Source organism: Vicugna pacos, unplaced genomic scaffold (assembly GCF_048564905.1).
Source record: "Vicugna pacos unplaced genomic scaffold, VicPac4 scaffold_77, whole genome shotgun sequence".
Classification (NCBI taxonomy): domain Eukaryota; kingdom Metazoa; phylum Chordata; class Mammalia; order Artiodactyla; family Camelidae; genus Vicugna; species Vicugna pacos.
The window spans coordinates 164,212-236,300 of NW_027328758.1; positions in this window are offsets into that span (position 1 = coordinate 164,212).

Consider the following 72,089-nt stretch of genomic DNA (forward strand, 5'->3'; position numbering starts at 1 on the left):
GTAGGCAACCAAGAAGAGCTCGTCTGTACTTCCAAGGCAAAGTGGGGCCGTTGACTTAATCACAGGGACAAAGTGATGATGAACATTTCCCTGCTCTGTCCCATATTCCATAATAAGCCTTTCCCTTCGTAAGGAGTTCATTTGGAAGTCCCTGGCAGTGTTTCTGATGTCCTAAGATTGCATGCTGGCTGTCGGGCAGGAAGAGAGGGCCTGAGCCGAACAGGTGCTGGGCCGCGGAGTCAGGAGACACCGGCTCCAGCCTCAGCTCAACCAGCCCCCATTCTGTCTCTCGGGATTCAGCATCTCATCTATAAACAAAGGGATAAGACTGTCTCAGGACAGGCTGCCCAACAGAAATGAAATGAGAGCCGTGTAAATGAAGTTTCCCAGTTGACACATTTAAAATGGTAAACAAAGAAACAAACCAACAAACAAAAAACAAATACTAGAAACTGATTTTAAGAATAGATCTTACTTAATCTACTGTATGTAAAATAGTATCATTTTGACATGTAATCAATATAGGAAGTGACGAGATAGTTTATATACTTTTACTAAACAAGCCTCAAAGTCTGATGAGCATTTGACCTACAGCACATCTCAGCTCAGACCAGCCTCCTCCCCAGCGCTCCTAGCACCAGTGGCTGTGGCTAATTTATTGGACAGCAACTCCAGGGGTCCCACCATGTTCCTGGCTGAAAAGCGGGATTAAGTGTCCACACTAACCCTAAAAGGAACTCTCTGAAATAAAGGCGGATTCACTTTGAAATGTCTGTAAACTGGCGGGCTTCACCTCCCTCCATCCTTGGGTACAAGACAGCCCTCTTCCTTGCTGATCCCTTTCTGAATGTAGGGAAGCAATCCGGAACACAGCCAGGGTGGACTGGCCTCCAGGTAAACTTACCTGCTGTCTGTGTCCAGTCCCATGATGTCCTCCTTCTCAAACGGGATGCAGAGGAGGGGGATCTTGTCCCCAGACTTCTTAGGGGTCCTATCCAGCCTCTTGGACTTGGGCAAGATCTAGAGTGACTCAGTGAAGTCCTCGATCCTCTTCTCCACCACCCTGCAGTCCTCGTAGTTTGAAGGACAAGTCGGTGCGTGGCTGCTCGGATTCCTCCCCATGCAGCACAGAGACCAAGAGCTGAGAGACATTAAGCGCGGTGCCATACAGCTCCTCTGTACGTTGAGCTTCTCGAAGGTCTTGGCCGAGAGACAGTCGGTAATGGTGACAGGGCCCACGACCTTGCGGTGTGTCTGGAAGCCGCTCCAACCATTCTCGGGCGCACAGTGGTGCCTGTAGTGGATACAGAGTGCCCACTGGGAGCCGCACGGGCTGATATGGCTTACCAAGGAGATTCGCTTATAGATGCAAAAGAAATTCTCCTCTGAAATCATCCCCATGGGTTGGACCACTACGGGAAGAGTCTGGTGGTCCTCAGCACACTGCACGTAGTCAGGGATGCTCATGTTGCAGGCCCTGCCGAGAGGGGAGAGGAGATTGAGGTACATACTGTGCTGTGGGTTGCTGGCCTCACTGGGTTGCAGTGACCTGGTGTGTACCAGCCAGAAGGCAAGGGAATTCAAAGCAAATCCGGGGATACAGTTTGTCCTCAGAGTCTGCACATGGCTACCATAGCTCGGATCACATTACCCAGATTTGGCCTCGGCTTCCTGCCTCTGCAGAGAAAGGTCATTTCTTATTTTCTGTTTCCAAGCACCGAGCAAGTCCCTGATGCAAAGTCACTGCTCAAAAATGTTGAATAAAGAAATGAACAAAGGCTCTGCTTTCCCCAACACTCTCCAGCAGAAGATAAAGAAAAGGACTAGAGTAGGATCAAAAGATCTAGATTTCTATCCAATTTATTTGAATCCCTAAGCTTCATAATAATGGATAAGAAAATTTGCCTTGGGGAGGAAGGTACAGTTCAGTGGTAGAGTACGTGCTTAGCATGTACGAGGTCCTGGGTTCAAATCCCACTATCTAATTTTAAAAAATGAAACAACTAAATACACCTAATTACCCTCCTCAAAAAATATATTTTAATTCAAAATTCAAAAAACACAATTCAATTGACACAACATTGTAAACTTGACTTTACTTCAATTAAAAAAATCCTTGCTGACTGAAAAATTGTGCTGAACATGCTGAACACTGGAATTTGACACAACACTGTAAAATGATTATGAATCAATAAAAAATGTAAAAAAAAATCCTTGCCTTACAAGAATATATCTGGATTAAGGAAGTTTGCAAACGTAAAATGCCTAGGGTACCACCTGCATAAAAAGAGGTGACTGTGCAAATTTACTATAGCTCCGTTATGATCTATATTTCCTTTGGGGGGATTATAACTTCTCAGAGCTAATTTTCTAAGATTAAAAAAAAATTACCTGATTCTCAGTACTGCTGAAGAGTCAGATAACCCTATGAAAGCATCTGACCCTCAGAGGTTACTCAATAAATGTTTGTTGAATGAATGAATGAATAAACAAGCAAACAGAATGCTGCTCCCTGCCACAGACCATCATAATGGTACTGCCTGCAAATCCCAAGCTCACGTTCCATCCGTCTCTACATTAACCATGTGGGTGACCTGGGCAGTCCTGAGTGATTCTCTAAGTGCCAGTTTAATCATGAATAGAAATGAGGGCAATAACACAAACCTCAAATTGTTAGTGAGTCAGTAATGAATTGTACCCCAACTTTGCACGATGGAACCATTCAGGAAAACTGGGCAAAGTGTCTATAGGCCCTCTCCATATAATCTCTTACAACCACATGTGAATCTACATTACATCTCAAAATAAAATGTTTAATTTTTTAAAGAGGTTATTGAGGTTAAGTGAGCTCACTGTCTCAAATAAGGGACACACAGTACAAATGGGACAATGCCCAGCCCATGAGATACATTCAATTAATATTCCCACTGAACCCACTGGTACCTCCAACTTCAGAGCACAAGGATGGGTCCTCGTGGCAATAGGCCACTGCACCTGAAGCTAAGAAAGCTAACAGTGCCCACATCCAAGAGCCCATGTCACCACCCTTGTTCTAATTTTCTACTTGTAATTTTTTACTTTTTATTAAATAGAAACTTCCAATTGCATAGCCTTCACCTGACCAGACATCATTATGGCAGCCCTTCAAACCTGACCACAGAGATCATGAAGGCAGCCCTCCTTGGTGAAACAATAAAATGAAAAGCCATTTCCACAAGACCTCTGTGTAAATCTACTAGAGAACTTCATCCTGGACTGATGAAGAGGACTGGGGAGGAGGGGGCAATCTGGGGCAAAGAGAACTATGGGCCACCTGTCCCACGATGGACTTTAGACTCAACACTCACCCTCCAGGAACTTCAAAATACACACCGACACAGTGCTATGGACAAGATTTTTTTTTTAAACAAATCCCTGAATCCCTAGCAGCTCTTGTTTCTACCGAGACAAAAATGGATTCTGTGTATAATGTTTCACAAAAGCCCTAAAATATTATCACCCCAACTTGACACATTAAGAAACTGAGGTAGAGAAGTTTATCACATTGTACAAGATTAGAGAGAGGCCACATCAGACACCGTATTTAAATCCAAGACCCTGCTCCAATGCTCACACTAGAAAGTGTGACATACTGCCCCTTTCCTGCCCTCTCCCTGCAATAAATCTCTGAAGTCTTTTCTGTGCCACCTGGAAACACAATCACATCAATTTTCCACAAAGAGCTATGTCACCCCTTGGAGAAATTATCAAAGTCTAAAGGGTTGTGTTGAGAGGAGAGATTTGAATTTTCCATTTCTCAAAGGGACCATGGCTTTAAAAGAAACTGAAAGCACTTAATCTAGTCTAAGCCATCATTGTGCAGAGAAAGAAATGGAGGCTGAGAAGAGATGAGGAAAGGGACTTATTAACAAATATTCCCTCAGCGCAGCACCAAGCCAGCCCTGGGCACTTCTGGGGGAGGATCTGGTAGGCAAAGGAGAATGAGTGTTAGAAAAAGGAAAGAGAAGAAGCATAAAAGGCCCTGTCTCTACACCACCATAACATGAAATTCCACCAAATTACCCAGTATGGTTGCAGCCAATATTAAGCTGGGCTAAACAGGTTATAGAAACCTGGAATTCTCAATCATAATGGAAATTCCAACATTTACTGTGCTTTTTTCCCAGTTCAAGCATCAACTCAGTGGGCACTCTGTACCAGGGACTACACGAGGCCTGGAGTTCTCCCAAATACAGATCTCTATTACCACATGTGCAAACCACATAAAGTCCACCAGAAGAAAAGTGCCCACAGATAAGATGGAATTACTGAAACTGAAAGCAGCCAAAGAGCATATATTACTAGGAAAAATGGTGCTCCTTGAAATGGACTCATGGACATAGAAAGCAAACTGATGTTAGCAGGCAGGAATGGGAGGATTAATAGATACACAGTAATAAATATAAAATAAATGACAAGGACCTACTATATAGCACAGGGAGCTATATTCAATTACTTGTAATGAGTTGTACTAAAAACAATCTAAAACATATGTATATACATATGCATATGTTTATAACTGAATCTCTGCTGTACACCTGAAACTAACATTGTAAACTGACTACACTTCAATAAAAAATAATTTAAAAAAATAAGTAAAAATAAAAGCAACGCCATTAAGAAAAAATAAAGGAAAACTCAAATCCCCTTAGCTGTAGGTGGTGGAGCTTTCTGGTTCCAAGCACCAAGTCCACTGGATCACTCCAGCACTGGCTGTCACTCTTTCTGACCATCAGATAATCACTTGGCTTCACTGAGGTTAATTTTCTTTTCTGTGAAAGGCTACAGTTGCAACTAACGATGTATAGAACCTCATCATTCACAAGCCCAAAAAGTAGTGAGGACTTCCCATGGGCCTGGCTCTGGACAGATGAAAAGATATGGTCCCAGATATATTCATGGGTAGAAGAAGTTTATGCCATAAAGACATTAATTCTTCCTGTTTTGATAGACAGATTCATTGCAATTCTGATTAGAATTCCTACCAGATTTTTCATGGAATGTAACAAGTTAATTTATGGTCAGGAACAGCCAAGAAACTTCTTAAGAACCACCACTGGGGAGCGGTGGATAGGTCATTCATTTCCACTGGTCTTTCTGAAGTGAAGAAAACGTTCTGGAATAATAATGGTTACACCACTGTGAATATGCTAAAAGCTGCTGAATTGTACCATTTAAACGGATGGACTTCATGGTGTGTGAACAATATCACAATAAAGCTGTTATATGAAAAAATATTTCTTGACAGTTATTTTTCCCTTTATACCACTTGTCTGCCCCACAATTTAAGAAAAACAAAAAACCAAAACAAACCAAACTGTTCCAGGAGCTCTTTAGGACTGCAATGTCCCTGGATCTCCAACTCCTCTGGTGGTGCTGTTCCTTTTAACACACTCAAACTGGGCTTGGCTCTTTAGGGAATGTAACTATCTTTTTAAAATCGACGGTCACACGTTTCACCCTGGGAGAGGGAAGGAAGGAGGATGACACTGCCTCATGCCTTCAGCTCATTTTTAATTGAACCAAGCCCTGCTTTCACCACTGTAATCCCGCTCACTATAAAAACACGTGACATCAACAAGCACCGCCATCATAACACCTGAAAGTGTTCAAGGTACTTACCTTCCTCAGAAACACTGAGGAAGGAGACAGAAGCTCGCTCAGCACTGATGCTCCCTTTTCTCGACTCCACCAGGAGAAGCTGGGCGTCACTGCCTGAGGCTCTCAGCCCAGGGAGCAGTGCCCACGCCACTGAGCTGGTCCTCAGGGAGAGGGAAAGGGAGAGCAGTGCAGCCCCAGGGTCGCGGGGCAGGGAAAGCGGGGGGGTGGGGTTGGAAACGTGGGCTGCAGCCCCTCTCGGAGGCCAGCCCCAGCTCCAGCCCCAGCCCCAGCCCCGTCTGGGTCCGCAGACACCGCGAGCCCTGGACGCAGCCCGCCCAGGGGCGGGGCCGGGCAGGCAGCTGAGGACAGGCAGCCAGGGAGGAGAGGACTCGTGGGTGGGAGAGGTGAAGGGCACGTCAGCCGCGGACTGAGGTTAACCCGGCTGGGTGAGAAGCGGCAGGTGCACACCTGGCCCTGGACAGCTGTGGCCGGGGCGCCTGGGCAGGTGGTGCCCTGGGGGCCTGGCCCTAGCAATTCAACTGAACAGATGCTGACTGGCTCCCTGGGGTGCTGTGACAGGCGGACCACACTCCCTCAGCCGCCTGAACCCTTTCTTGAGATCCCCCCTCCTTGCACTTCCACACCAGAGGCCCCGGCCCAGGCAGGAGCCAAAAGCCCACCGGGCAACAGAACTGAGAAGCCTTTGGGCCGATCCCCAGCTCGAAGATGGAGCTTTCAACCAGCTTACAAGCTGGCACCGACTGCGCATGCGCAGGAGGGCCAGCGATCCGCTCTGGGTTCTGCGAGAGAAGGTGGGACAGCGAGGGAGGGAGAAGATGGGAGCAGGTTGAGAGGAGGGGAAAAGTGGAGGGAGACAGATGGACAGGAAGAGCAGAGAGAAGGGAGGGATCTGGAGAGGGGAGGGTCATAGCGGAGATGGAGAGAAAAAGATTTACCTCTGGGGCACCCCAAAGGAGGCTGCAGACCTGCCTCTGTATCCTTCTGTAACCCTTCAAGGCCCGCAGCTCAAGTTTTACCTCCCTGATGCAGCCCGCCATCCGATACTTCTGCCGAACCCCTACGGGTATCACACCCGTTGCCCCACGCGGAGCTGTGTTTCCTGTTGCTCTGGGAACCAAGTACCCGCAGGTGTTGTCGCTCAGAACTACCTTGGGAAGAGTATATATTCCCCTTTTACACTCCGGCAGGCACGATCTCAGCCTTAGCTCCACTGTCACAGGTGTTGGACTGGCAGGGAGCGGGGTGGTACAAGATCAGAGCCCCAGACAGAGCAGACTACCTGAGTGTTGGTGCAGAGTCCCCATCCCTCTTGGGTAAACCACACCCCACCCTAGTGGAATCATCAAGGGCTCATAGTTGTTCCCTGGGTGTGGGAGAGCTGTCCTCATGTGAAGGAAAAGTCCAGCTGGGCTAACAAGCTAAGTCACAAATCTAAGTGTGATAAGTGTCGGTTTACTGATCTAAATTCTGCTGGGCTAACTCCTAAATCTGAAGTTTAGTGTCAGTTTATTGGTCTAACAAGCTAACACATAAATCCAAGCTCAACAAGTGTCAGTAATGTGATTTATTACAAGTTGATAAGCTCCAGTATACAGATTCCTTGCTTTTTGTTCTTTGAGCCTTATTGGCTAATACCCCCTTACTTGTAATTAAGCCTTTAAATCCTCATGTGAACGTCTTGCAGGTGCTCAGAACTTCAGAACCGAAGCCCGTCTGAGCCCGCCAGCATAATACATTTGAGTACTCCAACAATCCGAGTGGTGCTTGTTTCATGGCTGGCCTGTTTCCGTAACACTCAGCTCCAGTGCCCAGCTTTCTAGGTAGATAGGAGTGTTACCAAGTCCAAATTCATTCTCCTCAGTGCAGGACAGGCCAATAAGTTGGGAGACCAGGTGTTGGGGCATGGAATAGCAAATTTCTGTAGACCTAGATGGCAAACTAATGTCCTGGAAAATCATCTCCCCAAGGCCCAATTCAGGCTCCTTTCCTACGTGCTTGGTTGTTGCAAACTTCTTGGCGTAGGAATTCCTTTTTTTAGATTCTTTTGTTCTTGCAGCTATCTGCCTGGGTCAGATCCCTGTAAACCTCCAACAAAACAAGCGTTATTTTCTATTCTGCAATTTGTTATCTTTTAATGAATGAAAAAGTGTTAAATATCCTTAAAGTTCAGAGCCTTCCGAATAGGCTCTTCTGTATATTTTAGGCTCTAAGCAACATTGTTTTACAAGTAAGATGAAGCCCAGGAGACAGAGCACATGGTTAAAGTCAAAGGAACAGATCTAATATGGAGTCAGATTTGTTCTGTTCTATTACCCGGACAGAAGCCACTTGAGGATTTAAATCCCTTTAAGTTAAAAATAAATAAAACGTTAAAGGAATTTACATACATAGGTGGGAATGTGCAAAGCATATCTGGAAAAGCATCCAAAGGATAGTAAACAGTGGCATCTCCAGAGAGGGCTGAAAGAACAGAGGGTGAGGGAAAACTTTTTTCACGTGTGTATTTTTGTACTCTGATTTTTTTTAACCACTTGTTTGTATTTATTTTTCAGTTAAAAAAATATGTGTAATGCAGCAAAGGAGTAACTAGCTTAGCAAATACAGCAGCCATGGAATCACTGAGTCATCACTTTTGGTTTAAGCCCGAAAGCACTTACTGTCTCTCTCCAATGTGCTCAGTTCTGTTTTAAGACTTCTTTTATTATTATTATTATTATTATTATTATTATTATTAATTATTATAATTATTATAATTACTATTATTCTTATTTTATAAAATAATAACATGGTATACCTCACCACTGCCCATGGCTCGTGGAAAACCAACTGAGTTTTATTGAGTTGTTTTCCAAGGAGTAGAGATGAGTTATAAACAGAACACATCTTCAGGGCAAAACAGGCGGAGTGCTTTTCCAGCAGGCCAGACAGCTATGAAGGGTTTTTAATAGAGTCGTCCAGAAGCTGAGAGAGAAAGCCTTCAGGACACTACAAAAAGCTGTACAAACTGCCTTCTCCATGGCACTACTGAAATAGGAAAGGGCAAATCTTACTTCATATTTGATCTGTTCTTTGATTTTAACAAAGCCAAGTTAATATGCTCCGGTATTTTCATGGTTTATGATGTCACAGAGGAGATGGACAGGTCAACAAGGAACCACTCTGCCGTGATCATGGAGACGGGGAAACGGATGGGCTGCAAGATGTATGACGCAGCCACAACTGTTCCCGTGCTTCTAGGCAGGTAACCAAAGTCACCTCGACAAGGTGTCAAACACTTGTGCCCACGTCCTCATCAACAGACATGTATTAAAGAGAAATGGAAACATATAAAAGGCCAATACCCTTGGTGGGTACACCGTTCAAAGAGCAAAATCTCAGTTTGACAACTGGCCATCCCGGTTCCCTGGGATTCATTCTTGGAGAACCTTAAAAACCACTACTCTGTCCTCAAGAAGTGACTCATATTTGTCCTATCTTTGGCTCAGTGATGGAGCACGTTCAAGTGAATTTTAATGTCTGCACAGATTTGACTGTCTTTCTCCAGGTTCACTTGTCCATTCAAAAGAGGCCTGAGCTAAGTCCATCCTCCGTAAGATCTATTCCCTACAGTGACAGCTCATTGAGCCTGCAATTAAAATCCAAGTGAACAAGAATGTCCTCAGCTAAAAATATCACCCACCCTTCACTGTTTTCCTAATCTGCTCTTCTGGCTAATTGCAACAGACTAATACCTCCCTCCACCAAGCTACCCAACTATGTCACTTTGTCTCCCCAAAAAGAAAGTAAAGTCCATAAAACAGAAGACAACTACATAGTCACCTCTGAATTCCTAGCATATAGTAATGTCAATAAATAGAACTATGATTATGGCTACTTTCCTTTAAATCCTTTCTGGTTATTTAAATGAGACCTTGGAAGAGATGTGTTTGCGGTCCAGTATCTTGATCCACTAGTCTCTGGAGGCCTTTTTCGGAATGGCTGTTCACTGATTCATTCATAACACAACTTCTCAATCAAGGAGTAGCTCTGCTTTTGTGCCAGGAGGCTGGGGTCACTCTCATGGCAGAACAGCTTTAAATTAAATGCTTACTTTGGATTTCTTATTTTTTCCCTCTTCCAACTTAATTGACTTTCCTTACTTTCTTGCCTTGAGGAATTATTTTTTTCCTATTTCACCCTTTAGTAAACCAAGATTCTCGGTAAGGGCTTGGCCGATAATATGATCAGCCATCCAACTCCCAGTGTGAGAGGCCTGGGGCTCCCCTCCTGCACTCCTGTCAAGGCAACTGAAATTCAGTTCAGGAGCCAACTGGCACCCCAGGGCTTCTAAGGCTCGCGTATCTCCCAGAATCCCTGCTTTCTCGTTTGTCTTGGCTTCTGAGGATTTCCCCTCAATTTCTTGACAATTAGCCGTGCAGCTTGATAGATGAGTAAGGAAGGTTTTATTTGTTAATCTGCATTTTAAGGAACTTGTGTAATGAAGGTTTTCATGAGTTTCTAGAAACCTCCATTGCAAAGACAGAAAACAAACTACACATTTTCTAAGTTTAGCTCTCATGTGCATTTTTCTTTGCTTTTTTTCTCTTAACTGTTAACAGACATTTCTTAATTAAAAAAAAAAAAAGCCCCCAAATACTATAAAACATTGAAGGGGCAAACAAAATTAAAGGGCAAAGACAGAAAAATGATAACTACACTACAAAGTTAATATAATACATACACTATGGATCAGATCAGCAATTCTCAGTAACAGCTAATTGAAACATAGCCATGAGGTAAAATGTCTCTCCTGTCAGGACATGGCCAACAGAAAACAGAATTAAACCAACAAACTCATATCCTAAGTCTGTCGAGGTACAGAAGTCTACCAGCTAAATGTGTCTTCTTCTGGAAAAGAGGGAGACTCACCAGCTCTTTCCTGTGGAGCCTGAGCCCACGGATGGTGGGCTCAGATCTGTAAGCACCCAATTATCAAAGTGAATGATGAATAAAGAGACGTGAGCTTTGATGACAGAGATGCTACTACTATTCATTTGTCCTGTAAAGTATGTCTTCACGTTCAGTGATTAATATTTTGCCATCCTCAGGGGTTGAGATTATAGGAAAATGCACAGCCCGGGCCCAGACCTCCTCTTTGAGCTCGTGACGCTGCACTTAGATGTCTCAATGGCACCTCCAACTCCACCAGCAAAGAGCTGGCTTCACGGTGCTCCTCACATAGCCGTCCTGCCCAGGGTACCTAGTCGGGGGGTAAAGTCTCCCTGCGTCTCCCAAATCAGGCCCATCATTCACAGATGTGAATGGACCCTTCCTTCAGGGCCCAGATATCCTAAGTCACCGAGTCCCAACACCCTCACCTGACACACCAGGTACTCACTGGCACTCATTCAGCACTGAATCTGCGCTGGAGACAACACTGCACGCTGTGCACACGTTATCTCAATGAATCTCCACAACAGTCCTGGGAATTGGGTACATCACTGATTTAATTGATTAGATAAATTGTTTCACTTCCTTGAGTGCGTCATCCAAAGTGACACGGCTACTGAGCCACAAGCCTGGGACTGAAAACCGCTTGAAAATTGAACACTGCTACACCTCGCAGCCACCCTACTCTGACTCATCACATCACCTCCTGCCAAGCCTTCTAAATGTTTCCAAGCACTCTACAAGACAAAAGTGAACTACGAGAGCACCCCACTGCCCAACATAAAATCTGTCAATGACGGTCCACTGCCCTTAGGAGAAAGCCCCACTGGGCCTGAGCACAGCCGAATGACCCGGCATCCGCGTTCCCTGCGCGGCTGCCCAGCCTCACCCTCCACGCATTTCTACAAGTGACGTGTCCAGAACAGGGATGCTGAATCCGTACAACCCGGGGCTTGTCTCACTTGAAAAATCATCACCTTCTTCAGTGTTCATCTTCTTCATTGCTGACTCTCATATAAATGTTTTCTCAGGATGAATCAATATCTTTTTCCTTACAACTTCCCATCATTGATAATGAGCTCCCCACAAAAGAGAGAAGACATAATTCTCAGTCTCCTTATATGTAAAGTGAGAATAACAAGGAAATATGTGAGGTTTTAAGAGAAATAATATTCATGTGAGGCTGAGGGACAATTCCATCATACAGTAAGCACTCAATATGTGCTTACTTAATATTAATAAGAATAGATTCCATTCCAGAAACCTTCAATCAATGTTTTATGACGTTGTCCAACAGACTACTGACAAACATTTGGACGAACCCCTTTGAGCAGATCAGCACAAGCGTACTGGGAGAGGTAAGCGCTGACTCCATTTACAGCTGCAGCCACCCAGCACTGCTAGGCAGGGGCAGTTTGCTCAAACACTTACATGTTGCTTGAGCATTTAGTTGTCATTATTGAATAAAGACAGTTGTTCTTTAGTCAAAGCTCCTCAAACATCAATCTTCAAAGATTGATGCAAATTAGGTTTCAAGTACAACACTCTCACTAGAAATTATTTTAAAATGATAGTCTTAGCTCCTCTGAACATCAAAAGGGCATGTTCTTAATGTATCTGTCTAAATACACCGAAAGGGTTGTTTAAAAGGAATTAAGAAGAAGCCATCCTGAATAAGCTCTAAGTATCATCTGAACAAAGCCCCACCCAAGGATCTCATTTCTCACTTCCACATAGGGGTTCAGGTAGCTTAACTTGGGTCTTGGTTTCTTATAACACAGGGCGGGGAATAGTTGTGGATAGATTTATGTAGCAAATATAAACCTAGGGTATTTGCTGTAAAATACTAGAAATAAGAAGATTGATATATAGTCCCACTCATAAGAAACTCAGCCTTTCCATTTACAACAGCATTAAAAATAAAATGAGAGATACATTTAAGAAAAATTTACAAGATTTGTACATTGAAAATTTGAAGTATCACCAAAATAAGTTTTAAAAGATTTACATATATGGAAGACATTCCATTTTCATGGAATAATAGACAATGTTATTAAAAATGTTAAGACTCCCCAAAGTGATCTACATATTCAGTGGAATCCCTATCAAAATTCCAGCTGACTTCTTTGCAAAAATTGAAAAACTGATTTCAAAATTCATATGGACGTGCAAGGGGCCCAGGACATCCAAAACAATCTTGAAAAAGAAGAGCAAAGTTGGAGGACTCACTTTAAAGGGTACTAAAAAGCTACAGTACACAAGTCAGTATGGTACTGGCATAAGTTTGGATAAATAAATCTATGAGACACAATAAAAACCCAGGGGGTAAAAACTTACATTTACAGACAGTTTTCCACAAGGGTGCCAACAACACTCCATTGAAAGAATAGTCTATTCAACAAATGGTGCAGGGACAGCTGGGTATCTGCAGGCAAAAGGATCAATCTGGAATCTGGACAGCCATATTTTATATAACAAATAAAAATTAATTCAAAATAGACCACAGACATAAATGTAAAAACTAAATCTATAATCTTTCTAAAAGAAGACAGAGTATAAATTTTTGTGATCTTACCATAGGCTTTGGTTTCCTAGTTACAGTATGAAGAGCACAAGTGAAAGAAGGAAAAAGCAGATAAACTGGACTTCATCAAAATTAAAACCCTTTTCTTACAAAGGACATCATCAAAAAAGTGAAATGACAGGGGTAATGTGTATCTCAAGTGATAAAGTGCATGCTTAGCAAGAAAAATAAAATAAATCAATACATCTAATTACCTCCCCTTAAAGAAATTGTTTTAATGTTTAAAAAACTATAGTGAAAGGACAATGTGCAGAATAGAAGAAAAATTTTGCAAAGCATGTATCTAAACAGAGAGAAGTATCCAGGATATATAACAAATGCTTACAACTAAACAATAGAAGAAAATAGACCCAGTTTTTAAATTTACCACGAATTTAAGTAGATATACAAATGGCCAATAAGCATATGAAAAGATGCTCAGCATCACTAGCCAATTCAAAATTAAAATGAGATCTAATTTTACGCCCACCAGGATGGTTATAATCAAAACATGGACAATAACAAGTGTCAGTCAGGAGGCAGAGAAGCCTCATATTTAGCCAGTGGAAAGGAACAATGGTGCAGCTTCTTTGGAGAAGTCTGGTATTTCCTCAAAAGCTTAGAGTTATATGACTCAGTAATTCCACTCCTACCTATAAAGTCATCCCTCAGTATCCTCAGGGGGTTGATTTCATGAACCCCCCACCCTGGATATCATAATCCAAGGATGTTCAAGCCCCTTTACAATCAGCCATCTGGATCCATGAAGAGGAAACTCAGATATGGTGGGCCAACTGTACAGCCAACCAAATGAAAACATATTCTCACAAAAACTTTCACATCAATACTCATAGCAGTATCATTCAGAGTAGCCAAAATTTACTAACAATATCCATCCATCAATGAACGGATAAACAAAATTACCAAGAATAGGCCCACAAACTTTTGGTCATTGAAACTTTGACAAAGGAGGTGAGAACATACAATGGAGTAAAGACAGCCTCTTCAGCAAATGGTGTAGGGAAAACTGAATAGCTGTATGTAAATCATTGATATTAGACTACTCCCTGACAGCATACACAAAAATGAATTCAAAATGTGTTAAAGACTTAAACATGTAGACAAGGCACTATAAATCTCCTGGAACAAAACATAGGCAAAACATCTGACATACATCTTAGCAGTGTTTTCCTAGAGCAGTCTACTCAAGCAATAGAAATACAAGCAAATATATACAAGTGGGATCTAATTAAACTTACAAGCTTTTTCATAGCTAAGGAAACAGTAAGCAAAACATAAAGACAACCAACCAATGGAATGGGAGAAAATAGTTGTAATAAATGAAACTGTCAAGGGCTTAATTCCCAGAATATTTAAACAGCTTTTATACTTAATAAGAAAGAAAAAAAAACAATTCAATTCAAAAATGGACAGAAGTCCTAAAGAAACATTTCTCCAAATAAGACATACAACTGGCCAAAAGGCACATGAAAAAATGTTCAATATCATTCTCAGAGAAATGCAAATCAAAACTGCAATCAAGTATCACCTCTCACCAGTCAGAATAGCCATCATTCAGAAGTTCACAGACAATGAATACTGGAGAGGCTGCGGAGAATTGGGAAACCTCCTACACTGTGGTGGGAATGCAGTTTGGTGGAACCATTGTGGAAAATTGTATAGAGGTTCCTCTAAAGACAAAAAGTTCACCTCCCATATGACCCAGCAATCCCAGTCCTGGACATATATCCAAAAGGATCCATAATTCAAAAAGACACTTGCACCCCAATGTTCACAGCAGCACAATATACAATAGCAAGACATGGAAACAGCCTAAATGTCCACTGACAGATCACTGAATAAAGAGGTTGTAGCATATTTGTCCAATAGACTACTATTCAGCCATAAAATAATGCCAATTGCAGCAACATGAATGGACCTAGAGAATGTCATTCTATGTGAAGTAAGGCAGAAAGAGAAAGGAAAATACCATATGAGATCGCTCAGATGTGGAACCAAAAAAAAAAAACAAAACAAAGAAACAAAAAGATAAAGTTATCTACAGAACAGAAACAGACACAGAGACATAGGAACAAAACAATGGTTACCAGAGGGGAGAGGGTGTGGGTAAGAATAAATTGGGAGTTCAAGATTTGCAGATACTGAGAATGTAAAGAATAAACAGCAAGTTTATACTCTATAGCACAGGAGAATATATTTAATATCTTATAGTAACTTATGTTTAAAAAGAGTATGAAAATGAATACAGATATGTTCCTATTTAATTGGTGTTGTGCTGTACACAAGAAACTGACGCAACATTATAAACTGACTAGACTTCAATGAAAATACTTTTAAATAGACTAAAAACGAAAAAAAAAAAGAAAAAGGATATTATCAAACAAAAAGAATAAAGAACTGATTCAGGCTTCAATATGGATGAACCTTGAAACTTTATGCTAAAATAAGCCAGACACAAACGGCCAAATAGTGCCCTTTAAGGTGAACTGTATCTAAGCGTTTATTGTACTACTCCAGTAAAGTTTCCGGAGGTTTAAAGTCTATCAATTTCAAAATAAATTGTATTATTCATTAAAAACATAAAACTCTTCCTCACAGGAGGGATTTAATTATTAAATGCAGAAATGCATGTTAAGCTCTTGGAACAACACTTTGCATGTCCACACACAATCACTGCTGTCACTGCCACTCAGAGGGTGGTGCCAGCGCTGATGAGAGCTGCCTCCACTCGCTCCCCTGCAGACAGTAATGAGGGCCTGAGCTCTGACAGGCAGGGTTTGCGTGAACCTGGGTCAGACACAGCCACGTCCCAGACTCTGCGTTACCCAAATTTCTTACACAAACTGCAACATGTAATGTAAACACGCTACAGGGATGTATCTTACAACACAGGGAATACAGCCAATGTTTTACAGTAACTATAAATGGAGCATCTATTGTACACCTGAAACATATATCATATTTTAAATCAGCTATATCTTTAGAAAAAATTAAAAAATAATTTAAAAATGTTATCACTGTAATATTCAATTCGGTTATTAAGTAACTATTAAACAGCTTAGAATGTATAAAAGCATTTAAGTGTGCTGTTTGTTTACATATTGATTTACATTTAGCCCCTTGTTAAAAGAGAATTTAAACAATTATTTTAAACACAGCTTAACAACCATAACAACAAAAAGGTAAAACTGAGAGTGAAGAGAAAATGCAGATTCAATATTTAAATGAAACCAGGGGGAGATAAAGTCATAAAAATGGATTCCATGAAGTCAGGGCAAGTGTTAAAGTCCGACTAGAAATTCAGCTGTAAGATTCTTGGCAGCTAAAGCAAATAGAAAAAGATGATGGGGCTGGTGGTAGAGCATGTGCTTAGCGTGCAAGGGGTCCTGGGTTTAAGCCCCAGGGCCTCCACTAACAGATAAATACACCTAATTACCTACCCCCCAAAAAGGGCCCCAAAGAAAAGAAAAAGAGAAATTTCTTTCACAAAAAAACTTGATATTAAATTTGGATTAAATACTTTAAAAAATAAAGAGAAAAATAGAAAAGATAAGAGACACTGTGAAGGAAAACCCTAGCTGGGCAATCAAGCTAAATCACAAATGTAAGTGTGATTAGTGTAGGTTTACTGATCTAAGTTTTGCTGGGGTACATGGTAAAACTGATCTTTAGTGTCAGTTTACTGGGCTAATAAGCTAACTCCTAAATCCAAGGTCAACAATTGACAGTAACCTGATCTATTCCAAATTGATAAGTTTCAGTGTACTGATTCCTTGCTTTTTGTTGTTTAATCCATATTGGTTAATAGCCGCATACTTGCAATTAACCGTATAAAACCTCCTGTGCACATCTTGGTAGTACTCAGAGCTTCGGAACAGAAGTCACTCTGAGCCCACTGGCGTAATATATCTCAGTACTCCAACCCTCCGAGTGGTGCTTGTGTCTTGGCTGGCCTGTTGTTTCCGTAATAACACAAGTGATAATACTCGTGAGATAAATCTGCGGTGGCTGTTGGCAGGTTCCCATGTCCCAAGTGGGAAAATCTGAAACATAGCTTCTCACCACTCAGAGTCATCCTAAGTCCACCCCACACCTCCCACTGTTAAATGCAGGAGCACAGGCAGGGCCAGGCCTTTGCTCCCTCTGTGTCATCACAGTGAGGCAGAATACAAGGGGGCAGAGCACAGCCATTCAAGGAAGGTCACAGCAATTAACATCAAAATGGTGAAGGATTCAACCCCAATAGGCCTTGAGGCTCAGGATGAAGAGATTTAAATTCTAGCAGATCTTGAGATTCATTAAACACCCATTGTAATAGTAACATGGTGAATAACATGTCCCCAGACACAATGGCAGCCCCAAGGTTAGCCACAATATATCACAGGGTGGGAAATGGCCAACTCCCTGGGAATCCCAGCCCCTTGCCCTTAGGCTGGTCCTTCTACTTATTAGCATATGAAGCCACCAAGCCCAAGAAAATCAGCAACACAGCGCCACCTCGCGGGCACCCCTCTCTCTCCCTCTTTGGAGAAGTCCCACACTCTGTCTGTGGATTGTGTACCTACTTTTAATCTGAGCATCAAACCCCCAAATCTCGTGACGTTTCTCTTGCCTTTCATTGTATCTCTCTGAATAAATCTACCTTTACTCAACACTGGCTTGCTGTTGAATTCTTTACTGCACGAAGCCAAGGAATAAAATATGGTGGGGCACATCCCAGGGTCTCAACCAAAACATGGGACACAGCCCTTCTCATGCCCAACGTTTTTTTTTTTCCTTGTATCAACAGGAGTGGGTTGTGAACGGAGCTCTGTGGCCCCAGCTAAGGGAACGAAGCAGCCTTCAGGGCTCCAATTGGCGGGCAGCCTCTCCCCCAGCAAGGGCCTGGGGCTCTGCCTGGTTCTCTGTGTTTCTCTGTTGTGCTGACTCCCCAGACAGACAGCGTACTCCTAGGCCTGTACTCACAAAACCCTTCTCTCCAAAATACAAGCACATCATGTCACAATCCTCTTGTTCAACCAGGAAATGTTCAGCCCACTTTTTCCCTCCCCAGTAAAGTACCCAACTGTCCCCCCTCCCATGCCACCACTTCTTTTTTGTGAGAATTCTGCACTCTCCAAACACCATCCTGAACTCAGGTGCCTTGCTGGCTGAGACCTAGATGTTTCTTTCTCACACAGCCTGCGTCCTTTCACTTTCCCCTTGTTACCTTAAAAAAGCCTTTCCTGAGTCACCCACCCCTCTGATGCTGAACTTCACAAAGTGCTGAGGTTGCAGTCACTATGTGCATACCTCCCAGGGTTTGGCTAGGTTTCCTTTGCAACATCTTCATTAAGGAGCTGCAACAAGAAGTTTAAAGAGGCTATTCTTACATCTTAGCAGAGGAGACTGCAAAAAATATAAATAGCTTTGAAGAGAGAGTTTACCAGGGACAGAGAGTTCGCAGGTCCTAGTCAACAGTGTCATGAAGCAAAATGTTCTTCAAAGGCTCAGAGTGGCTTCTGAACGTGCAGTCTTGGAGTCGGCAGGGAGGAGGTGACAGTCAGTGAGTGGGGTGAGAGACACAGTGTACGCTCCCCCAGCTGGGGAAGAATTGGATTCTTTTCTAATTTTCCAAACAATTTCTTACTAACTTTTTCTCTTATTTTCACATACCATTTCCTACGAATTAAGCATTTCAATGTCAGTCATTTGGGCCGCTTGGGAGAAGCTACAGGATGACATTCACAGGGCTGGGACATGACAGCCACACCAGTCTAGGTTGAAAGACCAGTGGGGTTATTTCCAAGGTAATCACAGGCATGCAGCAAACTCCGCAGCTTCAAAGACCTCATCTCAATGCTGGGGCCAATAAAACTACGGAGCAAAGTGCGTGATGATTATGGCCGACATCTGTTTACTAGGTAAGTGCTCGTGACAGCTGCCGCTTAAGGGGGAATGTGTACCATCAGTGAGGCCCTGTCTACCTGGCCACTCGCTCCCTGCCTTCCTGCCTTGGTGCAGCAGCAGAGATTGTTTAGCTGAGATGAACACCACCAGAGCAGCCCCAACGGGAAAACCCCCAGCTCTGCACGGCGAGGCGTGTTCTTTTCCTTCTCAGAGCTGATCATAGTTTGCTGTCGTCTATTTCTATGTTGATCCCTTTAAACTGCCTCTCCTTCGTAGTTTTTGCTCAAGCAGCACAGGGTCAGTTGTGTCTTGGTTCCCGCCGGAGATTCTTGGCAGGGAAACAGCCAACCCCACATCTGGCTCTGGTACTGAACGGAAAGGGCAGAAGGCCCAGGGGCCCATGCTGAACCGAGGCCCCTGCACCCAAAATTATGGTCTGACTTTGGGCAAATTACACAGTCTTTTTTACCCTGAGATTCCTCATCTGTCCATGAAAATAACTGCCCATGGCACACAGAGTTACAAGGATTAAAGGAAATCATCAAATTCAGAACCTATTCAAGGGGCTACCAGTGCATCCTCAAAAGACAAATGCTGCCTTTACGGCTCTGACACACGCTAAGCGGGGCGGCCCCACACAGTGAACACTGCTAAGTGCCAGTGTGTTAAGTGCTTCATGTGTGCTATAATACTCTTTTGAACTTACAACAATCCCAGGAAGAAAAAATATTATCATGCCCATTTCACAGATTCTCCAACAGGTTAAGAGGGTTTACATTCTAGTCCAAAGCCCTATGGTGAGGAAATGGCGATTTAAACCTGAATCTGGGCCCAGACCTTGGCTCCATCTCTCTCCCATCCCCCTGAGCACTTGCCTATGAAATCCTCCTGTCCAATACACAAGTTTGCAGCCGGCCAGCTCTTAAATGAAATGTGTGCCACCATTTGTCAATGTTGGTTAATGACCATAAACTGTTCTCAGAAACCACTACAGTAAAGAAAGGTGGACTTAAGGAATTCTGCCTTACACTTTCCTGTAATGTGCAGAAACCATTCTCTACACCACCAAATCCAAATGTATGCTTCCTCCATGTTTATGTTTGCACAAGGCTTATTAATGTAGAAGGTACCTGCAGTAATTCCATCTCGGTTGCTTTCCAAGGTTGCAGATTATCCATAATCAGTCTGTGAATGAAAATACTACAATATAAATAAAAATACTGCAACCATGTCAGTAAACAAAGAATACTGATACCAAGTAATTAAAGGCTGCTGCCACCCCCCAGCGAGGACAGGCCTGTAGCACAGCCGCTGCAGCACATCACAATGGTGCCCACTGAGAAGACTCAGAATAAGAAAGGACAGGCTACTGGCCCTAGATAGCTAGGTGCTTGTCTAAAAAATGAATTCATGGAGTCCAAATATTTCCTGCCTCCCATACATAGAAAAGCACTAAATTTTTGAACTTGAGATACCTCGCTTTCTTTAGATAACAAGGAATCTTTTATTGTTCCAACAACCTGGTCTTTGTTGTAAAGCTACTATATATCCTAGCTCTTCCTCATCCTCTTGGGAGCAGTCCCTCAGAGATATCTGAGAGGCTGTCATCCCAGCTCGAGTTCTCCTGCCAAATAAAACATAACTCTTAACTTTTAGGCTGCACATGTAATACAGTCAACAATTTTGGACACCATGAAGGGATCCAGAGCAGACTTCTCTCCACCTCAACTCTCCGAGTAACCGGAGCCTTGGTACCAGCAGTGGCCCTTTGTGCCCATCAGCCTCCTCGGGGAGTCCAGATGAATTTGGGTGAGTCTCTCCTGGTTCTCGGATCTCACATATTGGTTGATGATCCTGAGTTTTATCTGGCTGTGTATCCAGGTACGTTGCCCTCCAGTTGAAAGAAACTGGGGTGAATTACCCACCCAGTGGAGACATACTGGGTGGGGCCTGTTTGAAAGATAACGGGAAATACCCACCTTAAGGAGATGTCTGAAGTGGGGCTGGTGGAAACATATGAGGAAAATACTCACCCAGTGGAGACGTCCCCAGTGGATCCAAGTTGGAAGACACTGGGGACAGGACTGAGTGGTTAGGTAAGAGGCTGGTCTAATGGTTTCCTAAATTTGGTTACCTCCATTAAATTTTTCAGGATAAAAGTAAAACTCTTATGAGGAAACTTTCAACTCCAAAATTGGGACCCTACTCCTGGATTGTAACACCTTTCTCGGGTGACAGAGAATCTTTCAGGAGTGGTAGAGACAAAGATTTTATCCCACAGAGTTATCCCTGTAGGAAATCTTACTAGTAAATTTATTCTGAGAACCCGACCTTACAAAGGGGAATAAATCTTTCAAAAAAAAAATTAAATACAGAAATGAAAAGAAAAAGAAATCACAGATTGCCAGCCTCCAATTATTACCCCAGCCAGGTTTATTTACATACAAAACATACAACATTAATTGGGAATAAGCAAAGAATAACTCACTTTGAATGTAACTAAACAGGCCTGATAAAAACATTTTTTGGAATTCTTAACTTATAAAAACAAAATCCCCTTTATGGGGAACGTGGATTTCTCTCACTGTGTCCTTGAAATGTAAATGTTTTATCTTTCTCTTGTTTTAAGTGTGTGTATGTATGTGTATATATGTGTACTTTTTTTTAAAGGAAAACTTTGACTCTGCCATACAATAGCTACAAGTATTCTGTACATATGTTGGCCACGTGAATAAATTGGGATTCTAAGCAATTCTTTGTACCAATTTTCAGATATTTTGCCATCTTAAACTTTTCTGCATCAGCCTGGACCACAAAGGCTTTTAGCTTTTGGAGAGCAAACCTTTGAATTTTATTTAGGCAACACCCCAACTCTCATGTGGAAGAGCCTTTTCATTTTATTGGTTTAAAATCACCATATATATATATATATAAATTGATGGCCATATGATGGATCCTTTAATTTGGAAATACATTTAAATTTGTGAAAGTTCAAAGAGATCTCATTATAAAGAGCTGTTTTATTGGTACCTATTAAAATGAAGTTTAAAGGTAGAGAAATATATCTAATGGTTAACCTAAGAACTTAGTTAAAAAAATCAAACTGCTTTAAAAAGCTACATTTGTGTTTTTTCCTTTCCGATAATAGGTTCTAGAGATGCTAATAAAAACTTAGAATAATTAATCTTAATTAGTTTGAATAACTAGAAATAGCATTGTAAAAATGTCAAAAAAAAAGATTAGTGTCTTATCCCAAATGGATAAATATTTTTATATGGTTATTTTGAATGAGATAAATAAAATGGATAGTTGTGGATTTAGATACAAGGTTTTGATACTACACTATGTAAAGTTAAAAAAAAAAAAGGCCTAAGAGATCACCTACTTCCCCCCAACATTAAAGTTCAAATAAGTCTGTTTTTTTTACCACAGCTTAAAATATATGTATATATAGACTGACATACTTGATCAATGATTGGGACAACAGACCAATTAATCAAATTAAAAACTGAGAAGGGCCTAAGCTCTTTGGTGAAACTTGGGCATCCTAGAGAATTTTCTATAAAATTGGATACAATGCACAATAAAAAAAAAAAAAAGGCTTCTGGCACTCCGTCTAGAAATAAGAATTATTGATTAAACCTAATAAATATAAAAATTAAAGGTATAAGATTTAATAAAATTGAGATAAAAGTTTGTGAAATTGGTATATTTAAATGGTCTTTAAATAAACCTTTTGCTTATGTTGTGGGATAGATAAATTTCAGTGGAAAAACGCTTCCCCTTCTTGATATTATAAGGCTGGGCACATATCTGTCCCTCTGAAAATATTAACTGAACAAATTAAACGATACCAATATAGTTACATGAGCCGTCCTATATAAGGTAAAACTAAAAACTAATATTGAGTGGTTAATAAAAAATATAATAATAGGTTTACCCTGGGTTTAACTTATAACTCAAGGAAAAGAGACCTTACTAAATGCCTTATGCAAGCTTTGGAAGACATGATAATGTAAACCTTAAAGTTTTAAAACATGGAATTCTTCGTTTACAGCTCTTCTCACTGATACTAAAATGGCAATTAAGGAGATAAAATTGGGTATGGATGACAGCAGTTCTCTGGGGACCTGGAAGAGAGTGTCTTTGTCTTGCAGATCAGAAATATAAATACAACAAACAGTGACCTAGAATTGAGCCTAATTAGCTCAACAAAATAAAACTTAAGGCCAAGAAATTTTTGGCAGTTGAGAACTCAGAACTCTGACGGGTCCTTCAGAGTTTGTGAAGAAATCTTAACTGTCTGTTTCATAAATAGTAAGCCTTAGTGATTTGAGCAAGCAAATTCAGCTTACTCCAACTATTATTATACCTATCTTATAAGTAAGTTTTAAAATGATGCTATGAGATCTCTATCTTTTGTCTGTTTATAAGCCTGCATACACATTATAGATGAGAGATATTTCTACTGCTAAAAAAAAGTCAAAGTCAAAGAGCTCAGCTTAATTGACCTAAAGAATAAGAACTTAAAATTAAGTATTTTTAAAATAAAAACTGAACAAATTGACTTACAGCATCACATGAAATGGAAAATATTCAATATTAAGATAATATTTGATATTGTTTAGTTTAAGTATGTTCTAATTAATAGATACACCTTTAAAGTCATCAATATTAAGTATAATAACTTTAATGTACCTAGGTTTAATGAAAGTCAAATAAGATCCTGTTATATCTGTTGCAGATTTGTCAAAAAAAATAAATGTAATGTGGTGTGGCAAAATTTTAAGTAAATTAAATGCAAATGAGATGAGAGCTTTGGGTAAATATTTAAAATATATTTTTAAAGTGTATGCTTAAGATAATCTCTAAATGTTTGGTATCTTTAAATTCTAGAGTTGTGCTAAATTAAGTTAAATGATAGGATTTTATTAAATAGCTATGCCATTTTCAGATAAAATAAGATTGAAATATGAATAACTTAACATTTAACTTCCTCTTACGGTGAAACTAAAGGTGTTTAGAAATATCAATAAATGGTTGGTGCCACCCTGAAATAGTCTCTATTAATAAGGGAATGATCTCAGTGTCCTAGGAAAATAATATAAATGTGTAAAGTAAGATATAAGAATGGAATTATATTTTGTTAATGAAAAATAGCAACTTTCTCCTGAAGCAGGTTACTTCTGAATGGAAGAGAAAATAAGGGACACACTAATATGAGTATAGAAATCTGTGGAAGGCTTGTGGAAAAGGAAACCTGAGGAAAGAGTTTTGTACGTGGTCAGAATTGGCTAAGTTAAAATCAAATTGGGCAACGTAAATGACTCTTAGAAGTAAGCTGGTACAAGAGTAGATTTGGTTTTCTCTCTGTTAAGAGGAAAAAATTTTCTTAAGATGTTATTCCACCTTCAATAACAGATTATAAAACTTCTCATACCACTTAGATGATCTCTTCTGCCTTTACCTTTGACGTATTTTCTTGTTAATGAATTAGTACTAATTTAGAGTGATCTATATGTTTATCTGACCAAGTGTTCTGAAATCTTTTAACAAGCCCCCAAGTATCAAATTCTAATTAAAGTTCTTTTAATCTCCAGTTAAGTTTGGGGTGCTACAGAGGGCCGCTAAAACATCCCAAAGAGAGATTTTAAACTAGTAAGTTTTATTTGGCATTTTAAATAACATGGTACTGTCAAATGAATTATAAAACTTCTACGGTTATATTTAATGAGAAACTTTTATTAATATAAATATTGTAGAAATTATATGGACTCTCTAAAATTCTGGTGTATCTGAAATGTTTCCAGTGATAATTATGGATATAGTGAACAGGTTTCTTTGTTGATTATAGTGTAACCGTGTTTAACCATGCTTTTAAATCTTTTGTCATTTATAGAGAGTTCATTGTTTTCTTCTGATGATTTTGCAAAATGCTTTCTCTTCAAGGAGATTTACTGATTTCTAATAAATTTCAAACTATAGCACTGAACTAAACTGGGTAAGAAATTTTAAAGTTCTAATGAAAACTCTCATTAGAAGAAGTTACATGGGACTGAGTAAACTGGTGAATATGGTTATAATTTTTCATATTGTTTCAAATACTACTGGCTTTTAACCTGTTTCACAGACATAAAGAATCTCTTCTCCTTACGCTAGTTATGGTTCACAGCAATTTGATAAATTATACCTATGTAAGCCGACTTGGAACAGTTATCTTTTCCCTCAATCTGATCCCTCAAGAGACTAAAAACACTTAGGTCCCCAGTGGCTCTATCAGACAAATTAGGAAGATCATTTCCTAACAGATATAGGACTATAAAAGTATTTTAAGGATTTTAAAGAGAAAAGAACTTACCTAAATCTGAAAGGCAGAAATCCATGAAAAGCTTGGCGTGGCTTTCCTGGCCTTAGCAAACCTTATTAACATTCTACCCTGAGACTCCATATTAAAACTTCCAACACAGTCAATTTAAAAAAGCCTATATGATCAAATAATCAGACTTAAATTGTAAATAAATTAATCTTCATTTGGCTTTATTGGAGAAAACTGAGGGTAACTTTAGAGAGAAAAAAGATTATATTTTAGTGGATATTAAATTCTAGTTTGTTAATTGACGTCCATATTTACTACGACACTTCCCAGATCATTCCTTGCTGTTATGTCACACTGCTGTACAGTTTAATTGAATAATGAAAAGGATACTCTAGGTTTGTTTCTTAAGCTCAGTAATCTATCTTTGGGTAAACTTCCAATGCCCCATGACCTGTAGCCAGGGGATTATACACACTGGAACAGGCATGACTTAAAGAACTGTCTACAACCTGAATGGAAAGACACTTTTTCAGGGACTCTCAACTAGACCATACACACCAAAGCTGAAGGAAATGGACTCTCGGATACATTTCCTATCAGAAACATCCCCTGCAGTGCACTGGCCTATAGAGCACTGCTGACCTTAAATCAATGCCCAAATGGAGAAAAAGCTACCAGGCCATGATGAGAAGAAGACAACATCTGAGCTAGACAGCTGACCCAAGACACCGGACCAGGCCTGTATACCAATTACTGTGATAATTTCTCCTACCTTTGAATATGAACTACTGCAATTGTTAAGTTTATGATAAATTACCTATGTCTAGTACTTCTGTGTTACATTGGTGGGTTTACCTACTCCAAGTCTCTAACTAGATAGCCCCCAGAAATGTTATTCTCAAAAGAAATTTTAGTTCTGTTTAGGCCACTCTTGATCTTACAAGGTGGGAGACTTCACCTGGCCAATTAATACCTGCTCTGACCCTGACCATAAACATGAACTTTCTCATAAGATCAAACTCAATCAGAAACACAAGCAAAATTTTAACCCAAAAATACAACTTCTCAACTATTAAATTCTTACTTGTTACTTTATTAACGTTACTAGCTGAATTATTTATATCTTTTCTATTTTATAAAATTGTTGTCTCTTACATTTCCCAATGTGTAACTAGGCCTACAAGATTGATGATGGCTAAACATCGTGAAGAAACAGATAAAATTTATAACCCTGAATAAAATACATATAATATTGTGATTCTAGGTATGGGAATGAGCAATGAAGGGTAAACACTTCCTGGATCATAATAGACTAGTAAGGCATGTGATCCAGAGAAATTTTAGTATCAACAGGGCCTGATAAAAAAACTAACACCTTGAATGGCAACTCAAAAATTCTTCACCTGAACTAGGAATGAGCAATCCTAGCACCCTGGGACAAAATTGGTCATGAAATGTCTCTCAAAATATTGGTCGAATTTAGGAACAAGGGGGAGAACTGTGAATGAAAATACTACACTGTGAATGAAAATTCTGCAACCATGTCAGTAAACAAAGAATGCTGAAACCAAATCATCAGCAGCTGCCGCCATCCCCCAGCGAGGACAGGCCTGCAGCCCAGCCAAGGCAGCCACTCAGAATGGTGCCCTCTGAGCAGACACAAAGTAAGAAAAGACAAGATACTGGCCCTAGATAGCTAGGTGCTTGCCAAAGGAATGAATTCAATGACCCAAACGTTTGCTTCCCACCATACATAGAAAAGAGCTAAATACTTGAACTTGAGAAAACTGGTTTTCTTTTGATAACAAGCAATATTTTATTGTTCCAATTATCTGGTCTTTGTTGCAAAGTTTCTATATATCCTAGCTCCTCCCCTTCCTCTTGGGAGCAGTCCCTCAGAGTGATCTGAGAGGCTGTCATCCCGGCTTGAGTCCTCCAGCCAATTAAAAGAAAGCCCTTAACATTTAGGCTAAACGTTTGTTTAAATGAAGCCCCAGAATAGACACAACTCATCAATTCTGTTATGGAACACACTGAATCAGGAACCAAAAGCATGTTTTAGTCCGGAAAAACTCCGGGTTCCTCTTTCTTCCTGTCATTATACAAACCCTGCAGAACTCATTAATTTGCTGTCTCCTCCTCAGGCAACCAAACTCATAGAAGAGACAACTTAGCAGGGCGCCCTGCTTGGGAGAACCCCCCGCAGCAGCACTGCAGGCTGCCTGCCCTCCCGCACGCTTTGCTGACCCTTGGTGTCCTCAGTGGAGACCAGACCAACAGAGCTGTTCCCAACAGCTGCAAAGTCGCACACGTTAAATAAATCATTTGATTTTATACGATATTTTACGTATATACCCATCTCTGAAAACAGCATTGCCAAAAGCCCAAATCTTCAACATTATTCTGCAGAGGCAAATCCGGTCCCCAAGGGAAAACAAGACTTTAGACGACGTTAAGGACTCCAAAGTCCTCTCAAGGACCGACAGTCAAACTGCCTGCAGGTCTGCAGCTGCAGGCGGTTACATGTCTATTTTTAAAGGACCCCCCTCCTGTCTTCGGTGCTACAATGTCCCTCTACGCCCTCCCATCTCAGGGTAAGAGAAGCCGCTGCAGAACCTTGCAGGGCAGCACTGAGAGGACTGGACAAAGAGGATCAGAGCTAAACTAAGCCTTCTGATGACACAAGCTTGTCACTCTGTCACTTTACAGATGAAGATATATAGAGACAGAGGTGGGGTGATATTGCTCAAAGTTACAGAGCTAACAAGGGGCAAAGTCTATAACTCTGTTCTTCCCTTCAGCGTGACGCCCCAGCTGGGACGCCCACAGGGTTCTCTCGTGCCTGCCTGACCAGCCATTTCCTGTCACTCAAAATCCACCAAATTCTCTGACCCTAGCCTGCCTTTTCAGCATCTTTTCCCTCCAGTCTCTCAGGAACAAGGTGGTTTGGGCCACTGTGTGACTTCCGGCTCCCGGAAACCTCCGTGTTCAGGCTAGTCTTGCCTGTGCATCCGGCCCCCTGCTCAGAGGCTTTTCCTCCCCTCCAGGAGGACGTTTCCACTCTCGGCAGGGACACCCCCTCAGGGGAGCCCTCCTCTCGGCCACAGCAAGGCAGGAGTCACAGGTCACATCATGAACTGCCCCATTAGGACTGGGGGTGCCCAGGTCTACTAATCAGACCAGCAGCCTCAGAGCCAAGGATAATGCCCGGGTCACCCTGCAAACATACTGCCCGCCTCACAGCCCCCATCCAGCAGCTCACCTGGAAGTCACGGCAAGTGCCCCACCCAATCCAGAAGCCTCTTCATTTGCCAGCACCGCTGATGACTGGTTTCCAAACTTTGGTCAGTTTCGCACAAAACAGCACCTTCAACTCTGAAGCAGGGGGTTTTCGCTTCTGCTAACCATCCTTACTGGAAATGTCAAGGGAAATGAAGAGGACTTTTCTTAACACTTCTATGATGACACCCTCCCACCAACAATACTCATATGTTCAAGAGCTTTGGATCCACGTGATTTTGTTCCCCTTACGCTAAGTGGCTCAAAACACTGAGGGATTCTTTCTCTTTTGAGGGTATTTGTACTCAGTTTCTCAGCTTTAATCTGTTTTTGTCTCTCTTCAATATCCCTAGCAGTTGCCACCTCTTACTCCCTTCAGCAGCCTCCCTCCCAACATCTATTCTAGGGAATCAGCTGTGATGAGGGGCCCGGGGTCAGTCACAGAAGATGCAACTAAGGCACAGAGAGGCTACATAACTTGCCCAAGAAGATCATCTTCAACCCCAAACAGTGTGTGTCAAGGCCCTCTGTTAAAAACTTATGCTAAGCAAGCTAACTTTTTGTAGACTATGGTTATAAACAGATGAGGTATAAAAATACATACAAGGACACACATCAACTCTAAGATGCTCATTAACTTCTCTATTTTGTTTCTATTTATTTCTATTAAAAAAAATAAAGAACCTCTGCAGTCAGTATAGCAAAATGTTTCTGGGCTTTAAATCCAGAATATAGACGGGTTAACTGTGTCATTACTCATACTTATTTGTATGTTCACAAGACAAAATGATTTGAAAGTCTCCCTCAACTCCCCCTACTCACTACTGGCTCTCACCTGAGCTCCCGGATCACACATTTAACAGCCTTTAAATTTACCCACAGCTGAACACATCAGTTTTCCCCCAGAACTCCCTCTACAGGTTTCCCTACACACAGCAAAGCAAGATCATGATTTACCTCATTAATCCACACAGAAACCTTGGCTTTACTCCATCCTACATTCACAGACAGCATTCATCCTTTCCTTTTTACCATCTAAACATGCCTTCAATCTGTTCGCTTTTACCCACTGACTGTCCCACCGCTCAAGAGGAAGCCACCAACACTGCCCACCTGGACTCACGAGTCTCCTAAGTGGCCCCACAGCCACTCTCCCCTACTTGAGACAAATGGGATTTTGTCACTCCCACACTTTTTGGACTCTTTTCAGACCCACTGTTCTTAGAAGAAACTCCAAGTTCTTCACCTGGTGAAACTCTTTGCCATGAAACTGTCAGCTCAGGCAGGGCAGGACCCGCCGTCTTCCCTCGGATCCACCCTCTGGCAGAGCATCAGCTTCGATGGACCTGCTGAGCTACACCTGCCTGTATTCTAACCCTGGTCTTGAGTTCTTTGCAAACTGCTTCACTTACCCATACAAATCCAAGGTAGATTAGAAAGATTTTAGATGTTGAGCTAGACTATTGATTTGGGGATTTTGCACTAGCAACCTGCAAGGATATGTTCTAATGATTCTGTCTTCATAAAACCACACCCAGATTTAAGGAGTATTTGTGGAATGTCTTCGGAGTAAAAGGGACTGTACTTTTACAGACTTTATGTTTAATAACATGAACAACCCGGACAGGGTCACAAATGGAACTGCTTCACAAGTGACAGAAGACAGGTGAGGGGCACAAAGCAACAGGTCACAAAGGTGGTAAGAGCAAAATTGATTCTCCAACCCCCCAAAACATTCCTGAAAGAAACAAAAATTCTGAATTTTAAAAGTAAAAGTCTATCATAAAGAGAAATGAAATAAATAATCCTCTTCATCATGGTTTCAAGATCTCACTCCAGAGTTTTTAGCATGCCATACTGAATCCTAGCACAGAAAAATCAGATGGACTAGTGATGAGTAGTTTCCAGGAAAACGGCAGTAATTCCTCCACTTGCGTAAGGACATACCCTCACCTGACGAAGGTGAATGTAGACCGCAATCTGGAGAAATTCGGAAACTTCCAGGCTCCACTTCTTGATGCCGAGGACACGGACAGCTTGGAAACATGCTTCTAACTCGGTCACCGGCATTCTTACACTGCAGGGGAAACGGAGGACCCCAGTCAAGAGCAGAGATGTTTCTGTCGTGTATCACCGGCCGTGCCTCGGGGACTCAGTGCCCTGCAGCAGCCCAGCCTCAGGCGAGGACCCGCAGCATGGCCCACCCAAGCAGGAGGGGCACTGTGCTTGAGAAAACCCATCCCCGATGGCGGCAAGAGGAGCTGCTGGGTTTGAGTGAACCTGAAATTACCCACAGAAATCTGCCTGCATTCATTCAAGTGATACAAACAACAGTAGCAGTCTATTTAACAAAATTTCAATTGACAGTGGAAATTTTGCCATTCCTTTCCGCTTGTCCCCTGCATTCTGAGACAGGCTTAGGCTCTCTTACACCTGCAGATCTGTGCAATACTTGTGAAGTCATTGTACTTTGCTGCAAGTGTCCTCGCTCCCCGTTTCACTTTTTCTATCCTCTCTTAACACAGTCGGATATCTTCCTGGATCTCTCCCTGAGTTCCATGCTCCTCCTCCTCAGATCCTGAGATAAAGGACAAGTGAAGACACATGACCAGAAAAGGTACTGTGCACTTGAACGAAGTCCTCAGGGACCCCCTAGGTGAGTGCTGCCCACCTCTTACCTTCGATTCTCAAGATTCTGCCCAGGGTGACATCCAGCCCAGAGAGGTGGCCCAGGCCAATTAAAAGCTATGTGGCTTGGGCGCGGGGACACGTACAGGAGCTGGTTCCGGAGCCAGGCCCCTCCGCACCTCTGCTCCCCTATCTTGCGTGGCCCCGCTGCCAACCACTCAGGTTCCGTGATCTTATGTCCTACTCTTCTGCTCTACTCCAAACCCTTTTCCTTTTCCTTTTTTCCCTAATTATCCCCAGCTGGAGTGATTTTTCAATCGCAGTATGTGAAAAAAATTCCTGCAGCCCAAAAAGTGTTCTCCAGAGTTCAATGCCCATATGCTGGTTCCTGAAGAGAATCCATGGCAAGGGGGACCCTCACCAACACTCACGGGGCATCAGACATCTTGCAGGGTCGGCCACCCCCAACAAGAGTTTGCTGTCACACCAATGCCCGCACAGAGTCCCTACTCACAAAAATATTGTTGGCCCACTCATCCGTTATTAAGAAGCAAAAATACAAAATTGCTCCTGTTTCTTACTAAAATTATCTATGAAGCTGAAAGGGAATTGAAATAAAAAAGAAAAATTTTGACCCTATGTTAGATCTGTTCCTTTGGCTTTAAAACTGTGCCCTGTTTTCTAGGCTCAGATTTGGTAGCTCTGCACTATTTGTAAAAGAAAGTTGCCTTTGGCCTGGAATCTACAGGAAAGCCTATTCTCCTGGCCCTGATCTTTAAAAATGTTAGCTCATCTGCACTTCTGTAGCGATGGCAAGTTGCAAAATAGAGAATAACCTTTGTTTTTTTGGAGGATTTATAGGGGCACAATGATTTGATCCACATGGACAGCTGCAAGAACAGTGGATTCAAAGGACAAACAATTCATACAGAAAGAAGTATTCAACAACCAACCACAACCCCGCCCCTTTTTAGTATAAAAGGAGAATGAATTCTGACTTGGGGAAGTTGGTTCTCCAGGATATCATTCTGCCATCTTCTGGGTCTGCCAGAGTTTTAAATAAAGTCACTATTCCTTGCTCCAACACCTCATCTCCCGGTTTATTGGCCAGTCATGCCGCGAGCAGAAGGAGTTTGGACTCTAACAAAATGACTGCATTGGAGGTAGTATGACTCCACTGTTTCCTCTTTTCCAATATGTAACACGCACATCATTTATGATCTAGTGCAAATAATTCATCAAAGACAGCCACAAAAAGAAATTATACTCACCTAGCTATCAACACTGATGTCACAACCTGTCAAATTTATATGCTGTTTAACAACACAACGGAAAAACCTAACATAGGGATTTGATTCCATGGAAGTAAAATTATTTCTACTCCTTCAATACTTTTTCTTTTCTTTTCTATTTTATTTTGTTTTGCTTATTGAAAGGAAAATAAAATTCAAACCATTTTATTTCACTTATTTTTGTTATAGCTATATTCCTTAAATACTACAAAGAGATTTAAATTGCAAAAAATTTGTCCATATATTAGTATAAAGTTATATACACAATCAATGGGGATTAGGAAAGGAATGAACATTTACTAAAATCCACTGCAATCCAGTCTTTTACAAGCATATCCTGGAATATAAGCTCTATGATCCAGGGGGCCCCACCCCCATTGTCACTGCTGAGTCCCTTAGTAATCAACTACTAAGGCACCAGCATAGAACCATGTGATCAGTATTTGAGGAATAAATGAGGGAATTAGCTCATTCAATTCTAAACAAAAACCCTAATATAAATACTGAACTTATTTACAGATAAAGAAAATTGGAATCCAAAAAGTATAGTTACTTCCCCAAGGTCACTAAGCTAATAACTGGTAAAGATAAGATTTGAACTCATCTGCCTGATTCTAAAAACTAAGGTGGAAATCCCATTCGACTGGGGAGAGTCCAGCAGCTGAGCCTATCACCCTATCTTTGTTTAGATCTAGCCTTAGAAAGCCTGAGACAGCACCCCATTCCTATGGAACACGATGGCAAATGATAACAGTAAGCATTTTATATCCAGCAGTTTGTAAGGTCTCATTTATATAAAGTGTCAGCAGGTCAGCAGAAAAACTGTGGAAAATATGAGTGGGTCCAGAGCTTTTTGCTGATTAGTAACTCAGTCTATCAGGACATAGTGACTGTCCCATGAGAAGCCACATGGACATAAACTAAAAGCAGCTGAACAATGAAAGCTAACAAGACCCTGGAACATAAGCAAGAAGGATCCCTGCCATCCACCACCCAGTTGCCTCTTCACCCGCGTGGACATGAAGGCAGGAGGCCCAGGTTTTTGTCTAAGTTACACCATCATGGATTCTCACCCATTAAAAGTTTCGACTCTATGCTGTCTTAAGACCTTTCCAACTCAAATATGATAACACCAATATCTCAGCAGAATATCTATGTCTCCACTTCCTCTCTTCTAATAGGAGAATATTTCTATTTACACAAAGCAGAAATCCAATTTAAAAAACCATGCTCGAAGCCAGGCGAAATTCTGCTTAAGAGACTTTGCTCTCACTCTCAGTAAATGAAAACTCAGAAAAAATGGTCCTTCTCCCTCAGCAAATGGGAGGTAGCGTGATGTGTGTGTGTGTGTGTGTGTGCACGTGTGTGTGTGTAAATCAAATACAATCAAGTCTGGGATGTGTACAGATTTTTTTATGTCACTGTCATTTCATGGGGATGAGCCAACATTTAAAGTAATTTGAATCTAGTGTTCTGAGAGAGTCTCAGGCTCTTGGTGGGGGAGGTGAAAGGGGAGAGTAAAAGGAGGAAAGAGGTACATGAAGCAAAGAAGTAAGAATACTGCCAGGGAAAGGCAAGACGTTAGTTTTGTTCTTCCTTGCACCACATACAAATTAGGGACTCGCTTTCCCCTGATGACTTATCGAGCACTGAGTTGCAGAAGAAAAGGCGACAGCTCATTTCTCACTGAGCTTGTGACTGTACGTGGCATCTTATAGACACAAATCATTTACCCTGATCAAACACTCTAGCAGCAGGCCGTAATTCTCCTGTTTTGAGAGACAAGAAAGCAGGAGTTCAAACAGGATGTATAACTTGACAAAAGTCAGAGGACCAGTAAGCTAAAGAGGATGAATTCAAACTCAGATCTGGATGCAGAGTCTAATCTTCCCACTCCCAGGACTGGAAAATCCTTAACACACAGGCTCCCCAACTCCCTTGCAGTATTCCTGGCACCAAGCATTTCCCATGGCAATGGTCACCAGTTCTCACAGACACAGTGCTCTGTGCAGCCAATGACCTTGATCAGACCTTGATCATCTACCTGCCACGCCCACCAGGCTTCTCCATACAGGCAGGAAAGCTGGCTTTCAAGTGCATACAAAGCCATCCCTGGTCTAACCTGGGCTCTTCTGTCGCTTCTCCAACTTAAGGCAGCCATGAAACAGCTCACAGTTTGCATATGAGCCACACTACCTCTCTCTGTCTCCCCACCTATACTACTTAGCTATGACCATTTTGAGAATCTTGGACACAAATTTTTAAAAACAAAAAAGAAAGGATTCTGGAACAAGTACTTAATACTTTCAAGTTTAAATGACAAGTTACAAAGTGAGTATTTACAAACCGAATCTTCCTTTCTAAAAGTCAGTTTTAAGCATTTACAAATATAATAGCAAAAAATTCTCACTTACAAAATTGACAAAAACATAAATAATCTGGAATAAATTCAAAAACAATGCCCATGTTGTACATGGAGAAAGTACAGGACTGTACTGAGGGGTAAAGTAAGAGGTGTGAATGTAGAGACATCAACAAATTGCATGGAGGAAAGCAGTTTTTTAAAGATGTATGTTCTCATTAGAATAATTCAAAACTTACTAAAAATTCCCATGAGAACTCCAATCTGATTTTTGTTAACTTTAACAAAATATTTTGGAATTCTTCAGGAATAATAAAGTCATAATACTAGACAAGAAAATTTGGGATGGAAGAAAAGAATCAAAAAAATTTCAGACTGACATTTATTAAATAAATTTTTACAATATGTAAGATATGGTGCTGGAGTAAGAAAGGCAGATTGACAGAAGGGAACCATGAGCTCAAAAATAGGCTCTAGTGTACATAAGTATTTTGTACAGGTGGGATTTCAAATCAAAGAGAAATGTATGAATTAAATAACTGTCCTGGGACAATCAGAGAATCACCTGGAAAGTATAAGTTCTATTCCCCTCATAAGGACCACAAGATAAATTACAGACAGTGATGTAAATGTTTAAAAAGTACTAATAAGAGCAAACAAAATACTTTATTCTTATTAACTCAACTTACCCCTACATTAACAAGTACTAATATCATCTCCATCTAAGAGATTTAAAAAAACCTACAGAAGAGAATTATTCCATTTTAAGAAAGTATTTCTAAGAATAATGTCAAAGATAAAACCCAAGACATTTACTATCATAAGAATATTTTGAGACACAACCAAAATAAAAATCCTCCTGAACAAAATGAAAGGCAAGAAATGACAAGAAAAAGTTCTGTGATACATGTTGAAGAAGACAAGAAGTTAATGTTCATAACATACAAAGAGCTGTCAAAAAGGAACAAGAAGCTCCCTCACTTAAATGTGTGCAAAGGATTAAAGGAATCATTCATTTTAAAAATGTCAAATGGCTAATGAGTGAAAAATGCTCAATACCTCACTGGTCATCAAATGCAAAATAAAACAATGAAAAAGCACTTTTGCTCATCATATGCGCAAATATTTTTAATAGATATTCTAGCTAGTGTCCATCTGTGGGAGAACAAACCATGAGCAACAATTTCGGAGGACGACATGTCAATGGATATGTATACTCTGAAAAACGTACGTACACACTGACTCAACACCACTTCTAGGAATCGTTTCCTTTAGGAAAAAATAATTCAGTCCAAAAGGATGTACCCATCAGGGCATTTACACAGCACTGTTTAAAATGGTGGGAAGAAAAACTGAAGTGAATTAATATCCAGCAATAGAGAATTGGTTACATAAGTAATTGTGCATCTTTTCATTCCCCAATGGAGAAGTAATTTCTAGAGTCAAATAAAAGAGTCTGTGATGAATGTAAATGTCACATCCAGGGACTAAAAATCATATATCTAATAAGAGATTAGTATCCAGGATATATAACAAATGCTTACAACTAACCAATACAAAGAAAATTGACCCAATTATTAAATTTGACAAGGAATTAAATAGATACACAATTGGCCAATAAGCATATGAAAAGATGCTCAGCATCACTAGCGAAATCAAAATCAAAATGAGATCTCATTTTACACTCACTAGGATGGTTATAATCAAAACTTGGACAATAACAAGTGTCGTTCATGAGGCAGAGGAACCTCATATGAGGCCAGTGGAAAGGGACAATTGTGCAGCTTCTTTGTAAAATGCTGGTGTTTTCTCTAAACGTTAGAGTTATATGGCTCAGCAATTCCACTCCTACATATAGAGTCATCCCTCAGTACACTCTGTGGGTTGGTTTCAGGAAACCCCCACCCTGGATACCATAATCCAAGGATGTTCAAGTCCCTTTACACTCAGCCATCTGGATCCATGAAATGGAAACTACAGATACGGTGGGCCAACTGAACAGCCAACAGAATGAAAACCTATTCTCACAAAAACTTTCACATCAACATTCATAGCAGTATCTTTCAGAGTAGCCAAAGTTACTAACAATATCCATCCATCAATGAATGGATAAACAAAATTACCAAGAATAGGCCCACAAACTTTTGGTCTTTGAATCTTTGACAAAGGAGGTGAGAACATACAATGGAGTAAAGACAGCCTCTTCAGCAAATGGTGTAGGGAAAACTGGACAGCTGCATGTAAATCAATGAAGTTAGAATACTCCCTCACAGCATACACAAAAATGAATTCCAAATGGCTTAAAGACTTAAACATGTAGACAAGACACTATAAACCTCTTAGAAGAAAAGATAGGCAAAACATCTGACATACATCTCAGCAATGTTCTCCTAGAGCAGTCTACTCAAGCAATAGAAATACAAGCAGAAATATACAAGTGGGATCTAATTAAACTTACAAGATTTGCAAAGTAAAGTAAACAGTAAGCAAAACAAAAAGACAACTTATGGAATGGGAGAAAATACTTGCAATAAATGAAACTGACAAGGGCTTAATTCCCAGACTATGTAAACACCTTTTACATTTAATAAGAAAGAAAAGCAAACAATTCAGTTCAAAAATGGGCAGAAGTCCTAAAGAAACATTTCTCCAATGAAGACATACAAATGGCCAATAGGCAAATGAGAAAATGCTCAATATCATTATCAGAGAAATGCAAATCAAAACTGCAATCAAGCATCACCTCTCACCAGTCAGAATAGCCATCATTGTGATGTTCACAGACAATAAATGCTGCAAAGGCTGCAGAGAATTGGGAACACTCCTGCACTGTGGTGGGAATGCAGTTTGATGGAGCCATTGTGGAAAACTCTATAGAGTTTCCTCAAAAGACAAAAAATTGACCTCCCATATGACCCAGGAATCCCACTCATGGGCATATATCCAAAAGGATCTGTAATTCAAAAAGACACATTCACCACAATGTTCACAGCAGCACTATTTAAAATAGCAAGACATGGAAACAAACTAAATGTCCACTGACAGATAACTGGACAAAGAGATTGTAGTATATTTGTCCAATCAACTACTATTCAGCCATAAAATAATAATAAAATAATGCCATTTGCAGCAAAATGAATGGACGTAGAGAATGTCATTCTAAGTGAAGTAAGCCAGAAAGAGAAAGGAAAATACTATATGAGATGGCTCACATGTGGAATCTAAAAGAAAAAAACAAAACAAAACAAAAAAGGAAACAAAAAACAAAGAAACAAAAAGATAAATTAATCTACAGAACAGAAAAAGACACAGAGACATAGAAACCAAACTATGGTTACCAGAGGAGAGAGGGTGTGGAAAGGAATAAATTGGGAGTTCAAGATTTGCAGATACTGAGTATGTATAGAATAAAGAGCAAGTTTATATTGTATAGCACAGAAGAATATATTTTATATCTTATAGTTACTTATGTTTGAAAAGAATATGAAAATGAATACAGGTATTTTCCTATTTAAATGAAGTGTTGTGCTGTACACAAGAAATTGACACAACATTATAAACTGACTAGACTTCAATGAAAATATTTTTAAATTGACCAAAAACAAAAAAAAGGAAAAGGATATTATCAAACAAAAAGAATAAAGTACTGATTCAGGCTACGATATGGATAAACCTTGAAACTTTATGCTAAAATAAGCGTGTCACAAAAGGGAAAATAGTCCCCTTTAAGGTGAAATGTATCTAAGAGTTTATTGTACTACTCCTGTAAATTTTGCAGAGATTTGAAGTCTATCAATATCAAAATAAAATGTATTATTCATAAAAACATAAAACGCTTCCTCACAGGAGGGATTTAATTATTAAATGCAGAAATGTATGTAAAGCTCTTGGAACAACAATTTTCACGTCCACACACAGTCACTGCTGTCACTTCCACTCAGAGGGTGGTGCCAGCGCTGATGAGAGCTGCCTCCACTCGCTCCCCTGCAGACAGTTGTGAGGGCTTGAGCACTGACAGGCAGGGTGAGCGTGAACCTGGGTCAGACACAGCCACGTCCCAGACTCTGCGTTACCCAACTTTCTTATACAAACTGCAACATGTAATGTAAACACGCTAGAGGGATGTATCTTACAACACAGGGAATACAGACAATGTTTTACAGTAACTATAAATGGAGCATCTATTTTACACCTGAAACTTATAACATATTTTAAATCAGCTATATCTTTATAAAAAGTTAAAAAATAATTTAAAAATCATCAATTTAATATTCAATTCGGATTTTAAATAACTAATAAACAACTTAGAATGTATAAAATCATTTAAGTGTGCTGTATGTTTACATATTTATTTACTTTCAGCCTCCTGCTAAAAGAGAATTTAAACAATATTTTTAACACAGCTTAACAACCATAACAATAAGAAGGCAAAACTGAGAGTGAAGAGGCAATGGAGATTCAATACTTAAATGAAACAAGGGGTAGATAAAGTATTAAAATGGATTCCATGAAGTCAGGGCAAGTGTTAAAGTCCGACTAGAAATTCAACTGTAAGATTCCTGGCAGCTAAAGCAAAAAGAAAAAGATGATGGGGCGGGTGGTAGAGCGTGTGCTTAGCGAGCTCGGGGTCCTGGGTTTAAGCCCCAGGGCCTCCACTAACAGATAAATACACCTAATTACCTACCCGCAAAAAAGAGCCCCAAAGAAAACAAAAAGAGAAATTTCTTTTCCAAAAATCCTTGATATTAAATTTGGATTAAACACTTGAAAAAATAAAAAGAAAAATAGAAAAGATAAGTGACACTGTGATGGAAAAGCCCAACTGGACTAACAAGCTAAGTCAGAAATATAAGTGTGATAAGTGTCGGTTTACTGATCTAAGTTTTTCTGGGCTACCTGGTAAACCTGAAGTTTAGTGTCAGTTTACTGGGCTAATAAGCTAACTCCTAAATCCAAGATCAACAATTGTCATTAACGAGATCTGTTCCAAATTGATAAGCTTCAGTGTACTGATTCCTTGCTTTTTACTCTTTGAGTCTTATTGGCTAATAGCCCCGTACTTGTAATTAACCCTATAAAACCTCATGTGCAGGACTTGGAGGTGCTCAGAGCCACAGAACAGAACCCACTCTGCACCTGCAGGTGTAATAAATCTCGGTACTCGCACCCTCTGTGTGGTGCTTGTTTCTTGGCTGGCCTGTTGTTTCTGTAACAACACAAGCGATAATGCCTGTGAAATAAATCTGCGGTGGCTGCTGGGAGGTCCCCATGTCTCACGTGGGAAAATCTGAAACATCCTTCTCATCACTCATAGTCATCCTCAGTCCACCCCACCCCTCCCGCTGTTAAATGCAGGAGCACAGGCAGGGCCAGGCCTTTGCTCTCTCTGTGTCATCACAGTGAGGCCGAATTCAAGGGGGCAGAGCACAGCCATTCAAGGAAGATCACAGCAATTAACATCAAAATGGTGAAGGATTCAACCCCCAATAGGCCTTTAAGTCTCAGGATGAAGAGATTTAAATTCTAGCAGATCTTGAGATTCATTAAACACCCATTGTAATAGTAACATGGTGAATAACATGCCCCCAGACACAATGGCAGTCCCAAGGTTAGCCACAATATATCACAGGGTGGGAAATGGCCAACTCCCTGGGAATGCCAGCCCCTTGCCCTTAGGCTGGTCCTTCTACTTATTAGCATATGAAGCCACCAAGCCCAAGAAAATCAGCAACACAGCGCCACCTCGCGGGCACACCTCTCTCTCCCTCTTCGGAGAAGTCCCACACTCTGTCTGTGGAATGTGTACCTACTTTTAATCTGAGCATCAAACCCCCAAATCTCGTGACGTTTCTCTTGCCTTTCATTGTATCTCTCTGAATAAATCTACCTTTACTCAACACTGGCTTGCTCTTGAATTCTTTAATGCATGAAGCCAAGAAACAAAATCTGGTGGGGCATATCCCAGGGGCTCAATCAAAGCCTGGGACACAGCCCTTCTCATGCCCCACATTTTTTTTTCTTGTATCAACAGGACTGGGTTGTGAAGGGAGCTCTGAGGCCCCAGCTACGGGACAGAAGCAGCCTCCAGGGCTCCAATTGGCGGGCAGCCTCTCCCCCAGCAGGGCCTTGGGGTCTGTCCGGTTCTCTGTGGTTCCCTTTCGTGCTGACTCCCCAGCCAGTGAGCGTTCTCCTAGGCGTGTCCCCACGAAACCCTTCTCTCCAAAATACAAGCAGATCAAGTCACAATCCTCTTGTTCAACCAGGGAATGTTCAGCCCACTTTTTCCCTCCCCAGTTAAATACCCAACTGTCCTCCCTCCAATCCCCCCATCTCTTTCTTTGTGAGAACTCTGCACTCTCCACACACCATCCTGAATGCAGGTGCCTTGCTGGCTGGGACCGAGATGTTTCTTTCTCACACAGCCTGCGTCCTTTCACTTTCCCCTTGTTACCTTAAAAAAGCCTTTCCTGAGTCTCCCACCCCTCTGATGCTGAACTTCACAAAGTGCTGAGGTTACAGTCACTATGTGCACACCTCCCAGGTTTTGACAAAGTTTCCTTCACAAGATCTTCATTAAGGAGTTGCATGAAGAAGTTTAAATAGGCTATTCTTGCATCTGAGTGGAGTCTGCATAAAATTTAAATGGCTTTGAAGTGAGTTAACCAGGGACAAAATGTTGCAGGTCCTAGACAAAAGTGTCATGAGGCAAAATGTTCCTCAATGGCTCAGGGTGGCTTCTGAATGCAGAGTCGACAGGGAGGAGGTGACAGGCAGTGAGTGGGTTGAGTGACACAGGGTATGCTCCACCAGCTGGGGAAGAATTGGATTCTTTTCTAGTTTTCCAAACAATTTCTTACTACCTTTTTCTCTTATTCTCACATATCATTTCCTATGAATTAAGCATATCAATGTCAGTCATTTGGGCCGCTTGGGAGAAGCTACAGGATGACATTCACAGGGCTGGGACATGACAGCCACACCAGTCTAGATTGAAAGAACAGTCGGGGTATTTGCAAGGTAATCACGGGCATGCAGCAAACTCCGCAGCTTCAATGACCTCATCTCAAAGGTGGGGCCAGTAAAACTACCAAGGAAAGTGCATGATGTTTACGGCCGACAACTGTTTACTAGGTAAGTGCCCGTGAGAGCTGCCGCTTCATGGGGAATGTTTACGATCAATGAGGCCCTGTCCACCTGGCCACTCGCGCCCTGTCTTCCTGCCTTGGTGCAGCAGCAGAGCTTGTTTAGCTGAGATGAACGCCCCCAGAGCAGCCCCGTCGGGAATGCTGCCAGCGCTGAACGGCGAGACCTGTTCCTTCCCTTTTCAGAGCTGATCACAGTTTGCTTTAGTCTCTTTTTATGTTTATCCCTTTTGTAACTGCCTCTTCTTCGGAGTTTTTGCTGAAAGCAGCGCAGGGCCAGGTGTGTCTTGCGGCCTGCCGGATATTCTGGGCTGGGAAACAGCCGATCCCACATCTAGCTCTGGTGCTGAACGGAGAGGGCAGAAAGCCCAGGGGCCCATGCTGAACCGAGGCCCCTGCACCCAAAATTATGGTCTGACTGGGCAAATTACACAGTCTTTTTTACCCTGAGATTCCTCATCTGTCCATGAAAATAACTGTCCATGGCACACAGAGTTACAAGTGTTAAAGTAAATCACCAAATTCACAACCTAGCCAAGGGGCTACCAGTGCATCCTCAACAGACAAATGCTGCCTTTACGGCTCTGACACACGCCAAGCGTGGCGGCCACAGAAACTGTACACTGCTAAGTGCCAGTGTGTTAAGTGTTTCATGTATACTATAATACTCTTTAGAACATACAAAAGTCCCTGGAAGAAACGAATATTATCATGCCCATTTCACAGATTCTCCAACAGGTTAAGAGAGGTTACATTCTAGTCCAAGGCCCTATGTTGAAGAAATGGCGATTTCAACCTGAATATGGGCCCAGGCCTGGGCTCCATCTCTCTCCCATCCACCTGACCACTTGCCTATTAAATCCACCTGTCCAATACCCAAGTTTGAAGCCGGCCAGCTTTTAAATGCAATGTGTGTCACCGTTTGTCAATGTTGGTTAATTACCATAAACAGTTCTCAGAAATCACTTCAGAAAGAAAAGTTGGACTCATGTCCCTGCACACAAAGAAGAGGAATTCTGCCTTGCCTTCTCCTGTAACGTGCAGAAACCCTTCCCATTCACCACTGAATCCTTTTGTATGCTTCCTCCGTGTTTATGTTTGCACACGTCTTATTAAAGTAGAAGGTACCTGCAGTAATTCCATGTCGGTTCTTTCCAAGGTTCCAGATTATACATAATCAGTGTAATATCAAAATTTCCTGTGAACAAAAATACTACAATGTGAATGAAAATACTGCAACCTTGTCACTAAACAAAGAAAGCTGAAACCAAATCATCAGCACTGCCGCCACCCCACAGTGAAGACAGGCCTACAGCCACTCACAACGGTGCCCTCTGGGCAGACTCAGAATAAGAAAGGACAGATTACTGGCCTTAGATAGCTAGGTGCTTGTCTAAAGAATATATTCAGTCAGCCCAAATGTTTGCTTCCTCCCATATATTGAAAAGCACTAAATTCTTGAACGTGAGATACCTGGCTTTCTTTAGATAACAAGCAATGTTTTATTGTTCCAACCACCTGGTCTTTGTTGTAAAGCTCCTATATATCCTAGTTGTTCTCAACCTCTTCTGAGCTGTCCGTCAGAGCGATCTGAGTGGTTGTCATCCCGGCTAGAGTCCTCCCACCAAATTAAACTTAACTCTAAACTTTTAGGCTGAACATGTATTTCAGTCAACAGTTTTGGCCACCATGAAGGGACCCAGAGCAGAATTCTCTCCACCTGGACTCTCTGATTAACCGGGGCCTTGGTACCATCAGTGGCCCTTTATGCCCATCTGCCTCCTCAGGGAGTCCAGATGAACTTGGGTGAGCCTGTCCTGGTTCTCGGATCTCCAATATTGATTGACGATCCTGAGTTTTATTTGGCGGTGTATCCAGGCACCTGGCCCTCCAGTTAAAGGAGACTAGGGGGAATTACCCACCCAGTGGAGACATGCTGGGTTGGGCCTTTTTGAAAGGTAACAGGAAATACCCACCTTGAGGAGACACCCGAGGTGGGGCTGTTGGAAAGATACCTGGAAAATACTCACCCAGTGGAGACGTCCCGATTGGGTCCAAGTTGAAAGACACTGGGATCAGGACTGAGTGCCTAGGTAAGAGGCTGGTCTAATGCTTTCCTCAATTTGGGTAAATCCATTGAATTTTTTGGGATAAAAGTAAAACTCTTATGAAGAAACTTTCAACTCCAAAAATGGGACCCTCTTCCTGGCTGATAATAGCTTTCTCGGGTGAGAGAGAAACTTGAAAGAGTGGTAGAGGAAAAGACTTCATGCCACAGAGTTGTCCCTGAGGGAAATCTTACTAGCAATTTTATTCTGACAACCCGGCCTTAGAATGGGGCATAGAACTTAAAGAAAAGAAAAGAAAAGAAAAGAAAAGAAAAGAAAAGAAAAGAAAAGAAAAGAAAAGAAAAGAAAAGAAAAGAAAAGAAAAATAAATGACAGATTGCCAACCTCCAACTAATATCCCAGCCAGGTTTATATACGTAGAAAACTTACAACTTTAATTGGGAACAAGAAAAAAAATCTCACTCTGAAAGTAACTAAGCAGGCCTGATAAAAACATGTTTTGGAATTCTGAACTTATAAAAACAAAATCCCCTTTAGGGGAACTTGGATTTCTCTTCCTGTGTCCTTGTAATATAAACGTTTTATATTTCTCTGGGTATTTTGTGTGTGTATATGTATGTATATATGTGTTTCCTTTTTTTTAAAGGAAATCTTGGACTCTGCCATGCAAAAGGTACAAGTATTGTGCACATATGTTGGCCACACAAATGAATTGGGATTCTCAACAATCCTTTGTTTGTACCATTTTTTAGACATTTTGCCATCTTAACCTTTTATGCATCAGCCTGGACCACAAAGGCCTTTAGCTTTTGGAGAGTAAACTTTTGAATTTCATTTAGGCAACACCCCCACTCTCATGTGGAAAAGCCTCTTCATCTTTTTGGTTTTGATATATATATATATATGTATAAAAATTGATGGTCATATAATGGATCCTTTAATTTGGAAAAACTTTTAAATTGGTGAAAGTTGAAAGAGCTCTCAATATAAACAGCTGTTTTCTTGGTACGTATTAAAATCAAGTTTAAAGGTAGAAAAATATATCTAATGTTTAACCTAAGAACTTAGTTATAAAAAAAAAACCTGGTTTGAAAAGCTACATTTGTGTTTTTCCTTTCCCATCAATGGTTTAAGAGATGCTAATAAAAACTTAGAACAATTAATGTTAATTAGGTTGAATAACTGGAAAGAGGATGGTAAAAATTTCGATTTTTTCTTAATAAAAAAATTAAGGGGCTTATCCCAAATGGATAAATATTTTTATGTTGTTATTTTGAATGAGATAAATAAAATGGACAATTTTGGATTTAGATACAAGATTTTGATACTACACTACATAAAGTTAAAAAAAAAGAGCCAAAGAGATCACCTACTGCCCCCCAACATTAAAGTTCAAACAAGTCTGTTTTATTTACCACAGTTTAATATGTATGTGTGAATGTATAGGGCTAAAATATACATATATATATATATTTATATACTGAGATACTTGATCAATGATTGGGACAACAGATCAATTAATCAAATTAAAAATTGAGAAGGGTGTAATCCCTTTGGCTCAAACTTGGGAATTCCAGAGACTTTTCTATTAAATTAGATACAATGCACAAAAACAAACAAACAAAAAGGCTTCTGGCACTCCTTCTAGAAATAAGAATTATTCATTAAACCTAATAAATATTAAAATTAAAGCTATAAGAGTTAATAAATTTGAGATAAAAGTTTCTAAAATTGGTATATATAAATCAGCTTTATATAAACCTTTTACTTAATTATGTTGTGGGACAGATATGTTTCAATGGAAAAACACTTCCCCTTTTTGGTATTATAAGGCTGGGCACATATCTGTCCCTCAGAAAATATTGACTGAACAAACTAAAGGAAAACATTAGAGTTACACGAGCCGTCCAATATAACGTAAAACTAAAAACTAATATTCAGTGGCTAATAAAAAAATATAATGAGGTTTACCCTGAGTTTAACTGATAACTCAAGGGAAAGAGACCTTACTTAATGCCTTATGCAAGCTTTGGAAGACAAGATAAAGTAAACTTTAAAGTTTTAACACATGGAATTCTTTGTTTACAGCTCTTCACACTGATACAAAAAAGCAAATTAAGGAGATGCAATTGGGCCTGGGTGACAGAGCAGTTCTCTGGAGAACTGGACACATGTGTCTTTGTCTTGCAGATCAGAAAAGTAAATACAGCAGTGACCTAGGTGTGAACCTAATTAGCTCAACGAGATAAAACTTAAGGCCAAAGAAAGTTTTCGCATTTTAGAACTGAGAACTCTGACCGGTCCTTCAGATTTGTCAAGAAATCTTTTATGTCTGTTTCATAAATAGTAAGCCTTAGTGATTTGAGCAAGCAAATTCAGCTTACTCCAACTATTATTATCCCTATCTCATAGGTAAGTTTTAAAATGAAGCTATGAGATCTCTAGCTTTTGTCTCTTTATAAGCTGGTGTACACATTATAGATGTGAGATATTTATACACCGAAAAAAAAATACAAAAAACAAAGTCAAAGAGCTCTGCTTAATTGATGTAAAAAATAAGAGGTTACAAATTAAGTATTTTTAAAATAAAAACTGACCAAATTGACCTTCAGGTTCACGTGTACTGGAAAATATTCAATATTAAGATAATATTTGATATTAAGTATTGTTTAAGTATGTTCTAATTACTATAGACATCTTTAAATTCATCAATAATAAGTATAATACCTTTACTGTACCTAGGTTTAATGAAAGTCAAATAAGATCCTTTTACATCCATTGTAAATTTGTCAAAAAAAAAAAACAAAACTAATGTGGTGTGGTAAAATTTTAAGTAAATTTAATGCAAATGAGATGAGAACTTTGGGTAAATTCTTTCAAATACATTTTTAAAATGTATGCTTAACATAATCTCTGAATGTTTACTATCTTTAAATTCAAGAGTTGTGCTAAATTAAGTTAAATGATAGGATTTTATTAAATTGCTATGCCATTTTCAGATAAATTAAGATTGAAATATGAATTACATAACATTTAACTTCCTCTTACAGAGAAACTAAAGCTGTTTAGAAATATGAATAAATGATTGGTGCCATCCTGAAATAGTCTCTATTATTAAGGGAAAGATCTCATTATCCTAGGAAAGTAAGATAAATGTGTAAGGGAAGATATAACGAATGGAATTATATTTTGTTAATGAAAAATAGTGACTTTGTACTGAAGCTGGTTACTTCTGAATGGAAGAGAAAATGAAGGACACACTAATATGAATATAGAAAGCTGTGGAAGTCTTGTGGAAGAGGAAACCTTAGGAAAGAGTTTTGTACGTGGTCGGAATTGGCCAAGTTTAGAATCAACTTGGGCAAAGTAAATGAATATTAGAAGTAAGCTGGTACAAGACTAGAATTGGTTTTCTCACTGTTAAGAGGACAAAATTTTCTTAAAATGATAATCCACCTTCAGTAACAAATTGTAAAACTTCTTATAACACTTAACTGACTTGTTCTGCCTTTACCTTTGACATACTACCTTTTTAATGAATAAGTACTACTTTACAGTGATCTATATGTTTATCTGACCAAATGTTTTGAAATCTTTCAAAAAGCTCCCCAGATATCAATTTCTAATTAAAGTTCTTTTAATCTCCAGTTAAGTTTGGGATGCTACAGAGGGCCCCTGAAACATCCCAAAGAGTGATTTTAAACAACTAAGTTTCATTTGGCATGTTAAATAACATGGTATTTTCAAATGAATCATAAATCTTCCTAGGTTATATTGTATGAGAAAATATTATTAATATAGATATTACAGAAATTATATGGACTCCCTAAAATTCTGGTATATCTGAAATGTTACCATTCATAATTCTGGTTATTGTGACCAGGTTACATTATCAATTATAGTGAAATGGTGCTTAACCATGCTTTTAAATCTTTTGTCATTTATAGACAGTTAATTGTTTTCTTCTGATGATTTTGTAAAATGCATGATCTTCAAGGAGATTTACTGATTTCTAATAAATTTCAAACTATAACACTGAACTAAACTGGGTAAGAAATTTTAAAGGTCTAATGAAAACTCTGATTAAAAGAATTAGTTACATGGGACTGAGTAAAATGATGAATATGGTAATAATTTTTGATTTTGTCTGAAATACTACTCGCTTTAAACCTGTTTCTCAGAGATAAAGAAACTCTTCTCCTTAAGCTACTTATGATTCACAGCAATTTGATAAATTATACCTATGTAAGCAGCCTTGGAAGAGTTATCTTTTCTCTCTATCTGATCCCTCAAGAGACTAAAAACTCTTAGGTCCCCAGTGGCTCTATCAGACAAATTAGGAAGATCATCTCCTAATAGATATAGGAATCTAAAGATATTTTAAGGATTTTAAAGAGAAAAGTATTTACCTAAATCTGTACGGCAGAAATCCATGTCAAGCCCTTGACGTGGCTTTCCTGGCCTTAGAAAACCTTATTAACTTTCTACACTTAGACTCCTTATTAAAACTTCCAACACAGCCAATTTAAAAAAGCCTATATGATCAAATAATCAGAATTAACTTGTAAACAAATTAATCCTTACTTGGCTATATTTGAGAAAAATGATGGTCACTTTATAGAGAAAAAAGTTTATATATTAGTGGATATTAAACTCTAGTTTCGTTAATTGAAGTCTATACTTAGTAAGACACTTCCCAGATCATTCCTTGCTGTTATGTGACATTATGTGACAAAAGTTTAATTGAATTATTGAAAGGAAACCTAGCTTTGTTTCTGAAGCTCAGTAATCTAACTTTGGGTAAAGTTCCAAAGTCCCATGACCTGCAGCCAGGGGATTATACACACTGGAACAGGCATGACTTAAAGAACTGTCTACAACCTGAATGGAAGGACCCTTTATCAGGTACTCTTAACTAGACCATACACACCAAAACTGAAGGAAACGGACATTCAGAATCATTTCCTATAAGAAACATCCCCTGCAGTGCAATGGCCAATAGAGCACTGCTCAGCTTTAAGCAATGCCCAATTGGAGAAAAAGCTACCAGGCCAGGATGAGAAGAAGACGACATCTGAGGTACAGAGCTGACCCAAGACACCGGACCAGGCCTGTATACCAATTACTGTGATAATTTCTCCTACCTTTGATTATGAACTACTCCAATTGTTAAGGTTATGGTAAATTAACTATGTCTATTACTTCTGTGTTACATTGGTGGGTTTCCCTACTCCAAGTCTCTAACTAGATAGCCCTCAGAAACGTTATTCTAAAAAGAAATTATAGTTCTATTTAGGCCACTGTTGATCTTACATGGTGGGAGACATCATCTGGCCAATTAATAACTTCCCTGAGCCTGATCATAAATATGAACTTCCTCATAAGATCACTCAGCCTCAATCAGAAACACAAGCAAAATTTTACCCCAGAATATAACTTCTCGACTATTAAATTCTTACCCGTGACTTTATTAACGTTACTAGCTGTAGTAGTTATATACTGTCTATTTTATATAATTGTTCTCTCTTACATTTCCCAATGTGTAACTAGGCCTACAAGATTGATGATGGCTAAACATCTTGAAGAAATAGATAAAACTTATAACCCTGCATAAAGTAAATATAATAGTGTGATTCGAGGTATGGGAATGAACAACGAAGGGAAAACATTTTCTGGATTAAAAAAGGCTAGGAAGACAGGCGATCCAGAGAACTTTCAGTATCAACAGGGCCTGAAAAATAACCTAACACCTTGAATGGCAGCTCAGAAGATTCTTCACCTGAACTAGGATATGAGCCATCCTAGCACCGTGGGACAAAATTGGTCTTGAAATGTCTCTCAAAATATTGGTCGAATTTAGGAACAAGGGAGAGCACTGTGAATGAAAATACTACAATGTGAATGAAAATACTGAAACCATGTCAGTAAACAAAGGATGCTGAAACCAAGTCATCAGCAGCTGCCGCCATCCCCCAGCGAGGACATGCCTGCAGCCCAGCCTCTCAGCCACTCACAGTGGTGCCTCTGAGCGGACTCAGAATAAGAAAGAACAGGATACTTACTGGCCCTAGACAGCTAGGTGCTTGTCAAATGTATGGATTCAAAGACCCAAATGATTGCTTTATCCCATACATGGATAAGCACTAAGTACTTGAACTTGAGATACCTGGCTTTCTTTAGATAACAAGCAATCTTATTATTTCAACTACCTGGTCTTTGTTGTAAAGCTCCTATATAATCCTAGCTTCTCCCCTACTCTTGGGAGTAGTCCCTCAGTGTGATCTGAGAGGCGGTCATCCTGGCTCGAGTCCTCCCGACAAATAAAACCTAACTCTTAAATTTTAGGCTGCACGTTTATTTCAATCAAGTCCAAGAATAGAAACAAATCGTCAATTCTGTAAAGGGACACACAGGAACCAAAAGCGTGTATTAGTCACGAAAATCTACGGCTCTCTCTTTCTTCCTGTCATTATACAATCCCACCAGAACTCACTACTTTGCTGTCTGCTCATCTGGCAACCAAACTCAGAGAAGAGTCAATGCAGCAGAGCGCCCTGCTGGGGAGAACCCCCGCAGCAGCACTGCAGGCTGCCTGCCCTCCCGCACGCTCTGCGGATCCTTGGTGTCCTCCGTGGAGACCAGGCCAACAGAGCTGTTCCCAACAGCTGCGAAGTCCCACATATTAAATAAAAACATTTTATTTTATACGACATATTACTTATATACCCATCTCTGAAAACAGCTTTGCCAGAAGCCCAAATCTTCAACATTAATCTGCAAAAGCAGTTCCGGTCCCCAAGGGAAACCAAGTCTTAAGACAATGCTAAGGCCTACAAAGTCCTCTCCACGACCATCAACCAAACTGCCTGTAGGTCTGCAGCTGCAGGAGGCTACATGTCTGCTTTTAAAGCAACCCCTTCCTGCCCTCGGGTGCTACAATGTCCTTCCACGCCCTCCCATCTCAGGGTAAGAGCAGCCGCTGCAGAATCTTGCAGGGCAGCACTGACAGGACTGGACAAAGAGGATCAGAGCTTAACTAAGCCTTCTGATGACACGAGCTTGTCACTCTGTCACTTTACAGATGAAGATATATATAGAGAGAGGTGGGGTGATCTTCCTCAAAGTCACACAGATAATAAGTGACAAAGTCTATAACTCTGCTCCTCCCTCCGGTGTGACACCCCAACTGGGATACCCACAGGGCTCTCTCGTGCCTGCCTGACCAGTCTTTCCCATCACTCATGACCCACCACAGGGTCTGAAAATAGCATGCATTTTCAGAATCTTTTCCCTCCAGTTTCACAGGAACAAGGCTGTTCGGGCCACTGTATGAATCCCAGCTCCCCGAAACCTCTGTGCTCAAGCTGGTCTTGCCTGTGCATCCGGCCCCCTGCTCAGAGACTCTTCTCCGATGCAGGAGGATGTTTCCACTCTCTGCAGAGACACCCACTCCGGGGAGCCCTACTCTCGCCCCCAGCACAGCAGGTGTCCCAGGCCACACCCCGAGGAGCCCCATTAGAACTGTGGGTGCCCAGGCCTGCTAGTCAGACCAGCAGCCTAAGACCAAGGGATTATGCCCAGGTCACCCTGCCAACCTACTGCCCACCTCACAGCCCCCAGCCAGCAGGTCACCTGGAAGTCACAGTAAGTGCCCCACCCCATCCAGGAGTCTCTTCATTTGCCAGCACCACTGATGACAGGTTTCCAACCTTTGGTCAGTTTCACATAAAACAGCACCCTCTACTGTGAAGCGGGTGGTTTTCGCTTCTGCACCCCATTCTTACTGCAAACATTAAGGGAAACCAAGAGGCCTTTTATCTACACTTTTCTGAAGACACCCTCCCACCCACAATACTCTCATGCTCAAGAGCTTTGGATCCACGTGATTTTGTTTCACTTACACTAAGTGGCTCAAAACACTGAGGGATTCTTTCCCTTTTGAGGGTATTTGTACTCAGTTTATCGGCTTTAATCTGTTTTTGTCTCTCCCTTCAGTGTCCCTAGCAGTTGCCACTTAGTCAATTCAGCAGCCTCCCTCCCAACATCGAGTCTAGGAAATCAGCTGTGATGACGGGCCCAGGGTCAGTCACAGAAGATGCAACTAAGGCACAGAGAGGCTACAAAATTTGCCCAAGAAGATCAGCTTCAACCCCCAACAGTGTGTGTCAAGGCCCTCTATTTAACTCTTATGCTAAGCAAGCTAACTTTTTGTAGATTATGGTTATAAACAGATGAGGTATAAAAATACATACAAGGACACACATCAACTCTAAGATGCTCATTAACTCCACTATTTTGTTTCTATTTATTTCTATTAAAAAAATTAAAACCTCTGCAATCAATAGAGCAAAATATTACTGGGGGCTTTAAATCCAGAATATAGAGGTGTTAAGTGTGTCATTACTCATACTTATTTGTATGTTCACAAGACAAGATGATTTGAATGTAACTCTCCCCTCCCCCTACTCACTACTGGCTCTCACCTGAGCTCCCAGACCACACATTCAAAAGCCTTTAAATTTACCCACAGCTGAACTCATCAGTTTTCCCCCAGAACTCCCTCTGCAGCTTTCCCTCCTCACAGCAAAGCAGGACCATCATTTACCTCATTAATCCACACAGAAACCTTGGCCTTACTCCATCCTACATTCACAGACAGCATTCATCCTTTCCTTTTTACCATCGAAACATGCCTTCAATCTGTTCGCTTTTACCCACTGACCATCTCACCACTCAAGGGGAAGCCACCAACACTGCCCACCTGGACTCATGAGTCTCCCAAGTGGCCCCAGAGCCACTCTCCCCTACTTGAGACAAATGGGATTGTGTGACTTCCGTGTTTTTTGGACTATTTTCAGACCCACTGTTCCTAGAAGAAACTCCAAGTTCTTCACCTGGTGAAAGTCTTTGCCATGAAACTGTCAGCTCAGGGAGGGCAGGGCACGCCCTCTCCCCTCGGCCCCGCCCTCTGTCAGAGCATCAGCTTGGGAGGACCTGCTGAACTACACCAGCCTGTATTCTAAACCTGGTCTTGAGTTCTTAGCAAACTGCTTCACTTATCCATACAAATCCAAGGTAGATTAGAAAGATTTTAGGTGTTGAGCTAGACTATTGATTTGGAGATTTTGTACTAGCAACCAGCAAGGACATGTTCAATGATTCTGTCTTCTTAAAACCACATCCAGTTTAAAGGAGTAATTGTGGAATGTCTTCGGAGTAAATGGGACTGTACTTTTACAGAATTTTTGTTTTATAACATGAACAACCTGGACAGGGTCACAAAAGGAACTGCCTCACAAGTGACAGAAGACAGGTGAGAGGCATATAGCAACAGGTCATAAAGATGGTAAGAGCAAAGTTATTTCTACAACCCCCGAAAAAATTCCTCCAAGAACCGAAAAATCTGAACTTTGAAAGTAAAATAATATCATATAAAGAAATGAAATAAATAATCCACTTCATCAGGATTTCAAGGTCTCACTGCAGAATTTTTAGCATGCCATACTGAATCCTAGCACACAAAAGTCACAAGGACAAGTGGTGAGTAATTTCCAGGAAAATGGCAGTAATTCCTCCACTTGTAAGAGGACACACACTCACTTGTCGAAGGTGATTGTAAACCACATTCTGCAAAAATTAAGAAGTGTCCGTCACCGCTTCAAGATGGTGATGACACGGTAGGACGGCTTGGATGCATGCTTCTAACTGAGTCACCGGCATTCTTACACTGCAAGGGGATAAGGAGGCCCCCATTCAAGAGCAGAGATATTCCTGTCATGTCTCCCAGGGCTTTCCTCGGGGACTCAGTGCCCTGCAGCATCCGGCCCCAGGCGAGGACACGCAGCGTAGCCCACACAAGCAGGAGGGGCACTGTGCTTGAGAAATCCCATCTCCGATGGGAGCAAGAGGGGCTGGTGGGGTTCTGTGAACCTATAAATGCTCATAGAAATACACCTGCATATATTCAAGTGATACAATTAACAGTAGCAGGCTATTTAACAAAATTTCAATTGTTAGTGTTAATTTTACCATTCCTTTCCTCTTGTTCCCTGCACTCTGAGACAGGCGTAGGCTCTCTCACACCTGCAGCTCTGATGCAATAGTTGTGAAGTTATTTTTCTTTGCTTCAAGTGTCTTCACTCCCCGTGTCACTGTGACTGTCGTCTTTTAACACAGTCAGATGTCTTCCTGGATCTCTCCCTGAGTTCCTTCCTCCTGCTTCTCAGATCCTGAGATAAAGAACAGGTGAAGGCACATGACTAGAAAAGGCACTGTGGACTTGACCAAAGTCCTCAGGGAACCCCTAGGTGAGTGCTGCCCTTACCTTCGATTCTCAAGGTTCTGCCCAGGGTGACATCCAGACCGGAGACAGTCTTCGACCCAATTAAAAGCTGTGTGGTTTGGGTGCGGGGAAAGTTGCAGGAGCTGGTTCCGGATCCGAGTCCCTCAATACCTCTGCTCCTCTCTCTCCCGAGGCCCCGCTTCCAAGCCCCCAGGCTCCCTGACCTTCTGTCCTTCTCTTCTACTCTACTCCAAGCCCTTTTCCTCTTCCTTTAGTCCCTGATTATCCCCAGCAGGAGTGATTTTTCCATCACAGTATCTGAATCAATTTCCTGCTGCTGGAAAAGAGGTCTCCAGAGGTCAATGCGCATATGGCGGTTCCTGAAGGGAGCCCATGGTTAGGGGGCACTCACCAACACTCACGGGGCATCAGGCATGTTGCAGGGTTGACCACCCCCAACAAGAGTTTGCTGTGACTCCAAGGCACGCACAGCATACCTGCTCACAAACTGTAGTTGGCCCACTCATCCGTTATTAAGAAGCAAAAACAAAAAAATTTCTCATATTTCTTACTAAAATCATTTATGAGGTGTAAAAAGAAATTGTAATAGAAAAGAATAAATTTGACTCCATGTTAGATGTGTTCGTTTGGCTTTAAACCTGTACCCTGTTTTCTAGGCTCGGACTTGCTATCTCTGCAGCTTTTGTAAAAGAAAGTTGCCTTTAGCCTGAAATATCCAGGAGGGCCTATGCTCCGGGCTTTGATCTTGAAGGATGTTAGCTCTTCTACATTTATGTAGAGATGGCAAATTGCAAAATAGGGAATAACCTTTGTTTTTTTGGAGGTTTTACGGGGGCACCATGATTTGACACACATGGACAGCTGCAAGAACAAAGGATTCCAAGAACAAACAATTCGTACAGCAAGAAGTTTGCAACAACTGACCACACTCCCGCCACTTTTTACTATAAAAGGAGACTGAATTCTGACTTGGGGAAGAGAGTTCAACTGGATATCAGTATGCCATCTTCTGGGTCTGCCAGCTTTTTAAATAAAGTCACTATTCCTTACTCCAACACATCATCTCCCGATTTATTGGCCTGTCAGGCAGCAAGCAGAACGAGTTTGGACTTGGTAACAAAATGAATGCACTGGAGGTAGTATGTCTCCACTTTTTCCTCATTTCCAGTATGTCACAGCCTATCAATTTTATATGCTGTTTAACAACACGACCAAAAACCTATTATATGGAATTGATTCCATGGAAATAAAATTATTTCTACTCTTTCAAAATTTATTTTTTCTTTTCTATTTTATTTTGTTGCTTATTGAAAAGAAAATACAAGTCAAATCATTTTATTTCATGTATTTTTTATAGCTACATATTCTAACTACTACAAAGATTTAAAATGCAATTAAAATTGTTCATATATTAGTATAAAGATATATACACAATCAATGCAGATAAGGAAATGATTGGATATTTACTAAAAATCCACTGCACATCCAGTCTTTTACAAGCATATTCTGGAATATAAGCTCTATTATCCAGGGGTCCCCACCCCCATTCTCACTGCCAGGTTCCTTAGTAATCAACTACTAAGGCACCAGCATAGAACCACAGGATCACTATTTTAGGTATACATGAGGGAATTAGCTCATTCAATTCTAAAACAGAAATCTTAAAATAAATACTAGACTTATTTTCAGATAAAGAAAATTGGACACAAAAAGAACAGTTTCTCCCCCACATCACAAAGATAATAACTGGTAAAGGCAAGATTTGAACTCATCTGCCTGATTCTAAAAACTAAGGTGGAAAACTCATCGACTGGGGAGGGTCCAGCAGCACAACCTATCACCCTTTGTTCAGATCTAGCCTTAGACAGCCTGAGACAGCACCCCATTCCTATGGAAGTCGAGGGGAAACGATAACAGTAAGGATTTTATATTGAGTAGTTTCTTAGGTCTCATTTATATAAAGTGTCAGCAGGTCAGCAGAAAACTGGGAAATATGAGTGGGAACTCAATATATCAGGACAGAGTGACCTTCCCATGAGAGGCCTCATGGACATAATTTAAATGCAGCTGAGCAATGAAAACTAGCAAGACCATGGAATTCAAGCAAGAAGGATCCCTGCCATCCCCTCCCAGTTGCCTCTTCACCCGCGTGGATAAGATGGCAGAAGACCCAGTTTCTTCTCCAAGTTACAACATCATGGATTCTCACCCATAAAAAGTTATGACTCCATGCTGTCTTAAGTCCTTTCCAACTCAAATATGATGACACCAATATCTCAGCCGAATGTCTATGTTTCCACTTTCTCTCTTCTATTAGGAGACTATATGACCACAAAGCAGAAATCCAATGAAAAACACCATGCACGAAGCCTGGTGAAAGTCTGCATAAGAGACTTTGTTCTCACGCTCAGTGAATGAAAAGTCAGAAAAAGTAGTCCTTCTCCCTCTGCAGGTGGGAGATAGCCTGATTGTGTGTGTGTGTATGTGCATGCGCGTGTATGTGTGTAAACCAAATACAATGTATTCTGGGATGTCTGGGATGTGTACAGATTTTTTTTATGTTACTGTCATTTCATGAGGATGAGCCAACCTTTAAAGTAATTTGAATCTAGTGTTCTGAAAGAGTCTCAGGCTCTTTTGGTGGAGGATGGGAAAGGGGAAAGGAAAAGAGGAAAGATGTAAATGAAGCAAAGGAGTAAGAATACTGCTACGGAAAGGCAAGACATTAATTTTGTTCCTACTTGCATCACACACAAATTAGGGACTGGCTTTCCCCCATGTCTTGTCAAGCACTAACTTGCAGAAGAAGAGGCGACAGCCCATTTCTCACTGAGCTTGTGACTGTACGTGGCATCTTATAGACATAAATTATTTAACCTGATCAAACACTCAAGAAGCAGGCCGTAATTCTCCTATTTTGAGAGACAAGAAAACAGGAATTGAAAGGGTATATAACTTGACAAAAGTCAGAGGACCAGTAAACTAAAGAGGATGAATTCAAACTCAGATCTGAATGCAGAGTCTGATTTTCCCACTCCCAGGGCTCAAAAATCCTTAACTCACAGGCTCCCCAGCACCCCTGCATTGTTCCCGGCACCAAGCATTTCCCATGGCGATGGTCTCCAGCTCTCAGACACAGCACTTTGTGCAGCCAATAAACTCCATTCGACCTTGATCATCTACCTGCCTCGCCCAACAGGCTTCACCATACAGGCAGGAAAGCTGGCTTTCAAGTGCACACAAAGCCACCCCTGTTCTGACCTGGCCTCTTCAGTGGCTTTTCCAGCATAAAGGCAGCCATAAAACTGCTCACAGTTTGTACATGAGCCACATTACCTCTCTCCATGTGTCTCCCCACCTATACTACTTAGCTGTGACCTTTTTGATAATCTTGGAAACAAATTTTTAAAAACAGAAAAGAAAGGATTCTGGAACAATTAATTAATACTTACAATTTTAAATGACAAGTTACAAAGTGAGTGTTTACAAACCGAATCTGCCTTCCTAAGTGTCAGTTTTAACAGTTACAGAATATAATAGCAAAAAATTCTCACTTACGAAATTAACAAAAACATCAACAATAATCTGGAATAAACTCAAAAACAATGCCCATGTTGTACATGGAGAAAGTACAGGACTGTACTGAGGGGTAAAGTAAGAGGTGTGAATGTAGAGACATCAACATATTGTATGGAGGAAAGCAGTTTTTTAAAGATTTACGTTCTCCTAAAGATAATTCAAAACTTACTAAAAAATCCCATGACAACTCTTATCTATTTTTTTAACTTGAAAATAGTATTTTAGAATTCTTCAGGAGTAATAAACTCATTATACTAGCCAAGAAAATTAGGGATGGAAAAAAGAATAAAAAAAATCACACTGTCAAATATTATGTAAATTTTTACAATATGTAAGAAATAGCGCTGGAGTAAGAAAGTAAGATTGACAGAAATAAACCATGAGCTCAAAAAGAGACTCTAGTGTATATAAGTATTCTGTACAGGTGGGATTTCAAATCAAAGAGCAAAGTATGACTTCAATAATTGTCCTGGGACGATCAGGGAATCACCTGGAAAAAACAAATTCTATTCCTGTCATAATGACCACAAGAAAAATTACAGATAGTGATGTAAATATCAGAAAGTATTAATAACAGCAAATACAACCCTTTGCTCATATTAATTCAACTTCTCCTCAGTATAACAAGTACTATTATCATCTCCATCTTAGAGATTAAAAAAACTACAGAAGAGATTTATACCATTATAAGAAAGTATTTCTAAGAATAATATCAAGGATAAAACCCAAAAAGTAGACATTTACTATCTTAAGATTATTTTGGGCCACAACAAAAATGAACCAACTGAACAAAATGAAAGGCAAGAAATGACAAGAAAAAGCTCTGTGATACATGCTGATGAAGACAAGGGGTTAATTTTCATAACATACAAAGAGCTGTCACAAAGAAACAGGACTCTCCCTCACTTAAATGTGTACAAAAGTAAAAAGGAATCATTCACTTTTTAAAAGTCAGATGGCTAATGAGTGAAAAACGCTCAATATCACACTGGTCATCAAGTGTAAACTAAAACAATGAAAAAGCACTTTTCTCATCATATTGGCAAATATTTTTAAAAGATATTCTAGCTAGTGTACATCTTTCATAGAACAAACTGTGAGTGATCTTTTAGGAGGACGACATGCCAATGGATATGTAAACTGAAAAACGTGTGTACACACAGACTGAACTCCACTTTTAGGAATCATTTCGTTAAGAAAAAAAATCAGTTCAAAAAGATGTACTCATCAGGGCATTTACACAGCACTGTTTAAAATGGTGGGAAGAAAAGCTGAAGTGAAATCATATTCAGCAATAGAGAATTGGTTACATAAGTTATTCTACATCTTTTCATTCCCCACAGGAGAAGGAATTTCTAGAGTCACTTGAAAGGAGCCTGTGATGTATGTAGTTGTCACATCCAGGGACTACATTTCCAGAAACCTTAACTAAAGGAATACTCATACAAGATCACAGGAATGTTCGTACGAGAAGGATGCCAGTCAAACATCCTTTCTGACAGTGGAAAATGGAGAAAACTTATGTGTCTACCATCAAGACAATGATGCGGTAAATCAAGGCGAGATGTGGGCACTAAGGGGCCGGCATTTTGGCGTAGTCCAAGGCCTTGTCCACAGTACTCTCCCACGAAAGGTGTCCTTACACAAGAGACCAAACCTGCACATCAGGAGACCCCACTACTCTATCTGAAAGGACCGGGTGGGTCTGGTGTGGGAGGACGACTATGATATACACTTGAGTGAATAAACCGAGCTGCAGAATACATATAGTATGGCCTTATTTTTCAATAAAGCATATATACACACAGATATACATAGATTTCTCATATACGTGTATGTATGTATGTGTATATATATATCACATAGACATAAAAGTCATGAAATATATACACCATATTGTCAGCAGTTTTTACTCTCAGGTAAAATGGGAAGGGATGTATGGGCCTTTCGGCACCACCACAGTACTCTTTTCAGTATTTCAGTTACGTATACTTGGAATTTAAAGGTTTATTTAATTCCGGAGAAAAATGGATGTTGCCTCCACAAGACAGAATGATATACTGGTCATTAAAAATCATGCCAGGGGAGATAGAATATTGTAGAAAAACGTGTAATAAGCCGAATGGAAAATGGAGGTCTCCACACAATAAACAGGCACAGATTGCTCACTGGTTTTTATGACAGAAGTAATACACACTGATGAAAAGAACAGAAAGTAGATGTTAACGTGTTACTTATTATCTCTGAGTAGTGGGATCAGGAAGATCCTTTTGCCCTTTTTTCAGACTTTTATATTAAATACACATTATTTTTCATCTGAAAAAAGCATTTTTATATGTCTAGTAAAACACATTGATAAACATGCACAAGTACTTACCAAAACAAATAACTAGGAGACACCGTAGCAGCGTCACACAATGTAGAACGAGCGATCCTGAATAACACCATGCAGTTATATAAGGACCCACAAAGTGAGAGCACCTGCTGTAACAGGACGCAGCCCCCTTCTATTTGTCAGCAATGTCTTCAGGGCTGAGGCAGTTCTGAGCACGGCCAGTGTAAGTGCTGGTGTCTGGATGGATGCCACTGGAGGTGAGGGCACCTGCAAGCCAAGAGGAAGAACAGAAATCATCCTCTGCTTTTTCTGTCTTGTTTCTTTGTTACTTTTAAAGAGAGGCGTAAATGAGATAAACTGGATCTTCCCTACTGAAATTTCAGTAATGAAACCGTTTTTAAAGTGTTCACAACTTATATTCTGCCTATAACTGTCTTTTCAAAAATGCATCATATTTATTAAATGTTAATTAACTCAGTTAATTAACAACCTGTTGAAACTTATTAAAGAACATGAAATGCACTACTTAAAAGCACCACGCCTGTAGTGACTACTTTAGCTGTCTTGAAGGCAGTGAAGTTAGCCTCCACCATCCCGTGGCCCTGAGCTTCTGACGCTGGTAAGAAAGCACGCTGCCGCCTCAGATGGAGAGAAATAGTGAAAGCATTTTTTGAAATCTACAACACTGACAAAGCATAACTGACAAATCCTAGTCTCCTTTGAGGCTGTCATTTTCTGTTTCTGGCCAACACCCGTCAATGAGAAGAACCACCCCATTCCCGAGCCATGGGACTCACGTGGGAAGCAGTTTTGGAGAAATTTCCAGGTATAGAATGTAACCAACTATACATAGAACTCTGAAAAAAGAAAAGAAGCAATACTCTCATTTTGGAACACACTCAAAATATTCTCCTGAGCCTTAGTAGCTGGAAAGGCTGAGCTTCTCCTAAACCACTTATTTATTTCACAGCCAGTGAGCATCTCACACTAACCCTGCTTCCCTGTGTCTACTGGGAGCCTCAGGCACACTGTTGATGTCGATCTTATCAGTCACAGGGCAGAGGCTTGTGTCTCACGCCTGCAACTCTCACACAGGCTTAACTCCTAGACTCACTGTCTGAACTTGGCCCCATTTTCTCACCTGTTTACTTGGTATCTGTTCTTCTGTAAGCTGCCTGAAGTGCTTTTTGGAACAAGTCAGAAGAATCAGTGGATTGAGAAATGGACAGATGGACAGGTGAGAGATGGGGAGACAAACAGAGAGACTCCAAGGAAAGGGGAACAAAGAAAATTTCCTATGCAAAACCGTCTTCTAATCAGGGAAGAAAACCACCACAGAGAAGTGTGAAGAGGCAGGTGGCTCAGGACTGTTTCCTGGATTCCATGAAAAGTCACACCAAGAGATGAGAGGGTAGAATTATAAATAATAAAAGAAAAAAAAGCATGCATGCTTGAAAAATATATCTACACTATGTACTTTCTAAAGAATAGATTCAACTCAGCAGGGCCCAATAATACAATCCTTGGGTATTTACAGAATTGAGAATCCCAACTCCAAACCACAAGGCATCCATTCGGAGCACTGAGTGTCTACACAGTGCGGTCATAAGCCGTCACCGGAAAATCTATGCTCTCCTGCACTTACGAGGAAAGAGCAGCTGTGCTTGGGCTGCCCACATGCGTAATTTACACCCCACAACACTGCTACGGGGGGGGACGCCTAGCGAGCCCCATCTCTACAGGACCAAAAACAAGTCCGGGAAAGGATAAGCCGACCTACCAGTTCTCCATCTGACAAGACTGGTCACTCCAGAGCAGGAATCGAACTCAAACCCACGTTTGCAACCACAGTACTACCGTACTTCATGTGCTTTTTGTGTGCATAATACATTTGTTTTTGGCATGAAAGGATATTTAATAAATGATCGGTTGTCTTGTCTATCCAATTAGCTCACAATCTTTATATTTTTGAATTGTACACTTTTCCCCTGGAGAAAGGAACGGAAAGAGCAGGGGTCAGAATAAGTTGGGGCTCCATTCTTTAACTGTTACCTGAACCAGGGAGAAGGAGCAAACGTTCTCTTCATCTTTTAAAGAGAGTGCTCCACTGATGGTGACTTACTCAACTCCAAAACCAAGTCTGGGGGAAGGGTGCATGCAGCAACCAGAGCAGTATCACCTGTAGGTAGGTGAAAAGAGCTCAGGGGATGGCTCAGGGGGTCAGCCTGATTTAATTTGAATCTATAAAAGAATACCACAGTCTAAAAATACTAGCATGCAATGTATTTGCTCTTTCCTGATATCTAACAAGTTTCCACAGCCCACATGTAACATTATCGTAAACTAGTGTAAGGAAGAGTCCCCAGACAGGGAAAATCAATGCCACAGGCAGGCTGAAAACCAGGCTGGAGGAAAGGAAGAGAAAGGGCATAGTTAAGAAGAGGGGAAACGCTGGGAAAAAGACATCATCACAAGGACTCTAAAGCATCATCCAGCAATCATATAATCAATCATTCAAGAGAGAGTTACTGACGTCCTATTTTGTGCAAGATTTTACAGAGGGCAAAGAAAGACCGCAGTGTCCACGGTGACAGCAAGTGGCAGGGTTATAATACAATTCTGATCCTGGTACCTTGCACAATTGTACTCAGTATAAAGGTAAAAATATAAAGTAAAATTATACTATGTAAACGCTACGCATTGTTGACAAAAAATTAATGAAGACCTAAATACCTGGACAGACACACCATGCACATTCATGGATCAGATGACAGCGCTCTTGGAATGGGAGTGCTCCCCAGAGCGATCTGTATACTCAACGTGGTCTCAATCACAATCCCAGCGGGCTCCTCTGCAGTAACTGACTAGCTGCTGCTACAATTCATATGGGAATTCGAGGGTCTCAGTAACCAAAACATACTTGAAATACAAGAACAATGTGAGAGGACTTGTAATTCTCAATTTCAAACCTTACAACTGTATCTCCAGGTGAGATTAGAGGCCATTTTTAAGTTATTACTGTGTTTATCCTTATTTTCTAAATTGTGTACAATGAATATATCTGTTAGAATAAGAAAAATAAAAAGTAAAGTATCTTTTAAAATGTGCACACCGATTCATTCATTGGGAAAAAATTATTTTGACTATAAAGAGGTAAAAACATATCTAGTGAAAAAGGAGTACTTAAAAACAAGTGTGCATTTACAATTTTCATAAATTGAAAACTGAAAAGCACAAATACATCAAGTTTCTAGGGAGACTGGTGAAACATATTAATAGCTATTTTCAAAAATTCTAATTGAACAATGAAAACTCAAGAAAGGGAAAATCGTGATTAACAACCAACTGGAAACACATGGAGAGCAAAGGCCTAGAAATCACAGTTCCTTTAACTCTGCTACTAACTCAATAGGAGAGGAAATTCCTCACTGAGGGGACAGTGGAATCCCATGCATAAGACAGGATACACAGTACAAACTGCAGTAGTATCGGGCGTGAATTCCTTAGAAGAATTCTAAAGTTACAACATTGCTGAAAAACTATAAAAACACTGACAGACAGATTAAAACACACAGTCATATATATTACATAGAAACATATGAAGCCTGCTCCCATGTTGCATGGAAATACAAACATATTTGTTCATTTATAGGCACTGATTACTTTATACCAAATAGAATATTTCAACTAAAACAAAAAATCAATACTACACTCCTCTTGTCAAAACTACTTGGTAAGTTACCCTGCTATGTAACCATAAAGTGTCTAAAATAGGTCTAAAATTAGTGACAAAGATCTTTGTATGGTTTCTTGAATTCTTTTAAAAATTCAAAGCTTAATTTTAAAATAGATCTGAGCAGAATTTCTATATTATCTTTTCCCTCGTGAAATGAACAACACAGTCTGTTGTAAAAATTCTGTCCTTACAATGATTCACGAGCACCGTATCCTCACAAATCTGCTGGACAGCAAGGCACTATCCAGACACTGTGACCAAACAAATGAAACACAGGGAAGACAGTGACCCTATTCTGGAGGGCTTATAAGCCGTGTCAACACCTGGTTTTTATTTGATTGTTTTGATTGGCTATCAAAATAAAATCAATCAAGTACTTTCTTCTTTGAGCATTCTGTAAGTCATGACTGTTTTTAGTGTCATGAGCAGGAAGGACTTAAGCATGACTTGATTAGGTCAACTAGCAACAATCATCACTGGAGTGTGAGTAATAAAGAAGTTAAGTGATAGCAATATTTCTTCCTACGTGAGACCTAAAATAAATCAACACTGATATCCGAAATGAAAATAAGGAGATGAGATCCCTAATGAGAAAACAAACAAACAAGAAATCAAAAAAGGACAGAAGTTTTCATTAACGATTCCAGGCAGTAGTGGAGCATGGTGGTGAAGAGCACAGATGCTGGGGACAAACATGAGGGTCTGAACTCCCACAGCACTGGGTAGCTGTGACACTGATATTTCAGTGAAATTTTCTGCATCTGAGTCTCCTATCCATAGACTGGTGACAACAACTGCACCCATTTACGAGAACAGTCCTACAAATTAAGTTATTTTATATATAAAAGTTTAAATAAAATACCTCAGATTTTAAATAATACCCCAGAGTCACAAGGAACAAAGAAAACGGATAAATTGGAGTTCATCAAAATTTAAAATTTTGCTTCAAAGTGCACCATCCAGAAAGTGAAAAAACAGCACATAGGAGAAATTTTTTTAAAATCATTTATCTGACTAGGAATTTGTATCTCCAAATGAAAAAAAACAAACAAACAACCCTACAACTCAACAATAAAAAGGGAACTCAATTAAAATGTGAATAAAGTATCTGAAAATATATTTTTCAACAAAAATATACAAATGGCCAATAAGCAAAATGAAACGATGTTCAATAGCATTAGATGTAAGGGAAATCAAGTCAAAACCTCTAGGAGAAACCGCTTCACACTCACAAAAATAGATTATAATAAAAAAAAGAATAACAAGCACTAACAAGGACACAGAGGAAGCGGAGCATGCAGCCCTTACTGGTGAGGTCGAAACACAGCATGGCAACTTTGGAAAACAGCCTGGCAGGTCCTCAGACAGTTGAACATTTGGTTTCTGAATGACCCAGCAATTCTGTTGTCTGGGCACACACGTAAGAGAACGGAAAACTAATGTCCACATAAAGACTCCTAAAAGAATATCCACAGCAACACTACTCATCACAGCCAAAAAACAGAAACAACCCAAATGCCTATCACCTGATGAATGGGTAAACAGAGGGGCTCAGCCATACAGTGGAATATTATTCAGCAACAGGAAAGCATAGAGTACTGACCCAGGCCACAACTTGAACAAACATTGAAAACGTTACTCGGTGTGAAAGAAGTCAGTCACAATAGACGGTTCCACTTCCATAAAGTGACTCGATTTACATGAAATGTCCAGCACAGGCAAATCCACAGAGAGTGAAGAGTGCATCCTCGGGGCTGGGGGAGGATTGGGAAGTTGGGAATGACTGCTTATGCATACGGGGCTTCCTGTTGAGGGGATGAAAATGTTCTAAGATTGAATGGCATGCACAATTCTGGGCATAGAGTAAAAACTGCTGTACATTTTAATGGGTGAATTGTATTAAAACTGTTAAGAAAAAAAGCACCTCGGGCGAGTACCTTCCATAGTAAATGCAAATTGCTAATTTTTATTAGAGGAAGAAGAAACTGCCCTCAGCATGAAAGCAGGAGATCAGCAAATGTGAGTTAACCGAAATTGGACAAGAGCATTTCACTTCAAACAGTTGCTGAGTGTAAACGAAATATTCAGAAATAGGAAAATCAGTTTCACATCAAGAAGAAGCATTCTGCTTCAAATGCAGATCAAGGCTTCGGCAAGCGCAGCTGCTAGAAATGACCAGAGAAGAAACCTGGTTCTAAAAACAAGCACCAGAGCCAACAAGGAAATGGTGGTGAGGAAAGCAGGCGGCCAAATATCTGGAACAGTTTGTTACAAATAATTTCTCCACTGAAAATTTAAAAATAAAATGAAAGTGATGAAATGCTCTGTTGACCTCACGTGAATGGGCTTCCTTCGGTGCTCGATTGTTCTGTAACCCCGATTGAGAGACGCAGGAGAATCAGCATGGCTCCTGGGAGTCCCCAAGTTACTGCCCACCAGCACGCTGACCACCATCACATCTGCCAGGTTTGAATTGCAAAGAAGAGACCAACTTCTGAAAGGCACAGAATATGTTAACAAGGAAAGAAAAGGCTGCAGTCAGTCCTGGGACAGAGGCCCTGCGAGCAGAGGCCAGAAGTCTGCAGGTGAACTGCTGTGGCCCTGGGGCAGGAAGGGAACACAGGGGAGCATATCTCAGTTACCTCCTCTCTCTCCCTCGGGTAGGAGCTATAAAGCCTGCATCGTTCTCACCTGGAACTGTGGGTTCTGGCTGGCAGAAGTCTTATCTACAGGAAATCATTACTCCAGACTTTGTGGAAAAAGACAAGAAATCGAGAGGGATTAGGGAGCCAACTCCAAGAGCCTCTCAAATTCTCCCATATTTATTGTGTATAATCAAAGGAAATATTCATTAACAGTTGTGTGATAGTAAGGAGGAACTCCGGGAAAGACAGGGTGAGGCAGAGATTGTAGAATACACAATGAGTACAAAGGATTATTGTATCTTTAGGGAAGTCATGGGTTGAGGGGAACAAGATATATTTTAAGATATGTGAATTACAAAGCAGACTACCAGACCAGCCAGGTCCTTGTTTTCGGGATAATAGAATATCTAACAGCACACAAGCCCAGCGTTTATACCCCAGGGCCCCGGTCCTTGCTTTGCAACCAGCAGAGTGCTATCGAAAACCTCAACTATGCAAGAGAAGCATTGTCTCTGCTTTTTAAGGCAAGGAGCCTGGAGAGAGGATGCACAGGCACTTGCTTGCAAAGCAGTTTCAAAGCATATTTTTTTCTTCTTAAAGATCACAGGCGACTGTGGTGTGTTACAATTTGTTAACCCAATCATGGGCTCCCACATGGAACCATTATGGAGGACAACTTAGGGTGACAAATCCTTATTGTGGGTCTTTTCCTGCCAGCTTCAGCCACTCTAGCAGTGTCCAGGCACATCCATGAATTACGATCATACAGAACCACCCACACTCTTAACTCCTGGTGCTTGAAACTTAATTTTAGCTCTACACAACTTAACGTAGAAAAATTTCAGAAATAAAAAATATAATATTCCTTTTATATTTCAGCATATTACTGATTTTTCTGATTGCTCTAAGCTGCTTCATCTTGGTAAAGCACATAATTCTGCAGCTGAATTCAGTACTTTCCTTTGGGCATATCTAGACAGTTTGGGCCCACTAACTTCTGTTGATCAACTACCGATACACTTAATTGATTTTTTTGTTTATCAATTTCAGCTGGGAGGAGAGGGAGTGTCACTCTGTTTTTCAGCCCACCCTCAACTCTTTTCTCATCAACTCAGGCCTCCTGAAAACAAAACAAAGAATTTGTTTCCCTTCTACTCTTTCCACACACCCAACAGGATACATCAGCCTCGAGACAGGATTCAACAACAGTGTTCAAACAATAATCTACAAATCTGAAGCAACTCCATCTAAGAATCAAGATACACAATGACATGAGAGTGTGTCAGGCACAAAGCATGGGTGAGGCTGACCACCTCATTTCTATTTTTCAAAGGAAGGAAGTTTCTCATAATTTTTTATTATCACTCTTTGTCATTGTTTCTGCTTAAGCCAATAAATAGTTTATGAAATAATTAAGCACTGCAAAAACAGATATTTGCTGTATTAATTACAGAAGGCATTCAGAGGTGATAGGAATATCCACCTCTGTAAATAAACAAAAGTTCTTCCCCTCTGAAGAACACGTATACAAAATGCAACAGAGAATTCAAATTCTTGTGGAGAGGAGGAAAATCCAAAGAATCAAAGCAATGTCATTACTATGAGTCAATAAAAAATTCACTGGACAAACATGCTCAATGCATTCAAAGAATTTTAAAGGCACACTGCAAAGCATTCACTTAATGATCTGCAGGCTAGAGGAAGAATTTCCCTCTTTAACTGACAACAGAAATCAATAGGGTGCCCCACCAAACAAGGACCAAAGAACAATCAGGTTTTTAACAGTTCTGATAAATCAGCATGTTCTAAACAACAAAATCCAGAAATTTTAAACATTCATTCAAACCACAATGAAACCAGCACTTTAAAAAAAAAAAAAAGAACAGAGAAACTAAGCACATAGATCATGTACATATATCAATGAGAATTTCTTGTACCGCTGGAAGTAAGAACAGTCTACAGCTTTTACTTGAAAAATAAAACTACTTTTAATGATAACTGCTGAAACACATTTCGTCATTCATGTTGCCTTGAAAAATCTGAGGCACTTGTATCTGATCAGAAAAGCCATTCTCAGAAATAGTAGGTTACAATTCAGTGCCAGTTTGCTTTAGAAGAAAAGAGACAAGAAAAGCTACTGTTTCTCATATCCTGCACAAAGTGTGAATTGCCTCCTTGCCTCTTTCTCCTCCCATTTTCTAAGCTCATGCTCCCCAACACTTCTGAAACAAGGATGAGAACCTCTTATTCCCAATATGCCAAATGACAAAAGAATATCAATTTATTTGTGTAAATATATGACTACACCATGAACTGGAGGAGAAAGGTATCAGAAGTCTATATGGAAGTTATTTCTACCTTCCTGAAATCACACACAAAAACGTTCACACAGACACAGACACATACCCCCTGGATTACTGGGCACTTCAAAAGGTAGTACTTACAACTTCTAGAAGATAACTTTGTAGTTAGTTTAAAATACAAAACTGTCAGCTTTTGAAAGCCTAGATAATCTGCTAAACCATCCAAACATCAAAGAGACCCAATTAGCCTTCTCTGTAGAATGTAATTTCCCTTGATGGCAAAAGGGACCCTAAGAAGTACTGGATCAAATATTCGTGTTTATCACTACCTATGATCGTTTTTAAGCACAATAACAGATTCGGAAATGTATGTCCCAACAACATTTATTCTTATTGAAATAGCATACGTTTTAAACTGTCTATACAGATACTAGATCCCATGAAGGTGTTTAAGAGCTATTTTGTGTATTGCAATATTTATTTTAAAGTGCAGACAAGGAGGGTGGGTATTACTTAGTTGTAGAGCATCTGCTTAGCATGCACAATGTCCTGGCTTCAGTCCCCAGTACCTCCAAAAAAATAAATAAAAATAAGTGCATATTGAAAAACAAGAGTAAAGTTATTAAAAAAAATGCAGACTTAAAACCACTGCAATCAAGGTGCTACAATTATACTAAAAAAAACAAGTGTTTCTATCAAATATTGACTATATGCCAATCACAGAGACAACCACAAATCACACCTGACAAGCATCACGTGTGATTCTCAGCAACCCTATTAAGTAAACACGGATGAGAACCCCGGCGCTGCGGATGAGGAGACGGAGCTCGGAGGAGCCGGGGACGCTGACCGTCCTGCTCCCCGTGACACCACGTCAGCCCAGGGCAAGCGCTGACAGAGCTGCACTGAGGGGACACCCAGCTGCACGGAAGTTTGGGGCACTGGGGAGTCCCAGAAAACACTAAATATTGTTCAGTGAAAAACCAGCTCAAATATATTACACTGTGCCGCATCCTTTAAAAAGGGAAAATGACTGAGACCTTTTTGATGCCTCCGTGTCCTTTCAGCCATCATAAATTATTTGCCTTCTCAGTGTGACCAGTGATGAACTAGACCCCATGTGAAGTGCACTCAGATGGAAGAGCTTTTAAAGTTATTTTATGAAGTTTGTAAGACTCGGTCTATGCCTCACAAAGGCGGTCATATCACTTCTCACCGGTGTGGACGTACCACCTGAAATCACTCCTTTCTGCTTTTTAAAATCCCTTCATCTACTCCAGACATTTCAAGAGCAAAGAAGTAGCTCAACCACAGACAGTAACAGCTTTTCACCAAACGGACTCGAACAGCCCATCGGACTACCTGGAAGCCCTTTTCTTCTATTAAACCCACTTCCACGTACTTCATCATTTTCTGATTGGTGAACTTGGCCTCTGACTGGCTTACTCAGAGTGCTCCCAGCCTCACATCCGGGGGTGGGAGAGGACCCTGCTGTTGGGGGAAATCAGTTCGGATGGTGGAAATCCTCCAGCCAGGTCTGCATGGGTAGAAGTGCCATACGTGCTCAGAAATTATACCGTCAGCACCCCTGGGCTCCCATGGACTGGTTTCCCATTAAACAAACTCATGACACACTGATGAAAGGAAACCAGAAACTTAACTTATTAATGTAACAGAAGATGTGAAACTATGAACCAGACTGAAATATCAGAGTTCAACCATGAGTACATTTTCTCCTCCACCTCCCAATCACGGGCAGGCAGTCACATGGCAAGCATGGACAGAAGCAAAACAGGAAGGGTTTTAGATTAACTCAATGGACTAAATTTCTGTTATAAGAACAGATATACTGCCTGGAAAACAATGCCAATCACAGTGCACTCTCCGTGGACAGTGGCCTAGACACGACTATGAGAACCTGTGTAACTCTCCTTTCCCTGTCCTTTCTAACTGATGCACAGAAGTACAGAGATTCTGGGATGCAGATACATCTAAACACCCAAAGCCCATATCTAGGAGCCTCAAAACCAGACAGCCAGGGTTTAAATACCAGCTGTGCCACTTGCTGGTTCTGTGATTTTGGCCAACTTACTTACCCTCTGTGTGCCTCAATTTCCACACTGTAAACCTGGGATAACAATCAAACCTTCCTCACTCGCTTGTTGAGAAGATTGAAGGATTCATTTCTGTAAAACTCCCAGAAAAGAATGTAGCACACTTTTGGTGCTCGACGAATGTCAACTTAATATCAAAGTGATTTACAAGTCTCCCTTCTAATCATCTTATGTGTTTCCTGGCTAGTCTAAGTCCCAAAGAATATCCTTATTTCTACTTTTATAAACTCTTGGGGAGCACCCTTCTGTTCCATCCCACCACCTGTTTAAACCAAGGGAGGTGATGCCTCCTAACCACACCTCTGGGCCATCGAGAGTGCTTCCCCTTCACGCCTCTGGCCCCTGGCCCACACCTAGCACTCATCACACTAACAGAGTGAGGTGTGTGTCCGGGGAGACAAGCAGGGTATTTGAAACCCTACCTTCCCCTCCAGTGTTGGTCACCAGTGGGAAGCACCCGGGATGCTCAGCTCCATGGCAGGAAAGCCCTGTGCTTGAAGGGGCAGGTCCTCTCAAGGGAAGGCTCACTGTGGCCCAGAGCTACATGGGTCAGGGTGAATCTCTAATTCTGGGACACATTATCATGACACGCATTTCCCACAGCCCTGAATTTCATGGAGAACGTGGCTTCATCGGTAACAAAGAAGACATTTATCACCTGTCTGCTGTTCTGTGTCATCTCTCAGTTGGCTGCCAGAGACAACATGTGTATAAGTATTGGATCTCCTTAGGCCCCTACATATATGAAGTAACAAATAATTCTGTGGCTTAACGTTGGTTCAGGGCGACTGTGTAACAATTCTTACTCTGCTGATGCTTAATTATGGTTATAGGAACTATGGAACCTCCTCAAATATCTTTCATCATAAAACCAGCTTTTCTTATTTTCCTGTTTCTTAGTAATTGCCAAAGACTCTCAAATG